This window comes from Falco biarmicus, chromosome 14 (genome assembly GCF_023638135.1).
Source record: "Falco biarmicus isolate bFalBia1 chromosome 14, bFalBia1.pri, whole genome shotgun sequence".
In the NCBI taxonomy this organism is placed as follows: domain Eukaryota; kingdom Metazoa; phylum Chordata; class Aves; order Falconiformes; family Falconidae; genus Falco; species Falco biarmicus.
Genome location: NC_079301.1, coordinates 10,233,854 through 10,303,922, shown reverse-complemented (window position 1 = coordinate 10,303,922; position 70,069 = coordinate 10,233,854). Strand labels below are relative to the sequence as shown.

General features: G+C 46.8%; 2 protein-coding genes across 6 annotated transcripts; one reads left to right on the top strand and one right to left on the bottom strand.

The window, feature by feature from the left end:
- Positions 1-10,108: 10,108 nt before the first annotated feature.
- LOC130158882 (NADH dehydrogenase [ubiquinone] 1 beta subcomplex subunit 4-like) lies at positions 10,109-38,764 on the bottom strand. The gene is made up of 2 exons (XM_056359982.1): positions 38,703-38,764; positions 10,109-10,412 (listed from the first exon to the last, which is right to left on the bottom strand). The coding sequence occupies exons 1-2, from the start codon at positions 38,762-38,764 to the stop codon at positions 10,109-10,111; spliced, it is 366 nt and encodes a 121-aa protein (XP_056215957.1).
- On the top strand, positions 16,571-68,849 carry PLS3 (plastin 3). Of its 5 annotated transcripts, none has more exons than XM_056359771.1 (16): positions 16,571-16,635; positions 46,486-46,572; positions 54,229-54,392; positions 56,647-56,776; positions 57,242-57,374; positions 58,649-58,730; positions 59,443-59,608; positions 60,771-60,913; positions 62,384-62,479; positions 62,966-63,161; positions 63,801-63,879; positions 64,553-64,667; positions 64,787-64,920; positions 65,792-65,915; positions 66,523-66,647; positions 67,489-68,849. In XM_056359771.1, the coding sequence occupies exons 2-16, from the start codon at positions 46,506-46,508 to the stop codon at positions 67,619-67,621; spliced, it is 1,887 nt and encodes a 628-aa protein (XP_056215746.1). In that variant the 5' UTR covers positions 16,571-16,635; positions 46,486-46,505; the 3' UTR covers positions 67,622-68,849. The 5 variants fall into 5 exon arrangements, with proteins under 5 accessions (XP_056215746.1, XP_056215747.1, XP_056215748.1 ...); XM_056359772.1 differs by lacking the exon at positions 16,571-16,635 and adding an exon at positions 36,574-36,656; XM_056359773.1 differs by lacking the exon at positions 16,571-16,635 and adding an exon at positions 36,649-36,667.
- The last annotated feature ends 1,220 nt before the right edge of the window (positions 68,850-70,069 follow it).

The window sequence follows — 70,069 nt, the reverse complement described above, 5'->3', positions numbered from 1 at the left end:
TGTCAGCCTGTCCAAAGCAGTTGTCTTCTGGAGATATTTCAGCATCTCAAATATTTCGCAAGCTGCTATGTCATGGAACTGTACTACATTTTTGCAGACACCACTGTGGTGGCTTCACTCTGGGTAAAGAGGCCACGTTATGCCTCATTACTGTCACACTGCAGACCTGGTACTGCTGCACATGCTGAAATCCTGGGCAGGGACCCTGTACCTTGTCTTGATGATACTGTTGGCACCAAAGCCAGAAACTGTATGTGTCCAGTTACAGAGATGAGCTAAGTGAAGTGCTTACTTAATTTCTTTCATTCTTGGAACAGAGAGGGAAATGTATATGTTATAACCATATATATTAATGAACACTTCTTGCGATTTACTTCTCTCTCCTCCAAAAATGGTTCTTTACCAGTTCAGACTATCATTATTTGATTCCTAAAAACATGACGGGAGGCAGAGACATGTTAAATATGCATAAAAATAATAATTTTGATTTATATAATATGCACAAAAATGCTAAGGCTTTTGTCCACATAAGTAAAAGCAATACTAGATATTCATTGATCTGCTGAAATCACTAGATCTACCCGATACATTGGATACTATAGTTGGGAAATGAGCTATCTGTTTTAGGACCATAGTGTTTATCAAGAAACAAAAGAGGTTGTGGAAGTCTGATAAGGGAGAAATCCTGGTTGCAGCAGTGAATTCCTGGTAACAACTTCATCTGCTTCCAGACACCAGGATCAGCAAAACCAAGGAGAATTTTGGAACAGTGTTTAATAATACTTCTCTACGTACGGATTCAAAAAGACAGCGCAGCAGAAAAATATGCATTTCCTTGAGACGTGCTGAAAGAGTGCTGTGAATACTCCTGGTGTGACTGTGCACTGTGCCAAGCACGCGGCGCGGGTACCTGCCTCCGGCACGGAGCTGTGGGGCACGAGCCAGGGCATCTTTGGTGATCAAACTGTCAGGAGGAGATGTCTCCATTCAGAGTGAGAGTTCAGCGACTTTTCTGCAGCTTTTTGCCTCTCACCAGAATATTCATGCCAGCAAACTTGTTTATTTGGATATTTGTGGAAGGTGAATCATAACAAAGGAATCACACACGCAGCTGAAACAGGCTGCTGCCCGGTCCTCATTCTGGCAGCTCATTTTAGAAAAACGCCACTGATTTACTGCCATTGACATCCAAAATCCTACAGAGGAATCAGGCCTTTGCTTCTCAGACACACACATTTGATTTTTCTGGCTATGCTGGGTAACTGGGGGGTTATTATTTTTTAATGGAAACAGTAAGTACAGTGTAAACAGAAGAAAAAGGGAGAGAGAGCATCATGACTGCTGTGATACCTTCAGCCTCAGCAGTCTGAAAGTCGTGTGGCATTTCTGCAGAGCACCAGGCCAAGCAGTGCTGCTTGACTGCCAGCTGTCTCTGTAGTGCTGTGGGAGACCTCTCCAGGGTTGAAGAGGAGAAGGCAGCACTCACCGGTTCTCATCTGCCAGCCCAGGGTCGCCCCTGCTGTGCTGCAGGGATGGTGCTGGCTGCTGTTGATACTTTGAGTAGGGATTGTGCATGTTCTTGGTACTGTGACTCGTGTCCAAACAGCATCACAGCATCAACCTACAACCTCCTTGAACACGGTGTCTTCACCTACTGTCTGGCAGTATCAGGAGCGTAAGACAGTAAAGGCTATGAGTAGCTCATCTGCTTGTGCTGGGTGCTAGGCAGGGCGTTGCTCACCTCTATTTCTGGCCCAAAAGCCAATCTCCAATATCAGGAAGATCCACCTTAAACAGCCCAGAGTGCATCCTTATTTAGCTGATACATGCATGTCATTTTGGGGATCAGACACCTTCTTAGTGACAGGAGCCACGGTCACCGCACAGTGCCTTCTGTAGAGCTAAGGAGGGGACGTGGCAGGGAAAGCTTCTCAGACTGCACACGGGGAAACTGGGTGGCAGCACTCGGGTTGTGTCCCAGGTTTGTACATGTAACAGATTTTGGGGGCCAGTTCTCCAGCAGCAGGATGGGAGTGTGGGAGCTCCCCAGCCCGTGGGTTGTGCTCCTGGGACTGCTGTGTCAGACAGGGGAAGGAGACATGCGCTGCTGCGGGTCACTTCTCTCTGCCACTCTGGCACTGTGGGCAGGAGTTTGTCCTCCTGCTAAATAGTGTTGCTGAAGCTGAAAGATAACGTTTCAAAGAACTTTTGGCATTTGGCATAACTTAAGATCTTATCAGGATCAAAATGCCTCTCATATAAAAAGCCTTTACAAAGGTTTTTTTAAGGGCTTGATTTCCTTTGCTCTGCAGCGGATACAGTCCAAGGTAAAGTCCAAACCTGAGACTCACGCTAGCTGAGGGACGCTCTTTTTGCTGATGCTGACACCACTTCTCTAATGCATCTGAAGCTTTGATGTGGGGGAAGATGCTGGCTCTGAAAAATGGAACACCGACACTGCTGCTGGTGCAGGGTGGGATGGGATCTTTCCTGAGTGCATCCCACCAGGCACCAGGGTCCTTGGGATGCACGTCTGACAGGGGTGATGCTGCTGGGAAGGGAAACAGAAAAAGTATATTGTGCCAGGACCTGCCATGCTGGAGCCCAGCAGAGCAGCCCCTCCGTACTCTGGGTAATCAACTCCTGAATGGAAAAGCTGCTCTCCAAAACTCTTCATAACCAAAGATCCCCCTTAAATCAGTTGTTTGCTTCATGCTTTGGCTGTTGGAAAAGTTATGTCCTGTTTCAGAACAGGGGGCAAAGTACTGTGCACTGAGGCCCAAATGCTCCCGTACAGGGAATCTGCAAAACACTGCTACAAAGTCCGCAGGCTGGCAGGCATCCTGGCAGGGAGGTGGGAAGAAAAGGTGCCATATGTTGCACCCTTTGCCCCCTCGCTGCACTGCTGCCCTCAAGCTGAGCCGCCCCTGACTTTGCCAGTGCCAAGGGAGAAGTCCCACATTAACACTCAGAAGGAGATTTGGCTCCAAAAGTTGTGTCTTGGCACCATCCTGCCCTAAAAAACATAGAAGCCAAAACCCCCAGGCTCCCCTGCTTGACGGCACCTTTGGGTCCCCCTGGTACCGACACCCTCTGAGCCACTGAGCATGTCTTCCTCCATGGCAAGGAGGCTCTTTTCTCGTCACTGTCTCCAGCACTGGATACTCCAAAAACTAAGCCAGAGGAGGCTTATCAGGTACAAGCCAGATGCCAGGCTCAGAGGCTAATGAACTATGACACCCACTGCTATTTGCAGTCAGGTGATTATATGTTTGTAACAAATATGCAATCAATTCAGTGTGGCCAGGAACCTGTTTCATCACGTGCGCACCAGGGCACAGGTACAGGCTTGAGCTGTCTTCCTCTTCGTAAACTTTTTAACAGTTTTCTCTTCTGCTGGATAGCCCCTGAGCTGCTGCCCATAAGTGGTTCACACATCTCTGCTTCACAAAACGAATGCACAAAGGCATTTGGGGAGAACTGAAATCACTCATGACCTCGACAAAAGATACAGCCGAAAAACACGTTTGTTTCAACACCTTCTGTTTTCCCCTTTGTTTCACCTTAAGACCTCTGTAACTATTTGAATTTCCAATGGAAGTTTTTAAAATGCATTTTTTCCATTACAAGTGACCTGAAGTATAAGGGGACTTAAATATAGTGTTAGGAAACAGCCGTGTTCAGGTTGAACTATGTGCTTTTGATTGCTCAAGATGAAATATTTTTCTACTCTGCCTTGCTAACCCAGATGTGTTCCCTTTTTGGTTTGTTTTGATCCCTGAGCTGACAGACACTCCTGCTGCTGTGCCTGCTTGAGGGTAGCTGTAACACCAGTGCAGTAGGTGCACCTTGTAGTACGTTGCATGTTTATCCCCCTGGCGTTCTCATTTGCCTTGAGCTCTTCGAATTTGAAACCTTCACCTCTGCTTTCCAGTGCATTTTCTCCTCTTCCAGCTGAGGAAAGGCATGTTCAGTACGGTGGTGGCAGAGGCAGCCATGCTGAGTCCTGCGGGCGAGAGCTGCAGCTGAGCAGGCTCACAGAGCTGCAGCAACCTGCTGCATCCCTGAGTGCCACCACCAATGTTTGCCTTATGAGAGAAGGAAGGATGCTTACACTTCCCCTTGGTGGATGTTTGTTATTTGTGAAAGAGCCAATCTGACCTCAACAGGTCCTCTTGTACATCTCACTTTGGGCAGACCCAAGGCAGTGGACCTGCATTATCCTTCATACCTTTATTGGGAGTACTCCATCAGCAGCTGGGGGACACCGTCCTCTTCCATCGTGAGTTTTATGTTGTCTATTCATCTGCTCTGCCAGAGGAACCTCCACTGTCAGCCTGACTAGGTGGGCAGCAGAGGCAGTGGCCCTGTCGCCACCCTCCCACATGGAGGGGCAGCACGGGAGTGGTGCCAGCTCTCACCCCACGCCGCGCAGGCGGCTGCCTCGCCACACCGACAGTGCACTGCTGCGCTTGTCGTGTTGCGGCTCAACTGCCACTGCTGAAAGCATCCTTAGTTCACAAGACATGAGGAATCAGAGGATTTTGAGCTTGGCAAAGCATTTTAGAGATGTGTTGTGGCACAATAAGATTCCTTGGCTTGTGGTTCCTTCGCTTTCTGCACTTCATTTTGCACAGATCCCCAACACTGTTCACTTTAGGATGGGAATTTATCACATACTTAAAGCCTGTCTCCAACTCATCAGGGACAACCACTTCACCTAGACCAGCAGCTTGATGTGTGGAAGTTTCAACTTCTGCATCAGTGGCTTGTCTAATTCTCCTTCCTGATCCCCCAGCATGGAATATTGCCGTCCCTGATCCTCCTGCCAATGCCTGCTTAGGGTACAGAAATCATAGGAAAGAGTCCTCATTGACAAAACCATAAACATGGATAGCTTTACGGGAAAGCTGGCGTATTATACGTGCTGCAGATAACTGCTCTGCTAGGAGAGAGATAGCACAGACAATAAAATGCAAACAATCAGTGTTTGCTCAGCAGCTTGTGGACTAGAAGCAAGCGGCCAGAGGCAGCAAGGAGTAGCTAGTATCAACAATTTCACAGTCAAGGCCAGAGAAGCAGTAAAGGAGAACTCGGGGATGATGTGCTGATGGCCGGGACTCTGCTGGGTGGATCTGCGTTTGTGGTCCCTTAGAGGCAACTGCAACCCTCTAGTCCCAACCATTCTGCTAAAACAGGCCATGGACCAACCACTTCTCCCTCTGCCTGGTTTCTTCCACACTGAGCATTTTACAAGGGAAAGTAAAGAGAAAGCAAACACAGGTGCAAGCAGAAGTGTGGACCATCCCCAGCTGAATCATGCTGTTCACACAACAAGTGAGGAAATACTACACTCTTGCACGTGTGCCACTGAATACATCATGCTTTTAATAATAGTAATGAGGCTGAAAATCTGTTTGGCTGACATGTGGGTGTGCAAGGGTGCTGACATGAGCTGTCCCCTGCAACAGGTGATTCCATAAGCCGCCCTGGCTGCCCACACTGTAGGCAGCTGCCTGCACCCAGGGCTTGACCTGCCCAGGCTGCTGTTTTAGCAGTTGTGTCTTCCTAATCCCCCCCGCCACGTGTCAGTGCTCCCTGGCCATGCTCAGCACTGCCGGCGATGGCTGCAGCTGTGCTCAGCTGGAGCAGCTGGGAGTGTGGGGAAAGGTGGCCTCCAAGAAAGTATCTGTTTTCATGCTGATAAAGATCAGTGTTTTTCAATCCATGGTGTCATGGCAGTTCCTGGCTGGGGAGGAGGGCTTGCTCGGGAATCCTCTTGGAGTGAAGGCAGTTGCCACACCAATAAGGCAGGGCTGCACGTGATGCTGAGGGCAAATCGCGAAGGGCAGGTTAGTACAGAGGGACTGTTTGCCCCTGGCAAATCTGTGTCTGGAAGGTAAAGCTATCATTAAAGGCCATTCAGATCACACAATATGTGTCACCCAAGGGGCTTGTCTGTAGAAAACATGAGTTTGCACTGCCACGGCCTTTCTTAGCCCATCACCCTCCTATATACCTTGGTGATATCACTACTGCCTCCGTAATCATGGCTCTGAGAAATCCTACGGGTGGACCAGCACCCCACTCTGCTGGATGGCACATGGGCACCAGACGTGATCATCTTTATCCTAAAGCATCTAAATATTTTGAATAAAGAGTGAAAGGTGGCAGATAAACACACAGAGTGGTGTATTCAAGGAGGTGGCACTGTGGAGAAGGGTTGAAAATTGTAAAAATTGTGCAAAATATTGCCAGCCTTAACAACAAAAAACCAGTTGGGCTGTGCCAAAGGCACCCAGCCAGGGTCGATACACCACAACAACTCAGCTCAGAGGAGTCAACATCCCTTTTTGTAGCACGTCAGTAAGTATGAGCAGGACCTCTGGGCCTACAGCAGCCACCCCCAGTGTGGGGCCTCAGTGGAGAAAAAAGAAATCAGGAAGGTATAGCTGTGGGCCCGGGGAAGGAGAGCAGGGATACATCTGCCAGCATCGGGTATCACATCCCTGTTGGAAGAGTGTGTCTGGATCAGTGGGACGGTGGGGAGCCAGCCTCTCCAGGGAGCTCATCAGGACCTTTCACACTGTGTGATTTCCAACTCTTTGTAAAACAGCTCTTTCAATATAATCTTTAAATAACTGCATTAATAAAGAAATTAAACCTGCAGTGAACGCGGGCCTTTAAAATAATCTGTAAAAAAAAAACAACCAGATTTTCCAAGCTGCCGCCATGGCTAGCTGGCCTGACAAATCCATCAGACAATATTGTAGTCACCACCACTGCAGAAAGCGTGTTTCAAAAGATAAAGCAAGTATTAGCTACTTAGCAGCTATGTGACAAAGCTACCTCACATTTTCTTCCAGTACCAATTTGATGGACCATAAGCATATAATGATTGGAAAAGCCTCTTTTCACAGATCAGGAAGGGATGTTTAGCGGCTGAAAAAGGGATTTATGTGTTAATGCCTTTGCCAGAGCTTCATTCTCAAATTTCTTAGGAGATATACGTGTGAATACAGAACGAAGTCAATTGTAAAAATATCTGGGGCAAAATCAAACCTAAGGCCAAATGTTGCTTGCCCTTCTTCTAGAAGTGCCTTTTATTCATGGCTTTCACACCGGTTGAAGTTGGTCTGGAGAGGAACACCCAAAATATCAAAAGCGAGGACAGATAATGCTTAAACAGCAACAAATAGTATAGGAAGAGGTCAAAATTCTTCATGCCGCCTAGCTTAACCGTGAGGTGAGATCTCTGTGGGCCAGAGAAGTGTTACTCTGTCCATTAGAGGAGCTGCTTACTCCATCTGGGGCATTTAGTGCTGGCAGCTCTTAACACTGTTTTGTCTCCATCTGAAGCCCGGGAGATGCTGAAGCTGGGAGAGCTGTAACTGCAGGCACCAGCAGCCGGAGCCAGCTCGGGTGCCCGGAGGCCTGGAGCTGGGCTGTGTGCTGGGAGCACATAGCCACCTCTCCAGCTAGTGTGGACCTTGGAATGGCTTGGACCATCCACCTCTTGCCAAAAAAGCTTTGGGCTCTTCTGCTGGAGTGGCTGCTGGGACAGGGACACCAAAGAGGTGCAGAGACCCAGCTCTTAAACCTCGGATGCTCTGGGGAATATCCTTGGCTTGGCAAAGGCTGGGAGCAGGGGCCCACAGTGCCCTTCTGGGAACCAGTTTGTCCTCTCTGTGTAAGTCAGTATGGGCAGGGCTGGTTATCTCAGGTATCCCCCGCATGCCGGAGCTGAGGACCTCTCATTGGTATGACCTGCCATCCTTAAAACACCTTCTCTGCCTGCTGCAGGAGCGGGAGGGCATGGAGTGCCCTTGCTTGAGGACAGCACAGCCTGTTTTCTAATTCTGCCTGTGCCCAGCCCACTAGAGAACCTTTTTTTTTTTTTTTTTTTTTTTTTCACAAGAGTATTATTTTCTCCTGTTTTTAAACCACATTGCAGCTATGAATATACCCTTCCATCCTGCACATCCCTATCGGTTGTAACAAAGAGAATGAGATGGGCTTCTGGGAGGAATTTCTGTCTGGAGCTGATGCTGAGAAACACTTTTTATGAGCTGTTTACTGTGCTTTTCCAGTAAATGACTTTTTTTATAAAGCATGTTGGTCAAAACCTGCAGACTGTTGTCAGCCTGGAATGTGAAATGCCAGGACAGTGTCCAGTTAAAAGTTGCTGTGATGGAAATTACGCGAGTGAAGAAGACGAGGTTTGTGCTCACCCATCTTAATTGACAAAAATCCCCTTCAAATGCAGTGAAAGCGAATGTCCATGCAAAACACGTTTTGTTATGAATTCATAAAGAATTGCCTGTCCAAATAATTTTTAACTTCATGCAGCTTCTTCATTGCTGAGCTCTCTCCCCTCAGCCAGGATAAAGTGCAATCCCGCTCTGGCTGAAGAGGATTTTTTGGGACGCAGGAGCTTTCCATGAACTCCTCGCACAGGCTGTCCAAAGGCTGACACTCCATGGGGACATTGTTGAAGAACTGTCCACAGGACTGGACTTGCTCTCAGGGCTGGCGACTGCTTTTAGAGAAAGGTTTTTCGTTTTCTAAGATGGTTGTCACCACAGTAGAGCTGTTGGTTTGTCCTCATCTCCTCCCTGCCTAGGAACTGTTAGACAGTATTAGCTACAGGCTACTGTCTGAAGAGGAGACATATGGAAAAGACTTTCTGCACTACTGGAAATAAGTGTGGTAATGATTCCAGAATGCAGACCGGAGGGGAAATGAGCTGGGCTCTTGCCACATGAAGGCCAATCATTTTACAACACGGAAATGCAGTTTTCTTGTTCTCTTTGAAGAAAATATTCCTTGTTTTTAAAATGAAGCTTGCAGGAGTTTTGATGCTGATTACTCATCATTCCAAACGAGGTCTTTAGTGAGTTACCAACCTGCAGCCCAGTGCAAATAATTTCAGCAGCTGACAGTCACATACTGCAATGACCCACTACCTAATAACCTTGCCTAGAGTCAGGCATCAAGAGAAAAATTAATTTTAACACGTCTAGATCAGCAAAAACTGGAGCAGCAAGAGCTAAGCAGAGGGAGTACAGTGGAGGGGTCAGGAAGGAGAAAGCATCGCTGCCAGCTGGATCCAGCATTCCGCAGGCTGCTGCCCTGAGGACTGATCCATGCTCCTGTGCCAGCAGGGGTGGAGCTGAGCACCACTTATGGGACTGGGGATGAGGCTACCCCCATTGCACCTACATCCTGCTGCTCCTCCATGCACTGCAGCTGCACCCTGCATGCTGCCTGGGGTCCTGCATAGGTGGGAAAAGAGAAAAATCTCAGTGTGTCCAGCACTATGAGGTGTTTTCCTGCAACAAATAGGAACTGCAATAGCAGGAGATAAGGCTGGAAAGGCCTTGGAGAGGGTAGCTAGTCTGTCCTGTGCTCCGCAGCAGGATGACCTGAACCTGAACCACCCTAGATTTTTATTTGCCCTGTCTCTGCAGTTCCTCATGTTCTTCTCATCCATCACAAGCAGTTCCTCTGCTCTCTGCCCTGCCCTGCACATCAATTACTACAAAAGTCATATTATTTTCAGCCAGTTCTCTCTTTCCTGCTGTGACCATAGCAATAAAGCTTAGGGAATGCAAAGCACCGATATGTAAATGTTGGCAGCACCAGGCAACGCACCCCACCTGTGCTGGGGAGGCTGGCACCCACCAGAGCCTCGCAGTTCTGATGCAGCAGAATCAGCCCTGCAACAGCAGTGCTCAGCTACCTGGAGATGCAATTAGTCCAGAAGGGCAAAGCAGCATCCTCAGATCTGCAGATCTGCCTTGTTGCAATGCAAGCCTGTAAGATCAGGCTGCCTGGCCTGATCTCTGCGCTGCAGGACGCAGGAGGAGGCAATAAAGCTTTGCAGTTACTAGACCTGTAAGAGAAAATGCTCCGCTCCGTTTGTCCCGGCCACTGCATTTGATATTGTGCATGCTGGGCTCAACTGGAGCTGCACAGGGTGTTTAGTTTGGCAGGTGTGGTGCAGCCTGGCCTCAGAGCTGGGAACAGTCACCCCCAGCCACAGCCTGGCTGCAAAACTGCAAAGCAACTTCTGCACTGGGCAGGGTGCAAGGGAGCCGGGCGTGTGTCACAGGTTCAGTGGCTTGTGTTTACCTTCTCGGATAAGCTTCTCTTTATGATCCCTGTCAGCTTTAATGACAGCAGCCCAGAAGAGGATAGGACCTCTCACAAAAAGAGCTCCTCGAAAGGATGTCTTAGGGGTCAGGCGGAAAGCAGGGTAGATGTTGCGTTGTGTCCTAGCATAGCCCCAGCAGAGCAAAGCAGGCTCTTCAGTGATGGCCAGTGGGTTGGGGTTGTTGAGCTGCAGCTGGTACTGCCACTTGGTGTACTTCAACACATGACCCTGCTGCCTTTTATACACAGCGTAGCGCCTGCATGAGCACATTTATGGCTGGATAGAGATATGCATTTAAGGATAGCCTATGTTTCCCCCCTTGGTAAATACCCTTATCCAAAATCAGCTTATGGGAATTCTGTGAGTCTTATCTTGTTCTGCAATTTTCCTGCTTTACACAGCCACTAATAGTTCCCTATTTATTAGCACTGGCACATATCCACGCCATCTCCCAGTCCCTGGGCTTGCAGGAATGTAGACAGCCCTGCTCTGCTTCCGCTCACCGTGGATTTTGGAGGCTGTGGGATGGCCGAGTTTCATAGGAGCTGGGGGAACTTTGTGCCAACATGAGTAAAATGGAGGAGAAGGCAAAAGCTAGAGGGCCAAAAAAAAAAAAGAAAATCAAGAAGGAAGTTCAGAGAAAAGGAGGAAAAAATATTCATGAATGTATTACAGAATAGAAAAATGAAGAAGTCCAAGTTAGTTACTAGCAAATGGGGAAATATTAGGAACACTAGAAACAGTGTCCTTGAGCAGCAAGAACACTTCCTCAGTTACTGAGCCCAGCCTCCCGCTCCATCCTGTAGCAGACAAATATTATTCACTAGCTACCATACAGCCTCTATGTACTTCATTTTAAACTGAGTTGAGCCAAAGGCAGGCAGAGTGGAGAGAAAGAAGAAAGCGAGGCCATCACTGGCAAGCCTGGCCGGCATGAAGGCCAGCACTATGCAGACAAGAGTCGCCCTTGGAGGCCCCATACACTTTCCAGTTCACCCCATCCCAAGCTCTCTATACTGTGCAGAATTGCTGTCTCAGCAGGTTTTTTTGTTTCCAGCCTCCACTCTCGTCCCAATGCAGAACCAACTGCATGAAATATTGACCCGGTCCTAGCCTGCCAAACAACCAGGCTTTCCCCCCTTCAAACCCTTTGTAAAAACTCATTCCAGAGTAATGTCGTCCAGCTCAGTGCTGATTGCCAGGATTTAATAATAAGCTGTACGCAGAACGTCAAGCTGCAGTAATAACCAGGTTACTGCACGCCAAATTGTCAACCTAGACAAATGACCAAAATGACATCTGGTGACTGTAGTGCGGCTAAGTCTGCTTGGCTCTTCTGCCTGAAACTACCTATGTCTGACCTTCTGCACCTCGTGTTCTCTGGAAACTTGAGTTTCTTTGGAAGTAGTTGTTTGTACCTTAGCTAGGAGAAAGGGAGCGTGGATTCAGTAGCTTTTGACAGTTTGGTCTTGATGGGTTGATCAATTAAATAAAGAGAAAAGACAAAACCATTCACATTGCCATGCTGCTTTTTTTTGGTCCACAACAATGAAGGAGGGAAGTTCGCCCTGTTGATATGAACTGCAAATAAAGTCCCAAGTCACCCACTCTCCTGCATGCTTCAAAGGTCAGTGAGCCCTCTGAAAGCTCAACCCGTAAAAAACCCTGTAGTTAAGGGCTGTACAGAGACGTAACGTGAATAACTCTGGCTTGCCACTGCTGGGTTGGAAGTGCAGAGCTCTCCTTATGCTGCATGGGCAATCACTGGAAAATTTCCCTTGACAGGACAGAGCACAGTTTTATACAAATGAAATGTATACTGCAGAACAGAGGCAGCACGAAACCCTGGGCAATCCCTTCACCAAAGCACGAGCTTGCTTTACAGCAGAATAAACAGGAGGCACTGGTGGTTTTATGACACAGTCCAGAGTCCCATGAGGTGATCTGTTATCTGGCAGGCAGCTTGCCTGCAGCCTGGCAGGCTGATAACTTTGGTGGGTAACCTACATTTGCACGAGGAGTCTCACAGGCTTCTTTAGACTTTGGATATGGTTTCCTTGCGTGGTCCGACCTTGCTGGATAAATTTACTGATATTTATTTCCCAAAAGTTGTTTTAAAGTAAAGAAGTGCCCAGAACTACTTGCGTAAATGTTTCTAGCAGGAGGTAAAATCAATTTTCTGTAGTTCAAAATATCATGCAGATTTCCATCTGCTTTCTTGCAATGGAAAAAAAAATAGTTCCAGCTTATTCATCTATTCATAGCACCACTCAGTTGTTCTACTTGATTGATGAAAAGTGTTTTTGACATTAATATCCTAGTTCTTAGATTTTGTTAATGTTGTGGGTAAGTATTTGCAGAAAACAAAACAGAAGTCTAGTTAAGAACAGATGCCCTAATTCTAGAGGAAGAACTTCAACTCCCTTAAAGCCTATTTCTTGAAAGGCCACTTCTGAACCTGTGTGCTTACCACTCCCCCGGTACATTTTGCAGTTTCTCCGTCTCTTTCACATACCACACACCAAAGACACAAGTTTTTAATTACCGTGTTTTCCCCCCCTTCTTCCTGATTGTCACCACTTCTCACTTAGGGTCTATGATGATCTTGATCTTAAAGCAGCTAGCTTACAGCCGGGATGTCAGGCATACCTTGCAAAGATGCACACCATACGATGTTTCGCAGCATCTCTTAGGACCATTTTGTCTCATGCATACCCTTTCCAAAAGGCACCACCTCCTCTTTAACAGACAAAGGGCTATTTCTTGTTAGTGATGTTGGCAGGAGCCCTCAATCAGAAATGGGGTGGATTTGCCACTGAAAAGACAAGCATTATTTATCCTTATAGTCTGCCTCTAAGTTTATTTCACCCAAGCATTGCCTCAGTTAGACACTTTCACAGGTATGTGACCACAATTACATGTTAAAAACACATAGTATTCAATAGCCCAGCCAAGAGCAAAGGTATAAGTTTTAGGCAATGGAAAAGCAGTACAGGAAAGGTATCACTAAGCTGCCAGGTAAGAAGCTTACATTTAAATAGGCATAGTTAAAATTCATTTTACTTCTGTAGGCACAAAGTCACACTAATATTAATCTTGCAGTGGCAAAGTCTTTTAAGGGGCAGTCCAGCTTTCAGTGGAGTCAGTGGCAAAGCTGTACCGGAAGCAGGTAAGCCCTTCATCTGTCTGGTGGTGGTTGTTACAATAAACTGCATTTATAGAAATTCATATCCTTACAGTTAAAAACTTAAAATGCAAAAATCCAGCAGGCAGTCCTTCCATCGTGGCTTTACAGCCAGAGTATTCTCTGATACCTCCACACTTGCTGAAGAAGAGAATTAATGAAGCACTGTTTAAACTCATCTTCGAAAAGTATGGCGTATTTCCTTCCTTCTAAGTCAGCATCTTATAAGTGCATATTTTCTACAAAAAATATTTCACTACAATTTTATTTAAAAGTCATATTAAATAAAACTACTCTTGTTGTAAGCCAGTTTGGAAATACCTGTTGCCCGTCCAGCCCTAACCTCTCTGTTCATGCATGCTGTTACGTGGAAAGTCCCTCTGTGTAAATAGCGCTTGTTCTTTGTCATTTTCTAAATAGCAATCTTTTTGAAAGGGCTTTAAAATTGTCCCAAACAATTTCAGTCATTGGTCAACGCAGTTATTCCAGATCCACCCTGTGCTTCAGTCCGTGTTTAAAATCTCCATGGGACTTTTTTATAAGCTGGTTTTCCCCTGTGACCTTTGCCAAAATTTCACCTTTCCTCCCCCAGCTACATCACCTGTGGATGCAGTGAAATAACAACCCACTTGTGTGCTGTCAGGTGCTTTTGGAAAAGTTTGTTCACCGTTTCACAAAGCAGTGATTGCTGAGCCTTGCGTTTCTTTTTTTGTGAGAAAGGGAAATTAATATCTGTGTTAGTGTTTTTAACTGTAAATAATCACCTAAGAACATGCAGTAGTGGGTTTTGGCAAAGAAGGCATTCAGTAGTCACCTGTAAATGAATCTCCACGTTTTCACGTCTCTCTAAGAACATAGTAATTACGTTGAGTACACAATAAAAATCCTACACTGAGCTTGATGGCTGTATCAGGGTACTGAGCGGTGGTTGTAGCTGAATTAATGGATTTGTCGACTATAGCTTAACTTCCTTTGTGCGTGAAGACATGGGGAAATCATAATAAAGAAGCAACCAGTAAATGTTCAATATGTTTAATACTTTGGTCCCTCATTTGGAGAACAAAGGGTTGCCTGTTTCATACTAGTTGTTTGGACAAAAGCAGGGCACAGAAATGTGTAATCTGCATTTTCTGAATAGTCAAGATCTACAAAGATGACTTCATGTCTCTAGCTCTTTTATGTTGGCATGCTAGCAAAATCTGACAAAAAATAATATAAAGTGTTGTTGTTGGGGGGTTTGGCTAAAATTTGCAACCAGAAATTTTCACAGTTCCATTGTGTTTATGATGCAATGGGAAGCACTGGCTTAGTCTGAACACAGGACTGCCACCACAGAGTGTAAAATTGAACTAACCCTTTAAATCAGTATACAATTACTACTCCTATCTCCTGAGAGCTAATCTAATAAACTGATGAATATGTAAGAGTTTCTGACATCCAATGAGAAATCCAACTGTATAAAAAGAATAAAAGGACGAAGGGAAGAGAGTCTAATTCTTCTCAGGAAGCTGCTCCTGCTAATGTGATGAGGAAACTCCCACTGTGAACCGTGTCGTTTCCATCGTGTGGGACCACTCTGTGAGACCTTGTCATTTTGTAGCTTTGGAAAATTAACTGCAAAATGATTTTTCCTGACAGTTTTGACACTGAAATGTGTTTTGCTTTATTTTGTAATGATTGCGCTGACAGTCTTTCTGTAAATAATTCATGCAAAGACTCATAATGTGGGATTATGAAATTCAGATCCGGAAATGTGCACCTGTAAAATTGACAACATAGAAAAATAAATACTCATTACAATGGATTTCACTGGGCAGTTCTAGTTAAATATGCTCTACTTTTACTGAATTTTTAAAGGGAAGAGAAAGAATGATCTAATGTTGGTGTGCACCTTATCTATTAATAGTTTGTTAGGTAACTGTTGCCTTTCTGCAAGTTTGATTTTTCTGACAGTGGTGGAAAATATTTAAACAGCAAAAAAGGGGACATGTGCTATTACTTTATACAAGAGCTAGCACCTTGCATTAATGTTCCTGGTTTATGTCTGAATTTATTACTTCGTGCTGTTCTCACCTCCAGGCACGGGAATGGCTCATCTTTCTGACCTGAAAAGGGTCTTGTGTGCCTGAATGAGTATTTGCCTTTCTCCTAAAACCAGAAGGTGGTGTTAATACCAGAACCCACGTTTCCTCCCGGTCCTGGTGGAGTTGGTGGTGTCAGTCCACTGGGGAGTGTGAGGTTCCTCATTTGGGGAAACAGCTTCCCCCTTTCCTGGCTCCGCAGCACAGCTCCGGCCCTCTGGCTCCTTCTCTCCGTCCACCTCCTTCTTCAGCAGGAGAGCTGAAGAAAAAAAGCAGGCTGCTTCTTTCCTTTCTCAGTTCACGGCCTCTTTTGAATTAACTTCTGTTCGCCACTTCTACGCAAAAGTGTCCCTAAGGCCCTTAGTTTCCTGGGTTCTTCTAGCAATTTTCGGTGTGAATGTCTGTGTGGCAAATGCAGAAATTAGGACAGTTATGAGGCCACCTATCCCAAATCAGACAGTGGGAGTGTGGGTGGGAAAGGGGCATGGGAACACTCCCTGCCCCAGAGCACAGAGCAGAGGGTGCAAGGGCCCAGGCACCCCGCTTGCTGCTCGTGGGAGCCAGGCTCTGGGCCAGCCCCCGGCTCCTCTGTGCATGGGGCTCCTTGCCCAGTGTGCCCACCAGCACCAGCTTGCCCTGGGCATCCTCGGCGCTACCCGGCGGGGTTGATCTGGGAGAGACAAGGGGAGGTTGCAAGGGAAGCCCAGGGCTCATCAGTCTGTGTGGCAGGACCAAGGGAGCCAGAGCTGCCCATGCACGGGAGAACAGATGCAGCCTCGCACGGGATGAGGGATGCAAGCTCAGGAGGAGGCAGGGATGCTTGTAGGGAAGAAGGGATGCCTGCTTGGAGGGAGTTGCATACAGGGGAAGAATAAAGGATGCTTGCAGGACCGGAGGAACGCAGGCACGGGAGGTGGGATGCGCGCAGGGCGGGAGGTCGGATACGTGCGGGACACGCGGGATGCGGGCAGGGCACGGCGGACGGCGGGGCAGAGCGGCCCGGCGGGGCGGGGGCGTGTCCGGCTGGTCCGCGGCTCCGCCCCGCCCTGAGTGACTCCGCGCCCGCCTAATGGCCGCGCCGGGGCGCCGTGATGTGCAGGCGCACGGCCCAATCCGGCCGGGGCGGCGGGGCCGGGGCGCGCCGAGCGCGGGCTGCGGGGCTGGGGCACGGCGCGGCGCGGCAGGACGGCGCGGCTCGGCTCGGCGCACGGGCGGTGAGTGCTCCCGGAGCTCCGCCAGCGCGGCTCCAACTTGCGGAAAGTTGCCGGCGCTCGCCCCGCCGCCCAGAGGCGCGCCGGCCCGGGCCGAGCATCCAGGGGGCCCGGCCCGGCCCTCGCCGCCGCCCGGCTCCGCTGCACGGCCAGGCGGGTCCCCGCGCCGGGGACGGGGCTCCCCTGGGGACAATGGGGCGGCGGGGCGGGTGCGGAGCCCTGTGCGGAGCCGTGGCGGGCGCGGAGCCCGGCGCACACGGGTGCCCACGGGAGCGCCCCTGTGCCCGTTCCAGCCGCCCCCCGGCGCTGAAAGGGCGCTTGGCCCGTTCGCCCCCCGGGCGGGGCCGGCGCGGGCCCTGCGCTGCCCCTGGGCGGGTTTCGCTGCGCGCCGGGGCGCGGAGGGGCGCGCAGCCAAAGCCCCCGCGGCTGCGGAGCTGGGGCTTTGTGCGAGGGGCAGGAGCGGGGCCCGGCGGCAGGGCAGGGGAGGTGCCGCCCCCCCCCCCCCCCCCCCTTGCGGGTTCCCGCAGGGCAGTGCTGAAAAGGGGCTTCGGTTCGCCTTTAAGCTTCATCTTTTGTGCGGGGCAGTGTGCCCGAAAGCAGGAAAAGTGAGGAAATCGGGGCCGACTTCTCATCTCGCTGGAGCGGGGTGAAATAAAGTGAAGTAGTGGGGCAGCTGCGTGGGTTTATTTTTATACATCACTAATTTGGACCGGGAGAGGAAGTGTCACCCTGTCCCCCGAACAATGGCTTCTTGTTGGGAGCCTGCGAAGGGAAAGGGAAGAGCAAGGAATTTTTCAGGACGTGAAGCTTTAGACTTTGCATAGGAAAGGCTGGGACACCGTGGCACTGGCTGCGAGCATTCTCCTGGATGGCGTCAAGTCTGGATGCTCGCAGAGGTGACAAACTCTGCAGGCGGGACTGTGCTCTAGCTGTACATTTTTACTTTAAGTGGAAATATCGGGGAGACATGTGGATGGGGATCTGACCTCCAGGTGATGCTTGCTTGGGACAGGCTACATGCGTCTGCTCTGTAAGAGCATCCGTACCTTCAAGCAGGGCATCACCTCAACTCATTTCAGGAGAGCTGTTGGTATAGCTCCGAGCGAATGCCATTGAGTCAGCCTCCGAGGTTGTTGTTGCTGTTACACAATCCCAGTGGAATGCATGTGCACACGAGAGCTGGGTTTCCTGTTTTCGGTCAGTCTGTAGAAGAGACTATGGAAGATAATAGATATCTCAGATAAATTGCTTTTGCATGAGAACTTGGAGCCATTGTTCAACCAGTAACACTTGTGATTTCTCCAGTAAGCCTGGTAACCCGAGAAGAAAAACCCCTTAATACAGGGAGACTTGCTCAGAGTAACTTTAAAGACAACAGCTGGAACGGGGATATAAAGAGGGAATAGTTACAGAGATCAACATATGTTAGTGCTGTGCATAATGATGTATAGAAATTCAGTCTGCTTTGAAAAGAAATCTTGTGCAAAGAGGAGCTGCTGGTAGTTTGTCAGTGGAGAGCAGTGATTCAGGGGGATTAGCAAACACAAGGCGAGTCCCCTGGGTGCAATATTCTGCAGCTGATTTCTGCCCTGGGGGTGTTTGATGGCCTTCTGTGGGGTGTGTGCACGTAGGGAACTTACATTCCGGATCTGCTGGTTTGCATCTGAATAACTGTTTGTGGGTTTTTTTCTTTTCAAAAAAACATGTTATAAAATAATTTGCTAAGAGAAGTGTTTTTGAAACACTGCTGTTATCACAGCCCATTAATCTTGCCAAAAGTTTAACAATTTGAGGATGTTGCTTGGTTGTAACCAAGCTCCTTTGAAGGAATTCTGTGCTTGTGAAGGATGAATTACTCATTCTTTGTCTGGGTTAAGAGATCATAATGTGATTATTAAACTCAGTGATTCTGTGCTAGGTATAAAGACTTAGGTTTAACCAGGGTCTTTGTTCTCTTATCAAAGCTAATCTGACCAAGTTTCCACTTCTATAAAGTAGGCAAACATCTCCCTGGATTAAAGAATGCCCAAAACTCCAGAAACCTATTTACTAGTTTTGGCTAGATTAGCTTCACAGTGGAGAGAGCTCTGGGGACTGACAACTTCATTGGGTGTTTGGCTGATGGATGCTCGGATTTGGATAAATGCAGAGGAACTCCTTCCCCCGGGGCTCCCTTACTGACTTCTCGGCTCCGGGTTTCAATTGTTGTGAGATTAAGATGGTGAGTGAAGGAATTGCAGCTTGTTAAATGGGTCTGCTGCTGAGTCCACTCATGTGGGATCTTCTAGTAACCCTTCCCTGTGTTCACTTAGTTAAGTTGCTGCACTAGAGAGCCGGCTTTGGAGAAGTGGAAATACAACAGCTCTGACTTGAAGGGAGCAAATGAGTGCTACTCAATGATTGATTGAAAAGAATGTTAGGGACAGTAATTCAGTAAGGTTGCTTAAGCAGCTGCCCCGTGATCCAAGTGCCTTGTGAATAGCTTTATAGGTAAACCTCAAGTTGGAAGTACTGTCTCTGTCTTCTGTGTAGTAAAACTGCAAGTGCAGGAGCTACCGTTGTAACTGATGTGTATAGTGTAATGCCTTGGGAGAAGAGAAATAATTTTTTTTAGTGCGTGGCAGTGAGTTTAGGGAGGGTGTGCCCATTGTCTTTCTAGATAGGTATTTTAATCTACTTCCTTATCAAAGTAGGTGGTAGTGATCAGTGGTAAGTACACTTGATCACTTGAGAGCTTCATTTAGCACCTGAGATTGTCTTGGTGACATTTCAGGTGGTGGTGGTTTATTTGGTGACTGTTACCAAGAACACCCTATCTGTGTTCTTGGTAACCTGTTTTACATAGCATTAAATGATAGGCAGCAAAACACAGAGAGATTGTGTTTTCAGCAAAACCAAAGCCCAACTAGTTCTACTCTATAACAATTTTTTGAGATTTTTTTTTTGGTTGATTTGTTTGTTTGCTTGTTTCTTTCATTTGCAATGTTTTGCATCTCTTGCATTCTTAAAATGCTGAGCGCTTCGCGGACCAGAATCCTCTGGGGACACATGTCCCTCTTTAGATACAGGCCTGACAGCTTAATTTTTCTTGGATGTGGACTGCCTGTGGCAGAGGAGGTGATGGTAAAGCAGCACCTGGCCTTTTTCGCATGTGTCACACAGATCCAGTGGTGCGCTGCCAAGCACAGTCCCAGCTCACTAACGGGGTTTGGCAATGATGTTCAAGGGTGGCTCTTGACCTGCCGTGCACATTAGCCCTGTGCAGGGCAGGGTGATGCTCATGGTCCAGAAGAGACTTAGAAAGTGAATGTGGAGAAGGAAGGGCAGAGATGTCAACTCCTATAGTGTTGCTTTGCAGTTTGCAGAGAGTTGGACACATGAAATGGATTTGGCTACATCTTGGGTTTTATCTGTGTGCCACAAAGTAGCAACGAACAGCAAAAGAAACACAGTTTAAGTTGGTGTTTTGTTCAGGCTGTGAATGCTGCCTTCGCCTCCCTGTCCTTTAGAGAGGTAACTCTGCACAGAAAAGCAGGGCCATTTGTCAGGGCCAGCTGTTTAAACATGTGACAGGCAAGCTATCAACCTGCATGATGCATTAACGGATATTAATTTTTAACTTATTAGTTACTACTGAGGAGTTCTTTGTATTATTGGGAATAGCCACAGTATGATATGTTAATATTTATTAACTAATTACTGACCTCTGCATACTTAGTACTTGAACTAAGTACTGTTGTATATGAAGTATTCTGTGTATCTTTTTGGACATTGAGCTCAGGGAGTAATTGAAGTTACTAATTTATTAAAAAAATCATTAACCCAGAAATTTCTACCACCAGATCTTTGTGAAAACTAATAGAGTTAAATACTGATTTTAAAAAGTTTACCAAATAACATTAATGCATGTGCAGAACGGAAAATTTCTGAATATATTTTCATTTCAAGTATGTTGCAAAACTGAGACCCACTCTTTTAATGAGGGTGATGCAAGGTTGTGTTAAATCAGTATTCGTTGCGTTACTCTAATGAATGTCACAATATTACCTTGCTCTTTCCTATCCCTGGTCCCCACACCCTTTGATAGGCATCTGTTGACATCTTTGCACGTACATTCCTGTTAGCGCTTTGGGAACTGGATTATTGCTCAAGCAGCAGTGGCTGTGTTTGTGGTGAGCAGGTCTTGGCTGAGCTCTGCCTGTAGTGCTGCTCTGTGTGTGTGTGTAGGACTGTTTCCCCGCTGACCATCCCAGGGAGTCACTCAGGCTCTGACACAGAATCAGCTGTCCCTGCTTGCACCTTTAAAACCCTTTCCAGCCCGGAGGTACCTGCTGTTCTTGCTGCTGGTAGATGCGCAGGTGGGGAAGGGTGAGAGGTGTGATCTCATGATTGAAGGCAGCAGAGTGATGGTCTAACACCTGGGCTCTGGGTGGTGCAGCTGGGAGAAGCCGTGCTCACCGGCCATCCTGGAGATCCTCTGAGTAGTGGCAGCTCAGCTGACAGTTACTGGGCAGCTGTAATCGCTTTCAGCTGTGTCACCGCTGGCCATGAATGTGCTACTGTTGTGTCCCCTGCTTCACGCACTCGGGTTTGGGTGTTCATATGGATGTACTGTCTCTCTTGGATTTATTGGGTGGCAGGAAATTCAAAGTAGGTATCCCCAGCATGGTCTCTGCCAGGAGTGGGTGTGGGGTAAGTGATGCTTAGACACAGCAGCATTTAGTACAGCTTCAGTCTTAGCGGCTTCTGCTTTGTGCTTCTCAATGCTGAAGTTGTAGGTGATGGTTCAGGCTTGTCCTGTCTGTCCTCGTGAGTGTTTCCTGCCCTGGATGCTCTTCCTGCCTCTAGGATGGTTTTTTTTCTGTAGTAGAGACTTTGGTAACACATCTCCATCATGTTCTGTGCTGAGGTTCACTTGGAGTGCTGCAGCATGGCCTGTGAGAAGTTTCCTGCTCTGCAGATCCCTTTGCTGAGTGAAGGGCTAGGTGAGGTGTAGATGTCCTCCACTTTGCCAGCAAGCGGCGTGAGGCTGGCTGGGTGGCGCTGCCACACTGTGCCATCAGCTTGGGGTCAGGGAATCCCAGCTGTCAGGAATCCTCCTGCCCTGTCTTGCTGTGCTGCAGCCCCCAGCCCCCCCAGTCTCCCTTGGCATATCGCACCAGCACACCTCCTGGGGTGGGTGTACTGTGGCACTGAGTACGTGCTGCCCATGGAGGGTGATGGATCCTTTTAACTGCTGATCAAAGGGATGATCTGATTACAGCCTGAAAAGATGGGGCTTATAAGTGTTTGTGGCTGCAGAGCCCATCCCTGTGTAGCAGGCACCGTTTGAGATTTCAGGCATTTGGTGTGACCCAGTGTGATAAGGTGTTTGTGTACCCTGTGCGATCTGCCAGCCACATAAAGAGCAACCTGTCATCTTATACTGCCTGAGCAAGAAAAAATGATGAATTGTTGGAGCTGGAAGACAGAAGTCTCCACGTAAAAGGGCTGGAGAGTGGGGTGGGAGGAGAGGACATGCCCATCTGCGCTGTGCTAATACCACACTGTTTGATCTGGAGATGGATTGCAGGTAATAGAGCTCTCCCTGCAGTGGGCACGTCTGATGTCAGTGCTGCTAACAGGCAGCTGCCCCGACAGCAGGACTGCCTGCTTGCTCTGGTCTACCCTCTCCCAGCAGGTCTGTTCCCATCAGAGAGGTGTGGACCTCCCTGAGCTGTGGTGGCCAGGGCCAGTGCGCTCAGTCGCTGTGGCATCTCCTGGGAATCTGTGATATGTTGGCTTTTTTGGTAATAGATTAAAAATGCGAAGAATGACAAGCAAGTCCTGTCTAGCCTGCTTGGAAGAATTATATCATGTGTGCTCCTCTAACAGCTAGTCTTTCGCATCTGGGTGTTGTGGGTTAATGCTTGGGCTACTCAAAGCTAGTTTTGTGAGTAGTGTGGTGATGAAGGGGTAGCCTCCATGTCCCCAGGAGAGTTGCTGCCAGCAGAGACAGAGTGTTGAGAGCCATTCTTTTCCTTTTTGCTTGTTTTGCCATTTGATTCCTGTTAATCTCCACCTTTTCAGCAGCCGTGAGGGCAGCTGCTGCCCATGGAAGTGCAGCATCCCTGGCAGGTGGGCTGCTTGCCTTAGGTCCCATTCCTTGTGTCCCCCTGCACTAGCTGGTCTGTGCTTCCCAATGCCGGGTGGTGTGGAGTGATGTGCACGTTCCTGAGGGTGAATTGACTCTTCCTCCAACATCCAGACTGTCCCTGTGGGGTGTGGTGGCCTGTGCACTACTGACATTTGGGAATCAGTATGGAAGAAATAAAGTATTATTGGTTTGACGTGCATCTGAGGATGTGGGGAGCAGGACAACTGTCTGAAATGGGGAGCTCTGGTTAGGACTGCTGCCGATTGCTCATGTCAATCCATATGGGCCATATGCTTCTAACCAGTCTCCTTGTCTCATTTCCTTCTCTGAAATGCTTACAGCTGTTTTTCCTGCCTCTTCAGTAGGTTTTTTGTTTCTGTAAAAAGAGTGACAGCTCACAGATGCTGCTCGGAGTCCCTGCTGCATAGCTGGGAAGAGAGGCTGTTACTGTGATCTTCAGGAGAAGATAAGGTCTAGTGTCTCTGCAGGAAGCCTAATTTCTGATGTTTGGAAGTAAGCTTTTTTGTTTTTTTCTTTTCCAAGCTGAAAATAGAGTTTACTGTCTTGTTCACTGTTTCTCCATCACATACTGCCCTTAGTGATGGAAGTGAAAGAGCAGGTAGTCGGTGCTGTCACTTACGGACAGAACAAGAAAGGAAGAAGCTTTGGAAGTTGGCTACGAGCACGTCTGTCAAAAGGTGTTCAACATCCAGTCTTGCTGCTGTACTTAAAATCTGTGTTGAACTTCACAGTGTTGCTTAGGTGTTGGCTTTTTTCCTAAGAAGTCAGTGACTGAAGAGATAGCAGTGCTTGAAGTTCATTGTGGCTGGTCTTGTACATAGCGCAGCGTACAGTCTCTTCTGTTCTGCTTTTTTGCATTCTGCCAAGAGAAGTAATTGCAGACCTCTGTAGCAGAGTTAATAATCCAGCCCTGGTCTGGTGAAGAAGGAAGTCTAGAGATACTGATGCCTCTGTGTTTCGTGTTTGATGGATGGATGTTAAAAGGGCATCTGAAGACAGTGAGAGAAGCTATTAGAAAAATCACCGGTGTACTGCAAGGAAGGAGGGGTTAATATAACAAAGTAAACGGCTGTGTTGAGTTGGCTTGAATGTTAAATTGAAACAGTGCCTGTAACAAATAAAACCTAGTGGTATGTTTATATAGGAAGTCTGTGTGATCCTGGGTTCATATAGGTGCGAAGAACCAAAGGAGCAGAAAACATCTCTGGCGTTAGTGGTTAGTTGCCTGGTGGCCATAAACCCTAAATAAGCAAAACTCTTATTTTCCAATCCTCAGGTCGAATTGGTGGCTCTGCTTTGCCTTTTTTGCAGTCCCAATGACACAAAACAATGAGGTGTCCCAACAGCTGTTGTACTGGTGTCTGAAATAGGAAACCTTTTGTAGGATCTTGGTGGCATGTCTGTGGCTCATGACCATTTTCTTGCCTCATCCTCCCAAAGGTCTTACTGCTGTGCAAGGAGCCACAGGTTGGCTTTTCCTCCTGTACAAAATATACTAGGGCTGTACTCTTCTCAGCCCAAGTTATAACTGATACTTTATGAACTGCTGTAGGAAATGGAAAATAAAGTAATTCTGAATTGTGTTCTTTTAGAGCCCTGTTCTTTAGACCAAAATACACAGGATAAGTCTGGCCCTTCCCTCTATTCACTTTTCATAGCCTCCTTTGTTTTTAATTTATATATCTTTTAATTCTAAATTCCTCCTATCCCTAAAATAGAACAGACATCAGCCTTCAAGCAAAGGTTGCCAGACATTGGTCTTGTGGATTATAGTGGCTTTTTGGCCTCTTTAGAGGCTGAGCCCCACCCTACATAGGCTTGGATTAAAATAGCTTTTCTTTTCAGCAGGCTGAAAACCCTACACAACACACATCTTGATTTCTGGGGCACTGGCAGCCACAGCAAGCCCTTCGGCTATAAAATACCTCCAAAAATAATTTTGCTGTTAATTCACCCAAAAGGGCCAGGGTGACTGGTGTCAGAGGGGTGTACAGCCAAGTGTGTGACTGCCAGCCATGTTGTTACCTTAGATACTGAGTAAAGTTTGAGCCATGCTTCTTGCAGGACCTGAAAGAGTTGAAAACTGTAGACTGCAAGCTCTGTAGTCCAGTGGCTTGGAAAGAGCCCCTGGTCCATCCTTGTTACCGGAGATAGTTGGCGGGACTGGGATGAAGAGATGAGTGGGTGCCATATCGCTGAGCCTCGGGGGCAGGAAGCAGTCAAGGCTCTTTTTGATTCCTTAAATGCCTGTCTTGGCTTAGGCAGTTGTTAAGAAAACACTGGCAGAAGCTCTTGTGCTTCATTACCTGTGCTGGTAACATCTTAGTGCGATAGCAAGGTGTCCCATGGGTGGCAGGAGGACTCTGAGCCCCCTCTCTTGGGGAAGTGTTTAGGGGCAAAAGAGTTCCTGGATGGGGAGGTGCTTTCATGGAGGAAGATCCAGCAGACTTGCAAGTCACTAGCTCTAGGAAGGAAGGACAGAAGCTGAAAATGAAGGCAAGTTCCGCTTACAACTGCTCTGCTACCTGGTTGTATGAACTTAGCTGGGAGCTGAGTGAGAAAGGGCACAGTGTGCTGCTCCATGGCTGGAGGCCATGCATTCAAGGGGAGATAGATAGCAATCCTGGCCTAAAAACACAGCCTTTTATCTTCTTGCCTTCATGTTGTCCAGTGTTTTGATGCCTGGCATGAACAGCAGAAACATCACAGGGCTGCACTAGGCGTTAGGCTGCCAGTTTAAGTCTGTCCCAGCTCAAGTGCTGCAGGAAGGTACGAGGGCCAGGAGGCTGCCCTGGCCCCACAGCCTGCAGCTCACTCCTGTCTGTCCAGACCTGAGCTGCCCACTCCTCCCTCTTATAAAACAGCAAAAAACATTAAGGGCGAGAGTTTGACGGGTGTCTGGTGTGGTGATCTCATTCCCCCACTGCCTAGTGGAAAAGCCAAGCCTCAAACCCAAGACTTCTCGGGCAAGTCGGAGTGGTTGGCCATGGGATGGCAGAAGGGGAGAGTCCAGTGCCTCCTTGCTCTGGGCATCTCTTCTCTGTCTTGTGAACCTCAACTTCTTGCGTTGCATAAGTTGTTTTCCCTCTGTCCTTGGCCATCCTTGTGTGAGGCAGGTAGCGAGTCCTGGCTACCTGCGGTATCTCGCCGGCTCCGCAGGGGATGGCAGCATGTGGCTCGCCGGGATGTAGAAGCGGGCAGGGCTGCCCAGAAATTGAAGCCTCCAGCTTAGCCATAAACCTTTACGGTTGTTTAGGGTTGGGGTGGGAATAAATGAGTAGGGAGGGGGAGTGTGATGGGAGGAGGGCAGGGAGACTGCCCATTGCCTGTGCCCTGGCTGTTCATGACTAGCGTGCTCTGTGGGCCTGGAATGCTTTACGTGACCTTGTTGATCAAATGTCTCTGAAATTCCTTTTTCTCTTCGGTTTTTGTAGGCTCTGCCTTGGCCTGTTTTGTTTCTGATTCCTTTGTTCTAGACTCGACTGTAAAAAAAACCAAACCCTTAAAGATGTGAAATACTGTCTCTCATAAAACCTTTGTAAACAGTCATGAAAGTGGCTGTAGGAGGACACCAGAGGATTTTGTTTCCCCTAAAGCCTAGGGACAGAGCCTTCAGCATCTGTCCAACTCAGCTGCATGTTTTTACTTTAGCTGTGAGTCAAGGGGCTATTTGTTCATATCTCAAATTCTTAAAGTGGAAAAACTGACTCCTGCAGTTATGTCTTTACTACTGACATTTTTTTTGCTAGAGGAAACTGATTTTTTCTTGAAAAAAACGCTAGCTAGGCTGCTTTTAAAAATTGTATAAATACAGGAACTTAAACAAGGCAATGTGAACTGTTGCCCACTGCAGGGTCAGGACAAGACAAGGGAAAACCTGCAAAATGTCAATTTGTGAAATAACATAAAGAAGAAAATCTGATACTCTGGGAGATGAGGCGGGCTGGATCACATCAGAAGTGCTGCTGTTTCCAACGTCAGGTGCTGGACAAGGCTGTGGTTCGGGGAGATGCTGTTTTGCAGGAGGTGTCAGTGACCGCAGGCGCAGCAGCCGGCGATGGCTCACCTCTGGTGTGCGGTGGGTAATCCTGCCCCTGACCTGCGTCCCGCTCATGCGGCTCCTGCCAGAGTTTTGTTTGCTAGAACTGCTTCTGTTGACTGAGCCCCAGATGATGGGGAGACTGTCTTGCTCAGGGGAAACCCCCCGCCCTGAATGAATTGCAGAGCTCTAGGGACAAACCTCTTGGATTCATAGTGAAACTGTTGTGTCTCATTGAGGTGGTAGGAAATAAAGCTTCAGGAAAATACCCTTTATTCTTCCTAGCTTTTTGTTCTGAAGAGCAACATATGAAAACTATTTTGATACTAGAAGGAAAATAGGGAGGCATGTAATTCTGCACTCAATTTATATATATGGGACTGATTTTTATTTTTTTTTTTTGCCAGTATGTTAGAGATTAAATCAGGCTTCTTCAGAGCTGAACGTACAAGATGGTTAAAATGCAAGTTGAAGGCCTTGGAAGAGCTTGCACCCTGTCTGGATTAGATGGAAGGTGATGTGCAAGGTTGTTACTGAAACAAGGTTGCACGGTCACCTGTGTGCCCTGTACATGTTCATCCCTGCCTGTTGTGTTGGAATATAAAAACTGTAGCTGATGTCCTGCTTTTCTAATATGCTCTTTCCTCAAAGTAGCTTTGCAGTTTGGCATTGCAGGAGCTGACTGGGTGAGCTAAGCAGGGTGTGATCCTGCTTCTGCATGCTGGGAAGTGCCACCTAACACTCTGCATCGCTAGTGCCAAAAATAGTGGCTATGAGTGATGCGGTCTGTGTCAACATAGTGGTGAGATGAGTGTTTTTCCTTCATGAGAGCATCCCACCTCCGATGTACCATTAGCTTCCAATGGTAACCCAAAGTGCTCCGGTTTCCATATTTGTAGCAATATGTGTGCGTCTAAATATGGTCAGGCTTCTTTTTTTTTAATATTGGTATTGGTCTTTGCCCCAGTGATGTTGGTAGTGTACGTGGTACTGTTCCAACCCTGATGGCAGAGGCCCGCAAAGCCCCAGGACTTCTGCTTGATGGACTGTGATCAAAATAATGGGGGAGGAGGATTGCTGATCTGCTTCTTCCAGTACCTCTCCAATGCTACAAGGTAGAAGAGTGTCTCGTTCTACTCTCACAGTTGGACTGAACTTGCTGCCTTTGACTGTGCCCTGCTGGGAAGGGTAGGGGTGGTGGATGAGGTCCCATGCACTTTCGCAGTTGCTATCCCCCTTTTTCTGGGAGAGCTCAGTGTGCAGCCCCTCCCAGCAGGCGAAACTGCTGGGCAAGCACCGAAGTTCTTAGTGTGTCCAGAACGGTGCTAACCAAGTGGAAACTTGAATTGGAGCTACCCATCCCTGTAATTGGCATTCATATTTTGTGAAGCAGTGCTTCAGCTGGGTTGCTTGCTAAACAGGGTCTGAAAGATCGTAAATCCTGGGTCCTTGTTTACGCTGCCGTTGCAATCTTGTGCTCCTTCCTGCTAATCAGCTGGGAAGGGTCTGTGGAGCCTTGTTTGGGTTTGTAGCAGGGCTGTGGTTTTGAGATTCCAGGATGCTGAGTCTGGTTTCAGGGACAGGCTTGGATGCTCTCCTGCCTTGGAGCCTCTGCAGCAGGAGGCTAATGAGCAGGCTGATACTCCAGCCTGTCACTGTTTTCCTTGGGTTTAACCAGTGTTTGCTTTCTGCTATAACTACTAAGCAGTTGCAGTGGCATATACATATATATATATTCCACTATAAATCCTATAGTTACATGTTTCCTTGACTGAGTATAGAACAAGGTGCTTGTCTCTAGCTGGTCACAGAAATAACGGAAGCAAGTTCCAAACCAGTACTGTAATTAAGCTTTTTCTTCCTGAATTCTGCATAAAATGTTTTGTGTCCAAGAATGAGGACTTTATTTTAGGGAATACATAGGTTTTTGTAGGTGTATGGAAAGGTATCCTGTTATGATTGGTGTTGTGCAGGGAAGCAGAGAGAGGACTGACCCCTACTTTTAAGAACTATTTCTGGGATAGCAATGCTTTGAGGAAGGTCAATGGAGAGCAAACGGAAATACGGTTACAAAGATGTTCATGTTTCTCGGTGCGCCTGGAAGTAATAGGCAAGTTTCTGAATCCTCACTTAGGTAGAATTTACTTTTCCATAAGGAAAGCAGGGAAACTGGGCCTTCTGAAAACTGCAAATATTGTGAGTAGCCTTAATGTCTGACCTAAACTTCAGCCTGTTCCTTTCTGCTCTGTTTGGATGAGGCTGGGACTAAGCTTTCCTTGGGGACACGAATGGGAGGTTCCAGTGCAATCCTGCCCTTCTGCTGCCCACCCCTTTGTAATGTTCTTGTTGATCTAATTTCCAGCTGGGCTCTTGCCACTGTTTTATACAAACAAAATGCTCAAGCAAAGGCAGTGTAATCGGACTTCTTGTTGAAAACTTGAAAAACTTAAATTGCTTCTGCTAAGAAAGCTCCTGCAAGTTACTGTGGTTTCCTGCACGGATGGTTATGGCAGCACCTAGCCTACTTTAGTTGGATCCATCACTAATGGCAAGATCTTTTATGCTTTCCTCCCTGCCTCCCGCTTCTCTAAGGGGGTGAGTGGGTGGGTATATACCCTTTTTCTGGATTATATAGCGTTGGTTTAGTCAGTCCTGTTGTTCCCTGTCTTCTGAAGGTCTATATAAAGAGGTCTTTGAAAGCTGTGAAGTAGTACAGGGCAGAATCTTACTCTAATGGCCTTGAAACCCCCCGGTTATGCAAGAGCCTTTACAGCCAGTACTGGTCAATAATTCACTTTAGCAATTAAGGTTTTGTGCATTGGGTTGATATCAACTTGGCACGTAGCAAGGTATTGCACTTTCTTTTAGTGCTTTGCCCTTTCATGTGTAACATTCGTAGCTAATATTCTCCATCAGCATTTGGACCTCTTTGGTGTAATCCATGTTGTACCTTGTGGTGGTGTTTCTCCCAGATCTTCCCCTAGTACCTGAGCTGCAATGTTGCTTCGTGCCTTCTATCAAAATAGCATGCCTTGCTTAGTCTTGGCTCTACGTAGGATCTGTAGATGTATTCATTATTTATTTTTTTTAATTTGGAAGGATGAGGGTTTTCTTTTTAATACTAATTCATAAATCAACAACAGCAGCAATAGACATGAAAGTATAAGAAATCTGTAGTCCACACAAAGACTGGCTTCACAGCATAGAGATCAGTCTGCTAACAGTAGCTGTTTTTTTTATGGGCCAGGAGATGTGAGACAGCTTACTAATTAACAGTGTAATGAGCTGTATGGTGAAGGTTGCACTCTAGGGACCTGCAGGCTATGGGTGACAACTTGCAGTGAATGTGTGAGTGGTAAATCCAGCTCTGCCTCACCTTTCTGCACATCTGAGAAGAACGCAATGGTTGTGGGAGCCCCTGAAGTTAGCTTCTCCAGCAGATCCATACTACAGAAGACTTTCTGTTGGAGTCCGAGGTAAAAAGAGCAGTTAAGGGGAAGCCAACAAATGCAGCCACAAGCTAAATACCAGAAAAAGCTTCAAGGTCCCTCGAGATGAGATTCTGGCTGAGTTCGACACAGCTGAACTTGTAGGCCCACTTGCACAGCTGGATCAGCCGTGTGCCCAAATCCCCTACCTCTAGTGTCTGGCAGCACGTCCAGATGAGATGCCAATGACTCCTTAGAGAACCTCTTAGGCCGGGCTGGGCGTACCAGTTGCTGCCCAGGTTGCTCTGTGACTGTACCAGCCTTGCCTTGGCTCCTCAGCACCAAAACCATTCTGATAGCGGGAGGTCACCCACAGAAGAGTTGTGTGGGACTGAAGAGCCACCCAGTGGCAGTCTCCCACAGCCTCTTCACTAGCCAGGAGCGGTTTGCAGCAGACTGGTCTGGACAGTGGTCAACAGTTGGCTAAAGGTCTATTTACTGGTCGGAGCAGGCTGTGACTGCAGTGGTGTTACCCCTTCTTGCATAGGTGGAAGGTACTAAGTGGTCCCTGACCTCTGGTTCTGCATGATCACCAGTCTCCTACAGTCCATGGATTTATTTTTCGAGCCACATCCTTTTTGCTGTTGCAATCCAATTTTGAAGATTATACCAATTCTATTAGTAATCTAATAGGCTGCTTCTGCAGGCAAGTCACTGGTGGTGCTTGGCATTAGAGATAGCCCTTGTTTGCAGTTGACTTTTTAAATCAAAATGAGGTACAGCGCTTGGCTTTGGTAACAGTGTGTTTTAGTATTTGGAAAGTGAGTCTTCTCAGGGGGAAAGTTCAGCTCAAGTAGCTGAAAACTTTGTAAAGCTGTTGCTGCTGCTCAGGCTGCAGAATATTTGTCATTAACAGAGTGAAAAGGTTTATGATGGACTTGTATGAAAATACGAACCTCTTGTGAACAAGTATTGTAATTTGTATTGTGGTATGATCTGCAGTTAAGATTGTTTTTTGGTGTCTCTTGAAACTTTCTTTTTTCTGCATGTATGAAGACCTTAGTACAGAGAACTAGATTCCTATTAAATTACAGCTTTTGCAAATTAATCTGAAATTTATTCTGTGATGATGCAGTCCACGTGAATACGTTATACTTCTCAACTATTGTTTTTTTTTGTATTGCCAGAAAGTGGATCAGAACAGCTTTCCTGTTCAGAAATTTTGGGCAAACAGTCACTTGTGTTTTGCAATAGTGCAATTCCTTGTGTAGTGGTTTAAGTTGGATGGTCACCTAGAGTATCTTCTCCAGGTGGGCAGAGGATTGCCTAAGCCATGTCAAGGGCTAGCCTGGGTGATGGACAGACCTGGCAGCTGAAGCGGAAGATGGCAAAGTATGTTTGTGCTTGCAAGATCTACCTACCAGGCCTAGTGCCACCCTTTCCCCAGTGGCCTGGTCTATGGTGTGGCTGAGCTGGTCTAGCTGAGGTGCCATGCAAGGGTGGTGCCTCTCGGTTCTGCCCTTCCTTCCTTGTGCCGATGTCTGCTTGACCTCACAAGAGCTGGGGTGGGGGGACTGAAATGCTGAGGAGGACAGGGTGGCCTTTGGACAGCAGCCTGCAGCGATGTCTGCCCTGCTTGGGTGCAGTTTTACTGAGCGTCCAGGTTAGCTGCTCTCTGCATGCTTTGGTCTTCACCAGCCTTCTCCTCGTACTGTTGTAACTGCCCAAAGAAAAGAGTTTTCTTTGGGCTGTGGTGGGTGCAAAGCGCACTTCATGGTGCATTAGGTGGAATTGCAAAGCTGGCTTAAAAACATTCTCCGCTGCAAGTTCCCTCCAGCAGCCCCTGTTTTGGCTCAAAGAAGACAGAGGCAGAATGGGATAGTGCCTCAGAACTGATGGTGCCCTGCTCAGGCCCGAGACCTGCCTGTGAGACTGACCGGAGCAAATCCCAATGGTACCCGCAAACGCCTGCAGCATTTTCCGTGCTGGCTTCTGCCCTGGGAAGCGCAGCAGAACTGGCCACTGCGTTGCCAGTGAAAGTGCAGAAAGGGTTCCCAGGTCATCTTGAGTTTCTCTCTCCCTTTACAAAAAAAACCACCCAGCCCTAGGCTCCCCATTGCCCCTGATCTCAAGGGAATAACTTCTTAATTTTTTTTCCACATATCCCCTCTCCACACCCACCTTTTGTGTCTTTTGAATTTAATAAAGTGCGTGACTCAGTACTAAATATAAAGCCCGCTTCCGGCATCATCTGCCTGTGGCTCATTTCCTGGAGCTGACATCAGTGGAGCCTCTGATTTCCTTATGAAATAGTGAAACATGAGATACCCTTTGCACGGTGTTCAGGGCATACTTGCTGACTTCTTTGGTGACTGCATGGCTCCCCGCTCTAAGCTGCGAGTAACTAGTTAGTTAATTGCTAAGCTGAGCGCTACTGGAGCACAGGGTAAATCGGGCAAGTCCTCAAGTCTATTTTGCACTGTACAGTCGTGTTCTAGTTTGCAAGTGTTTTTTTAAATCAAGACTAACTTTCAGTCCCTACTGCATATGCAAGTTTTTTATTAAATAAGCATGAGCCTGACTAATGTCTTGCTTTCTTCCTGATGACAGGGTTGCTGAAAGAGCAGCTCAGGAAGCTTTTAGGGGGAAAATCTAGCAAAGACAGATCTTTTTGTCTTTAAACAGACTGATAAATTGAGGAGTTAAGGTCAAATGCTTGCTCCTCAGTTGTCAAATCCTTCTATAGCTGTTTACATTGATGGAATGTACTCTGCAGTTGGTCACAGCTGAAGGTGATGGCAAGAAGTGCAGAAGAGCTCTATTTGTATTAAAAAGCACAGGGGAGGGTGCTTCTATCCATCTGAGCATCATTTCATTAAAATCCTTCTCTTTAAAAGAGAATGTGGGCAGAACGGGAGGAGGGGAGTGTCTGGCATGTGGTCACTGATCTGAGTCCAAAATGGAATGGTGGCTGGCCCCTCAGCTTTGCTCTCTAAAGCCCTGGCTCATAAAGCGTGGTGGTTTCTTTCTGATGGAGTGGACTGTTTAGGTTATCTTGTTTCTCTTCCAGCCAGTTACCCTTTTGGCCTTGTCCCCTCCCCACTGCCCCCCCCCCCCCCTTTTTTTTTTTTTTTTTTTTTTTTTAAAGGAGGTGTGGGGATGCTCCTGGAAATGCTTGACATGCAGCATCAGAGCAGGCAGAGGCAGGAGAGTGCTCTGTTGGCTCTGGGATCTCCTGGGGCCGGTGTGACCATGGCAGTTTCTCTAGCATCGAGGGGGCCAGCATGCCCTACATCCCGTTGGCTAGGTGACCATGGAACTGGCTATATCCTAGCAAACAGCTTTTTTTTTTTTTTTTTTTTTTTCAGGCAGGAGCTAGAGATAGATGCCTGCAGGCAAAACCCTTCCTAAAAATCACTAGGGCTGGTATATCATGCGCAGGGACTTGTGCATCACTATGGGTTTCATTAGTTGTCTTGTACAGCTTCCAGTATTAGCATGGCCTCTCTTGGCATTGCTGACTAGGGGTGGAAAAGACTATTTGTGGAGTGGGCAGGAAAGCTGGTGTTCAGGAGCAGGTGGTGGGCCTGTTCTGAGCCGTGGGACTCACTGGGGAGAGCAGCGGGGCTGCACAGCCCACCATAGCCAAAGGCCAGTGCATTGGATGCGTTCGCTTCCTCCCCCAGGGCTTTGCCAGAGGGTCTGTTCCTGAGGGCGGTGGTGAGAGGAGAGTGACAAGGTGACTCCTGGGCTTACCCTCTCTGCTCCCTTGTCACCTGGAAGGCAGCGGCCGCCGCTCCCACAGCCATCGTTGAGTAACCTCTGGAGGGCAAATATGTCAGTGGCCTCCCAGTGAAACTTGGCAGGCAGCTGGAGCTGGGGAGGAGATGTGTCCTTGCACAACGATGCACTGAGCGATCCTGTCGGTGCTGCAAGTCCTCCTTGTGCGGAAGCCTCCATCCTGATGCTCCGTGCAGGGGGCCAGACATGTCACCTGGGCAGAGTAACTTCTGAGGACCTTGGGCATCTTGTGCTTCCCTAAAAGGCTTTCTGAGGGAGGAGGAAGAAAATACACTGGCATCTTAACTTGATCATAAAACTTCCTATTTTGGAAGAGTGTGGGGAGTGGTGTGTGAGCAGCTGTGCTGGAGGAAGCGGGCTGGGAGTGCCCGGGGAGCTGCACGTCAGCTCTGCCATCACCCTCCCTGCCATCACCACACCCGGCGCGGCGAGTCTCGGGGCATGACGCGGAGACGAGTGGCGCTGGCACCGCTGCAGCGCTATTTTGGGTTTGAGTGTAATTGCAGGCTGGACCAACAGGACTGGATTGGGAGTATTTGGAGAGCAGAGTGCTCTTAAAGCTGTGGAAAAACTGGCTATTGCTGATCCTTTGCAAACGTGGAAGATAAGTATTTCACACGTGCTGTGTGTGCCTCCAGCTCCTCATGGTGGAGCTGCAGTGGGCAGCAGTGGGTAACAATTCCCTTTCCCTTCCTGGCAGAGGGAACAGTAATAGCTGTTAGCTCTGTAGGATGCGTTACACTTACCTGAAAAAAGAAAAGGGAGTAAGCAGAAGCTTGAAGACTCACGGGCTGGTGGCTTTTAGGTGTCTCCTGCAGCATGAATCTGCCACCAGCATACCTGCAGGTGCTGCTTTTCTATCCCAGCAAGACAGATGCCAGAGACAAGGAGAGGAGGTTGGTTATTTTTCCCCTCCCAAAAGCTGACATTGCTCCTGCAACGGCTCTGAAGTCACAACCTAGTTTGAGAGCTGGGTTTTGGCACAGTCTCCCCAGGACCTGTCAAGTCCCAAAGCCTCAGCACTTCCTTAACCTTACAGGATGAATTTAAATTGTGCAATGTGTTCACATATAGAGCAAAAAGTGGAGAGACTAAACTTCCTGAAATAAGTTTCTTGACTTTTGTTGCATGTTTGCCCCAAGGGTTCGCAGGCTGGATGGGGTCACTGCTTTGGGTCTGAGCAGCTGGAGAAGCTCCTTGCGCCCAGGGGTTGTGATGTTGTTGGAACCAGTTGCTGATGGAAGTTGGAACAGAGTCAAAGCTGCTCTTCCCTAAACCCAGTCTGCTGCGCCGGCAACCTAATTTCAGTGGAGTGCAAAAGTGTTTTTCAAACCAACTTCTTTCCTTTCAAGTTGCAGCTGCAGTTCTGGGCATAAAAACCTGTATTTTGTTTTCCATTATATTTACCATCCTGAGGAAGCTGGCAGGTTGTGGGTTTAGGGTTGGGTTTTTGGTTTTGATGTTTGCTTTTTTATATATACCTCTTTTGAAACCTTACAGCTGGAATCTAATGTTTCAAGTAGCACCCAAGAAATGGGACCAGGCAATGATTCATTTTCCTGGCTGATGCCATTTTAAAAAAGAAACACCCCCCCCCCCCAATTACTCTAATTGTCAAGTATTTTTAATTTTTAGAATGGTCATGGGTTCTTCAGATTCTTCACTAATTCAAGTATTGTTTATTAGTAAGTGGTATGCTTTTAGCTGTGGGAGGGCTTAAATGTTATAGACTTCACAGGAGCAGAAATTTCTGAAATACGTGATTATAGTTTGGAAATCCCACTTTAACCTTTTTGTGATTGATTCTGCTCTTGTGCATTGCATCAGCAACAACGTAGTACATGACGTTTCTGTTGCTTGTGTCTTCCTGGTTGGTACCAGATGTCTGTCCATGTTTCATCTAGAGCAGGCAGGGATTAATTGTTGAGGTAATGCAATATATTACAATATGGACCAGCTCTAAGCTCTGTATTTACCAGCCACTCGGACCACTTTTTTTTTTTAATTTCTTTTATTTTATTTGAGGAACTGTGGGATCAAATGGCAGGCATCATCCACCTTCAGTGCAGACTGAGCCCAAACAGGTCTGGATCCTCATTGTTCTGTTTGTTGAGCTTCTGGTGGTTTTTAAAGACAACCGTAAAATAAGTGCTTAAAACAAAATAGAAGCTCTGTTTGGCTGGAAAAGCCAAGAGCTAGCAAAACAAAATGCTTTTAATTTCAAACAGTAAAGGTAAAAGTTTGGGGTTTTTTGAAAGTAATAATAATAATAAAAAAAGTTTGCTTACCTAAAGGCTTTATATCTTACTGCCTCCTGCTCCCAAGTGCCAAGCAATAAAAGGAAAGCTAGTTGCTGGGGGAGGAGCCCCCAGCCCTGCCCCGCATGGGATGCTCCGAGCCGGTCCCTTAGCTTTTCTGAGGCATCTTTTTGCGGCGTGACCGCATCCTTTCTGTGGCTCTCGGGAAGCGACCTCCCATCTGCTGGGCGGGGATGGTGGGAGGAATGCTGGCTGCCCGGATCCCTCCGTGGGCGGGGGAGACGCTTCAGCGCTCGGGCCGGGCGAGGGAGCGATTCTCCTTCCCGAGAGCGGAGGAAAAGGTAAGGGAAAGGTAAGGGATGCTCCTGCTGCGGGCGCTTCGCATGCTGCTCGCACTGCCCAGCGTTCCGGCTGGCTGCCGGGATGCAGGCACATCCCAGAGATTGCCCTGCAATGACTTGGTTGGGTTTTGTTTTCTCTGCAAAATGTCTAGCGATTCCTAATGCTCTAGCATGTAAAGGAAAGCAGCTGTAGGCAGAACAAAAAGATTGACTTCTGGGTTTAATGCATTTAGATTTGGGTTTTATCTGTGCACCTGACTGAGCAGCGCGTGCAGACAGCAGCAGCAAGCGCTGTGGCTGAGTTTGCATCACCAAGTATTTAATTTTTCAAGTGAGGACTGAGGGTGTGCTTTCCCAGAAATCTCAGTCTGGGGCACGTCTTCCCCCACCTCAGTCTGCAGCAGGCTTTTAAAAAGCAGAACTGCTTCAACTTGTATGTTAGATGTGTTTAAATATTTAAACCTTTGCCTGCAGAAAGCATGAGGAGCTGGGAGTACTTTCGGGAAATGGCTGTTAGGCTGCTGGCTGTGGTGACTACCTAACTTTTGGGGGGTCTTTTGCCTAGGGAGGCTGAGCTCCGAGTGCTGCTGTGTTGCTCCAGTGGGAGTGGTGTGTGGCATCACAGCCTGGCAGGATTCTGTTTCCAAACAGGGTTTATCTTGCTTGCTATGTTTTCTGGTGAGGGCTGGCTATACTTGATGCTGGAAGCCAGCATAGACCCCCTCCAAATGCTTTAGCAGTTGCTACTGGCTAAACCACATATCTACCAAGTACTTTTAAGTATTGAACTGAAATGCTGATTTTTTTTTTGTGCGGAAAAAAACTTAACATTCAACATGTCTGAAAACCTGTAAAACACATCTAGCATAGCTTCTTCATGTCCTGATTTTGTTTGGGCTAAATGTGTTGCTCTGAGGTTTTGCTTAGTTATATTTTGCTCTTGCCCTGCCCTTATTCTGCAAAACATCTGGCTGTAAAGAATGATTTCCACATCTGGAGGACTTTCACACTCTCCTGAAATTCGAAGTAGTGATGAGGTTGCATGCTGTTTACAGTGCACACATCTCTTTAACCACTACATCTGTCCTAGGGGTATCGGGCACCGTCTGAGCTGCTAAACTGAGGGAGGAGGTTTAGCAAACCAAAGCAGCTTGAAGGAACCCATTGAGAAGTGAGAACTTGGCTCCAGGAGTGCTGGATGCAGCTTGGAGATCCTGCCTGGCCTTAAAACCTGCTAATTAGGGTGCGTTTTGCAGAGATTATTAATGTTTGTCCAAAATCCAAGAGTCATGGAGTAGAGCTCGCTTGATCGTGGACTGGCAACTGCTACCTTTTTTTCCCTATTGCTCCTCCCTGTGTTAAGTTAAATTATAGAGAAGTGTGGGGAACACCCTGCTGTCAGACTAAACGTGATTTTACTGTCATGGCAGCCTCCTGGGAGGCAGACAGCCCCTCTCCTGCTCTTCTAGCCATTTCACATTAATCTCGGAGATTAATGTTTCTGTTTTTGTTAAGGGTAGATAGGATCTTCTCTAGAGAAAGTAAGTGTTGAATTCACAGGGTTTCTTCTGCTTCCAAATTGTGCTAGGACAGCTATGCAGCAACGCTGATTTATTGCGGTCTAGCGTTGCTTTCTTGCTCTGAATGAAATTACTTTGATTTCTTTCCCTTTTCCCCAAGTGCTTTCTAAACAAGATTACAGGCAGCAGGGGAAGGATGTAAAAAGGTTTTCCTTATTTTATCAGTAGCTCTTTCTAGTAAGAAACCAGTTACTGAAATTCCTGGGGTTTAAGAGACTTTTGAAATATAATTCCAATGCTTAGAGTATGGTTTGTAGTTTCTAGTGTTTTGTTTCTTATTTAAGAAAACATTCATTGACACACTTCTCTGAATGTTTACCATCTGGGCAGCAGTTGCCCAGCTGCTGGGATTTCAGCCCTGGCTCTGCCGTTTCAGGACAGTTCTGTTTACCTTCAAACTGGTAAAACAGTCTGCAAAAATCACTTGACTGCAGCTGTACCTTCTAAAAGTTTGCACGAAACCCACCCTTCCAAAATTAATTGCTGAAACTCGCTATTGTCCAGCTCGCCAGGGATCAGCACCGTCATGCCGGGTGTTTGGCTTGCAGGAGCATGTTTGCTGGCATTGAATAAGCAGTGACTGTACCGTGATTTAATTCAGGGATCGGGTTGATTCCCCTGCCTGGGCGGGAGGGAAGTTTAACAGACTGAGTAACGCTTCTTGCTTTATCGTGGCATATTGAATATCAGTCGTGTTACCTGCCAAGCAAAGGCGCTACCTGAGAGCGGAGGCTGGGGGGTGGAGATGGGTCTGGGCTGTGTGGCCGTGACTCCCTTCAGCCTTGGAGGGGCTTTATCCAGCTGCTGGGGGTCAGGGTACAGGCTGAGGTCTGCAGCTCACCTTCATAAGGAACTGGGCTCCTTTTGGGCTGAATATTGGGAAATCAAGAGACACATGCTTAAGGCATGTTGAGGGTAACCTGCAGGTCTCAGCAAGCAGGTCCCGATCGCTTCTGGGGAAGGAAATTAGCACTGATTCAGCTTTGTAATCCTCATCCCCCCTTGCTTATGCAGGTGGTGAACCTGTTAGCTTTCCTGCCATATAATCACAGGCTCATTTAGGTTGGAAAAGACCTTTAAGATCATCAAGTCCAACCATGACCTAACACTGTCAAGTCCACCACTAAACCATGTCCCTAAGTGCCACATCTACTTGCCTTTTAAACACCTCCAGGGGTGGTGACTCAACCACTTCCCTGGGCAGCCTGTTCCAGTGCTTGACAGCCCTTTCGGTGAAGAAGTTTTTCCTAACATCCAATCTAAACCTCCCCAGCACAGCTTCAGGCTGTTACGACATTTATGATGGGAGTCTCAGAGCCTGGTCTGGCTGCACCCCAGCAAGCCTCCATGGCTGTGCAGGGGAGTCAGAGGCATGTGAATTGGCTGATGGCTCAGCAATTGTTTTTAATAAGGATTTAAGCCGATTGAAGTTATGAATCAGGTTCTGTCTTGAAGGGAGAGAAAACACTGACAGTATGCAAAAAGTGAAGGATCAGGTTGTCCAGGCTGTCCGTGGATGTCGGGGCGGTGGTTAAAGTCTACACAGAAGGCATAGGAAAACTGTTTTGCTGCAGTTGTTCTGTACCATTGGAGTGACCCTGTCTCTGTGCAGCCCAGATCCCTGCTGGGCACCTACCCAAGCTCAGAAAACTCTCTGACATTGTTCTGAGCATGTCTAGCTAGGAGAAATTGGGTTTTTAACCTGGACCCGCTGGAGGAAGTTGCATGTCCAGAGGTGGATACCCATAGACACATGCCTCCAAATCCAGAGACAGCCCCTGGCAAGCCAAGTGCAGTGACTAACTCCAGCATGTGTCTGCTCCTGATGGATCTGACAGATTTTTTTCCTCCTCAGCAGTGGTGAGTTGCGTAACAACAGGAACGAAGTCTTACAGGCTGCTCCCAGGTGAAAATAAGTGTAGCAGGGAGCCTGTTTCTCCCAGCATGACAGTTTCAGGGATTTGAAAGGATATAAAGCAAAACCTGATAATGGGACTTTTGCTGATTTAGAGGTGCTTCAAACACAGTAGCTGGAGGTAATCTTTACATGGGATTGGAAGAAGTGAGCCATAAGATGCCTGTGCAGTGGGAATTGCTGCCTGCGGTCCTCTGCCCCTTTCCCCGCGATGCAGCAAGCGGCTGTGTATCAGCTGGTGGGCTACACAGCCAGCATGGACAAATCAAAGTGTGTACTCTGTGTGTTCTGGATGTACTGTGTGGAAAGGTAATAGCTTGAGGAAGCTGGAAAACTGGGTGGTGGGAGGTAATAAATTCAAACGGCAAGACAAGCTTAAAGAAATTCAGTATTTGGTGCTGTGCATGGACAAGGAAAGCTGGATTAATAGTGAAATAAAGCTGGGTTTGGGTGATGGCTTTGCAGGTGTTACAGCCCAGTGCTGTTCAATAATTAAAAGCATTACAGACCTTGACAGCAGAGCTGTACTTTTGTTGGTGTTGAGCCTGATGTGCATGGGGCTGGGAAAGCTTGGTTGAAGGGAAGAGCAACAGGTGAGAGATGCAGCTACTTGGCTGAGTCTGGCACCACAAGGAAGCACCTGATCAAAGCTTCCTGTGCTTCTTTCCTCCTGAGGCAGGGGAAACAGCTGAGTCAAGAGGAACATCTCCATGTTTTGCGTGCATGCAAAGTGCATTCGTGCAAAGAGCAACAGCAAAGTAATTTCTGGGGACGGTGGTTTGTAGCAGTGTCATGCTGTTGATAAGGTGTTACACACCGCAGCAGTGCGGTCGGATGCAGTAGCATCTCCTTATCACTGCTCTTACCAGGTTGACACCTATTCTTATGTGGAAATATGAAAGTGTGACAAAGGTCTGGTTTCAGCCTGTGCCTCTGACCTATGACTGCCTGGAAGATAATCACCAAATCTATTTAATTGCCAAGGTTTATGTGCTTCCAGCAGCCTGGTGTTTGCTATTAACCGCATGTAACAAGTGGGTGCTGTCTTGGCGGAATTTGATGAACAAAATAGTGTTTGAAACACAGAGATTATGAGCAGGAGAGGATGGATTGCATGATAGGATTTCATTTACAGGTCATCATCAGTCCCTAAACTTCCCCGTCTCCCCCCAAAGTGGCAGTAAATATTTATGTTGGTGGACTCATCAGACAAATTCTGTGCGCCGCAAGCTTTCACTCCCTTCTGCTGCTGTCAAGTTTGAAGATGATGTCTGCAAACCCTAAAGGCTCTGTTTGGACTGGACCAGAAAAAGGAGCCAGGAGAGCTGCTGGGTGTGCCTGACGATGGATTTGGGGGGGGAGCAGGGTGTGTGCGTGTGCCCTCTCCTGCCTGCAAGTATTTCCAATTGCAGCATGAGCCTAGGGCTGGCTGTTGCTGATGGAAGAGGGTTCCTGCAGTGTCAGGAGTTGCCTGCAGCATCCCAATTACCTGGGGGAAGGGATGCAAAGAAAACTCAGGTGTTCAGCCTTCACCAGTGACTCGCTTTGCCCTGGGCTGCCCCAGCAGCTCTGGAGCTTGCACAGCCATGGACCCCCCCAGAGGGGGTCTGTGAGGCAGTGGGGTGGGGCGCTGGCAGCAGAGGGCTCGGAAAGACTTTATGGTGACCAAGATTCGTACATCTTGCAAAAGCGTTGGGGGGTGCATGGGGAGAGGGAAGCAGGGGACTGCGGATGGCCACCCTGTTCTGTGATGAGGCTCTTGGCAGGGCTCAGCCCTACCTGTGGGACAGGGAGGAAGAGGAAGATGAGGTGAGCCGCAGAGCGCCTGGGGGCCGGATCCTGCCTCAGCTGAATCACCAGGATGAGGCAGGCGCTGTGTCGGTGCTGTGCTGCATGCCCGGCGGCTCTGGCCCTTGCCGTGGGTTGTGGGGGGACCGAGTGCCTGGCTGCCCGACTCGTTATTCCTAAAGCAAGGCTGATATGCGCCGGGTTAGCGGTCAGGGAGATGCAGGTTTTGCAGTATTTTTAATTAGCTAATGCTGACTGACTCGCCTTCCCCTGTCTGGAGCCTTTGTCACGACAAGGTAGCAAAACCACAGGTTCCTCTGAAAAGGGGAATACGTACGTGGTGAGTCACTGCTCCCGACCGGGCCTGGCCCGCTCTTTTTTTTTTTTTTTTTTTAAATCGGATGGAAAAAGGAGATACTAATACCTTTTTGTTGACACTTTAATGTGCCTCTGCATTTGCCTGTTTGAGTAAACAAAATGATGCTGTTCATCAGTCAGTTGTACAGATATTAAACGGGGTGGGTCTGGGAGTGAACGGAGCAGCTCGGTTTTCAGGCTAACACGGAGCTGCTAAGAAAGCAAATTCTTCCATTTGGATCAGCAGCAAATTCCAGCTCTGTTTCTGTTGGAAATGTTCAAGTGGCTGTCGGGAAATATTTGGTTGCCATGTGCTTTCAAAATTGAATTAATCCTGCAGCATTCAAGGGGATGTGCAGATGCCTGAATGCCCCCCCTCCATTTTCCACCAATCTTCTGTGCAGGATGCAGCTTCCAGGGCTTTCCCGTCTTGGGGACTTTTTCTTTGGGCTTGAGTGTTTTTAAGTTACTGTTTGGGCAGTTAATCCACCCAAAAGTCCTGGCTAGCTTCTGGCACTTGCACTGGAAGTGCTGAGTGCTGGTGACAGTCCCCCTGCAATGGTGTGGCTGCAGGTGGCTTACAGCTGTTAAAACACACGAGCTGGGGCAGCTTTATTTAACCTGCCTGCATTGCAGTTCTGTCTGGAGAGCAAATAAACTAACCCTGATTCAGTGACTACAGTGTGTTTAGAAGCTATAAAACTTGTTTGCACAGAAACTTTATACAGCCCCTCTCTGGGAAGGGAGTTGATATTTGAAAACCTGAGATGCCCTGGAAGCAGCTCTGATCTGCAGCACAAAGTGAAGCCTTCAGAGGACAGAAACGGGCTGCTCTGGCTGCCAGCCGCTCTCCTCTTGTGAAGCTGCTTTTGTGCATCCCTGTGTTACAGAGCTGCCTTTGCTTTCCCTCTGCAGGGTGAGGGATGAAGGCAGGAGCAAGAGGGATCTGGAGCAGGAATTGTTTCCATATACACCCTGTTTATTTGCACACTGACCGACAGACCATCTGTTACCAGAGTGTAAAATGGGTGTGGGATCGCTAAGTTCAATTCTGTCTCCTCTTTTCCCCTTGTTCTCTCTTCCTCCCTCTAAACCGGCTCTTGAAGTGTGAGGTTGTCTCTGGCTGTCATTGCCTGCCCTGGCAGAGGCTTTGCTGGCGGTAGAAGTGAATGTGATGTGGTGAGGCGTGAGCAGCGTGGTGCTGTGTCCCCGCAGGGCTTCGAGTGAGGCAACTGATGTGTGATCCCTATGCCAGTGTGATAAAAGGACTTTTTATGTCTCTGAAGACAAAGCCTCTTGTTTAAAAATGCAACTGAATGAAAAAAAACCACAATTCTGAATGCCCTAGACTCGGCTATTAAAAACAAACAAACACCCCCCCACACACACAACAAAAAACTGAAAAGCTCCCCTGCCCCCCAGCCCAGTGTGCCAATATTGGTGCAATAGCTCTTCACAGCAACAGAACTCCCTCAGACTGCTTTGGGAGCTTAGCAGTGGCTGTCAACTTGTAACTGTGTGGCCCACTAACCTTTTCATCTACTGTTTTGTTCTGTCCTAACATACTTTCCCCCTCCCAGACAGTTATAACAAGGTCAGGTGTCTGCTTTTTCTGTGTTGGTTCAGATTCTCCCTCTCTCCTCTCAAGCACACGAGAAGGAAGGAGCGATGTGAAAACGGAGAGGTAAACCTGTTCTGTAGGCTCACTGACGGAGCGGAACAGCGTAGGGGCTGGAAGTGAAAAGTTTTTCTGAATGAGGATCCACACAAACAGGGCATATTCAGAGTGTGCTAGTTCCCTGATAAAGTCAAACAGAGCACCTTCTGAATATCTCTTTGCTTATGGTGCTTGTTTTGGTGTTAAAGATGTCAGAGGTAGTCAGCAGCAAATTAAATTCCAATGAAGTCATTAAATAAAGATGCTTTTGGAAATCCCTTTTTAAGGGAAATCATCATAGTTTGAGAATGAATTCGTGCACGTGAGGATTGGGAAGGTGGCAGAACTTGTAAAGGAGGATTGGCTGAATTTTTAAGTCTCCTAGCTCGGCCTCTCCTGCCTGGCAGGTCATGCCACCTGCCTGCCTGTGTACCCACAAGTGTCTCCATTTCTGATAGCGTTCCCAAGTGTGTCTCTGCCAGTCGTGAAATCCACCTCCTGTAGCGTGCACCAAGCTTGCTCAGAGCTGGTTTCTTGCTGAGCAAGTCCTTTATCCCCTGGAAAGAACAGCCACGTTTGGTGGTGCTGAGGCTTAGGCTGCTGGGGCACCCGTGCGAGTGCTGCAGGGAAAGGGCTGTGTCAGGGACGGGGACAGGTGCCGGGCTGGCAGACTGGACATCCAGCAAGACAGGCAGTGCTGCACAGCACTCCTGCATCTTGCAAGGACCTGCAGAGTAGTATTTTCTTGGTCAATTAGCTTAACCTGTAATCTGTGAAACAGTATAAAAAATTTACTATGGTGCCTTTTTTTCCTCCTCTGTCAGTCTGATGCAGCCTTGCGATTCTTCTCCCTGCCACGTTCTTGCAGTATAAGCCCAATGATGAAGTTTAGTTGTCTTGCTGGTGGTGGCTTTTACTGACTGTTAAATATCTTGTCGTGTCTGTTGACAGCTCTGCAGATGCTGGGAGGTCGGGTCTGATGTGCTTTCCTTCATGTCTCTGCAGTGATGCAACTTCTTGTTGACTTTCTCTGCTGCTAGCACCTGTCTGAGCTGCTTTCCCAGGCTGCCACACCTGCCCATCGCTCTCATCTCTAACAACTTAGTTCTTTCTAGACGAGTGAAGTGTTACAGAAAATGAATATTTACAGCTACAGGCAAACTTGTGTTCTTAAGCTAACAAGTGCTTGTGGAGGCAGCTGGGAGCCTCAGACAAAAGAGGCTGGCGAATGGGCACACAGGCATTTGTGAAACTGAGCCTCTTGTTGCTTGAGCGCTCAGGATCCTGCCTTGTGACAGCCTGTAAACCTGAACTCACCCCTCATCCTTTTGCTTACAAAGGTGGAGGCAGCTGTTCCCATAGGCAGAGGAGGAACCTTTTATTTCTCAACTTGCAGCGACTGTAGCTGACAAGTGGGAGCTGGAAATCGTAGGATGCAAAACTCATTTGAAGTTGCACCGAGCCTGCCCAGATCCCCATTTTTAAAGACCCTGAGCGAGAGGTGGCATGTGTGCTAGAATGTTATCCGTGCCTGCACATGGTTCGTGCACAGGGATCGCCCTGTTAGCATTGTTCCATCAGTCGTTGATCTCTTTTGATCGTGTTAGCCAAAGAGCCAACAGGGCATCTGATGCTGCTGTCACGCATGTCGTGGGAAGGAGACGTAGGCAGGTCACTAGTCTTTTCCCATCCTTACGGTGATACCTCCTGTCCAGCCCGGCCGGGTGGCACTTAATCAGTGCTTGGAAAGGAGGATGGTAGCAGATGGGTGTAGGAACTGTATGCTTCATCCTCTCTGTTTCTTAAACACCAAGCAGATCTGATCAAAGCAGAGATTCTGCGTGCTCTGGGGTTGAGTGTGGCTGATGCCTGCTGTTCCGCGCTTGCTTGCGGTGTTCCTGCCATGCCGTGCTCGGGAGGGTGGCGGGGGTCAGCGGCAGAGCAAACAGCCTGTTGCTTACATAGTTTGAGAGACTGACTCTGGGGAAGTAGGCAGGTGTTTATTCAAACCACTTTCTTGTAGTAAAGCAGACTATTTCCTTTTAGCAAACAATATCAGGCACACTACTTTGTGCAGAGACCTTTTTCAGGTACTGTTTAGAATCTATTATTTGGGTTCGGTAGCTGTGTGCTCTTGTGGAACAGGCAGGCAGAACCTTCAGTATCTCTTGCATGAATATTTTAACTCTGGATTCTGATTTTGTTCAAAGTTATGGAAAATACCTGGAGAACGTGAGCTTTTCTGACCTACAGAACGTACTGGCAGCAGGTATCTTAATGTGTGCAGAACAACATAGCCCGTAAAATAGATACACAGAGTTAAATAATAACAAAGCTAATGGGATTTTTTGACTTGTTAAGGAGTGCATTTCCCATCATCTGAGTTTCACATGTCTTTTTTTCTTAGTGGAAAGATAAATGTGGCTTGAAGAACTGCGGTGACCTTGGTACTGATTGTTGCTATACTACTGTTCAAAATGGCATGGGTTTGAATGCAGCCTGGTTTCACACAGTATCTTTTTCTCTCTTCAGGTACTCCCTAAATTCATGAGATGGCCAACACTATGCAAATCTCCAAAGATGAGCTGGAGGAACTCAAGGAGGCCTTTGCCAAAGTTGGTAAGTCACAGTGGGGAGACCTTGCTCCTGTCTGCTGTACGTTTGTTATGGCTTTATCCCACCTCTGCCAGCAGTGGTGCCAGCAGGGTGTGGGCAGTCTGGTGCTTTTGTGATCCTCTCTCCATGCCGAGGGGTCCCTTGGCAGCCTTGTTGCTTCTGGCTTGTCATTTCCAGCCAGGGAGCACGAAGGGAGGGACGTGGGCAGTCTGGCTGTCAGTGAGCACTGGCAGGAAGGGAGGGACGTGGGCAGTCTGGCTGTCAGTGAGCACTGGCAGATAGCCTTGCCCTGTTGCTCCAGGGTGGGCTTTGCCTGGTTCTTCATGGCAGAAGAAATATCCAAAGCAGTATTGCATTACTTTGGCCCAGGCAGCACCTCAAGGCTTGCACAGTGCTTGGGTCTGGTCACGTTGGGTTTTGGCAGACTGGCTGAGCCATGCAGATGGCAAACGTAGGTGCTACATTTCTGGTTTGTGCAGGCACATTTGAAGCACTGCGTTTGGTGATCTTGTAGGCAAAAACTAGGTGGTGTCTGTTTACTGGGCCATTATGGAGCAACTTGTGGTGATAATAAAATGCGGGTTCAGTGTATGTGTATGTTCTTCTCTGGTTCTCATCTCCCTAACAGCCTGTGATGCTCGAGGAGTTGCACAGCCCAAGCTACTCCGCCTGCCTTCCAGCTTTCCCCCTGCCCTGGCATTGCAGAAGCCTCTGGCAGGCTGCTTCGGGCAGCTGAAATGGGCAGAAAACTGACATCATGGAGGAAATTGTTTTCTGCTGATATAGTTTCCTGATATGGTTTACTGAAGGATCAGAGAATCGTCGGGGAGGGGCGGGATGGGAGCTGGACCGCAGCAGTGTGGACTGAGGTCAGCGTATGCAGCTGGGGAACCACACCCGGGACTGGCACTGACTGGGAATGAGTTGCACAAGTGATCAGAGCCAGTGTTTCGTTTTCCTAACTGGGTATTGGCATCGCCTGAGCACTGGTTATAAGGACAAATTGGTAGCTGCCTCACCTGTGTCAGGTAAATTGCCCTCTAGAGCAGGGTGGCTCTTAAAACTCCCACTTCCTCTGAATTTGCAATCCGCGGTGAGAAACACTGATTTCAAAGACAACTGATCCTCACGGAGCAGTATTCCCTGTTAGGACTTGAAGCGAGTTACATTTTAGGTTCCCTCTCCTGTCTTACTCTTCCCAAGACTTTTCCCAGCAGGTGGAAATGAGTTGCTGCAGAGGGAGATGAGTGACTATTGTGCTTCTTGCTGCCTATGTGCCTCTGAGTGCGAACCTTAATAAAGCTGGGATGCAGGCAGTCCATTCTGTTCTTGGATAAACTTATTAACCTGGCTGGAATGTGGTGGCTTTTTGTCATTAGTGTGGTGGGAAATTATTAAGATTAGGTTGGCTGGCTGCCTTTGCACTGGGCATATGGGGAGAAACCTCAGTCAAATCCTGGTTTGTTTCAGGAAACCAGCTCACCCTGCTCCAGGAGGTGGGTCCCTGTTTGGTTTTAAATTATAAAAGCAGCGTCAAAACTTAGCTATTATTGAGAAATGTGATAATTAGCCAGGACATACCCACAAGTGAGATGGGATCTGCTAGTCCTTTTCAGCTGCTTTCTGTTTTGTGTGCTTTAAGCGTGGTACAGCCCAAAAGCATTGCTGTGGGACATGCCTGTCAGGAGTGTCTTTAATGTTCTCATTCCTTTTATTCTTGCCTAAAGGAGCCATATTTGCCTTGGGAAATGGAACTGGTCACTAGCTGGCTGAGTGACTTTCACTAGAGATGACATTACAAGTTCTCAGTGAATGTGAAGAAAAGTTGGATGAAGGCTGCTATTTCAAATGAAGCCTTTCTTTCGTTTCCCAGCTATCTGAAGACTTGGAACACAGCTGAGAAGTATGGTTATAGCAAAGCTCAGCTGGCTGGCTTCTAGAATGTCATAAAGGAGGTGTGGAGAACAGGAACCATCTCACAGGGTGGTTTCTGCTCACCAAGATGTGCCTTGCTCCAATGCAAAAATGGGCTTCCTGGACACCCGCTTCAACTCTAGCGTAGGGCACGTTGCTGTTCTGGATGTGTGGATTGATGGGACTTTAACGATGTGTGTTTGACCAGCTTTTCTGTGTGCAGCTGGACCAGGTCGAGACATCTGGTGATGCTGGAAGGCAGTGAGGCATGTTACTACGTACTTCGTCACTGTTTGCCTTCCATGTCACTTGAAGGTATCTCCGCCCTCCTGGGAAGCTGGTGTGCTGTTCTCTGATAGCCATCCAAAGGGAAGAGTCCCATAAACTACCTACTGCTTACTAGAAGCAGTCCATGGGTGAGAAACCATGGCTTAAGGTTAGCACTGAAGTCAGCTACAGCTCAGACAAGCAGCTCCCAGCCTCCTGCAATCAGGTATTTGTATTGGAAGTGATCCAAGTGGTAAACAGCAGTGGGGAGAAAAAAGCATTTTACCATCTTAAAAAAACACACCAAAACTAAGTAGGCCGTAAGACCTGTCTAGGCTTTGAACAACCTGCAGGTTAGGGGGAGAAGAGCAGGTTGCTCCACATCTTGGCTGATCCCTGAATTTGTTCTGTAGAACAGGTGTGTGTATGTACGTACTTGACCAAACGGTGGCACTTCTTAGGGAGGCATGGCAGAACAAAATCTACAGACTTGCTCTGTTTATTTGTCTTCCTTCTCCCGGCTTCTAATAGCAAAGATAAGCATCTTTTCTGGAAACGCAAAGTACTTAAAAATCCTAACCCAGCTGAACACTTTGTACGCTGCTGGAAGGTGGTAAAACAATGCTCTGAAATGTTAGCTTAAGGCAAATAGGGATCTGTGATCCTGCTTCAGTATGTCCTGCTGAGCATATATCCTTAAAAGGAAACGTGTGGGTTACTTTCCCCTCTTGCATCCTGTTATTTAAGCTATTTTAAGTACTTGTTGGGAGGAAGCTGAGCCAGAGCTTGAAGCAGCTTTTGGGTCTCGATTATTGCGGCTTTGCTGCGCCACCTGCGTACGGGCAGAAGATAGTGCCGCGCGTCGCTGCGGTGACCTTTCCCAGGTTTGGTACGCTGGCGTGCATGCATCTTTCAGTAGAAATAGGAAACTTCAGATGTGCTGTAGTTTCCTTTCCATCGGGCAGACTATAATGAATCCAGGCTGTAGCTTGTCTGTTAAAACAATTTTGCTTTCTTCCATTAGTAATTCTGGGCCGTACGCCGAAGGATTTCATTTGGGATAGCTTCTATTTAGACAGCCTCTTCAGCTGTTGAATACCACTTCAGATTTTGTTAGAGAGGAATTTTAGACTACCTTCCTGAAGTCTGGCCCTGTTGCAGGACATCCAGCAAGGCACCATATGGTGGGCCTGCAGTAATGCTAGAAATAATTACGGAACTTGCTGGTGATGCAAAGGTGACTAGTGGTTTTTTTGTTTAATGTACTTTGTACATTTGACTGTGATGTCAGAGGGGGGAGCAGAGGCAGTGGGGAGGGAAGCAGCTGCCCTGTGGGATAGGGATCTCAGGCCTATTGGTCAGGTTTGCAGGGCTGAAGGCTTTTTGATATGTTAAGAGGAGAATGGGTCCGTATTCTACCACATAGTCAATTGCTAATTCAGGTTACTTGACTCTGCTACCAAGCCAAACCCACAGGCTAGCACATCCACCAGGTTTGAACACTTGCCTCTGCCCTTCTGTGGCCAAGAAGCTAAAGCTTGAAATGAGAGCATCTTTACTGCAAAACCGTGACTTGGTGTGGGGTCTTGCAGCTGAACTATCTGCAAGTTGGTTCTGTCTTGCTTGTAAATCCCACTCCCAAAGCCCCTTTAATCTATGAAATCAGTGAATTTTTTTTTTTTTCCCCTCAGGATACTATGGAAGAGTAACTCTTACAGGTGGTTGTTTGGGATGTCGTTAAGAGTTGGAAGAACTCAAGTCCTGAGACCCCAGGGTTTTGAGTGAGTTAAGGTGCATTTACTCAACGGTGTGTCTGTTCCCTTCACACTTGCTTATGTGCTGGCTGTCTGAGCCCAGTGCAGGTGCTGAGAGCCACTGGTGTGCAGCCCCTCCTGATGGGCAGCATCTTTCCTGGTGCCGTGCTCCTGAATCACATGTGAGTGTGTGTTGCAGATGGCTCTTTGTTTTTTAACTTTTTTTTTTTCAGTGGCCAGAGGTAAATCTTTGAAATAGGAGCACCCAGAGGACTGGGAAGATGCTGCTTTGCAGGGGTGAACAAAACCCTCAAAATGGGCAGATGTTGACCCAGACTGCAGTAAATTCCTGATATCTGCCCTGCAGCCACATTTGATGCTTTCAGGCTGAGACTGAGGTCTGCCGAGCAAGTGTGAATGGACCAGACAATGGCCTTGGCCAACTCCTCAGCTGCATTTCAGTCACTGTTTTTAAATTGCAGGTTTTGTTCTGCAAGTAAACCAATATAAATGAAAGGCTAGGGATTAATTCCTTGAACTAGATTGTACCCTTAAAAGACATGCAGGGGCTTATATGTAGAACTGAGCTCTAAACAAGTTTAAGCACCCTTTTACCCATGCATTCTTCTGGTGTATTACAGGTGGGGACTTTGGAGCTCTGTTCCCTGCTGTCTAACCCAACAGGCTTCTGCCTCATAAATACCATATATTGTGTATAATATGTATAAATATATGTATATGTACCATATATAAATACCATATATCTTTCACTTCTGAATAGGCTTAGACATGGCACATGCAAGCCTGGTTCAGAAACACTTCTGAATGCTTAAGCTAGACAAGTCAAGGGAAAAACCTTTTCCAAATGAAAATCACACCTGTGATTCTATCAAGGATAGAATATGTATTTTTAAGTCTTATTTTTCTCTGTCCTTTGCCCACTAACATTTGGGTAGATGTAAAAGTTAATTTTTTAGGTGGCGGATTGATTGGAAGAAGTGATGAACAGGTGTTTCTGGATTTACCTGCTTAATTTGGCAGCACGGCAAAGGATTGTGGTCGGTTCAGTCAGGCACAGGCTGAAGCAATGGGAGTTGGCTGTAGGTGCACTGAGGGTGAAAGCAAAGTTTTGTTTCAGGTCCACAGGCCCCGGAGATTAGCAAATCCCTTCTTGTCTGATTGTCTTCACTGGCTGTGAGGCAGGGGAAAGATGCATATTATAGACTTAGATTTAGTAATAAAACTGTAACAGAAGAAGCTGTGATTTATTTAGAGGGGAAATAGTTTGCTGATGACATCTCAGGCTGGACCGTTTAATAAAGCTTGCCTTTGTAAGCTTATATTTTTTTGGAATAAAATTCTGAAATTGAAGGCCAGACAACAGCCTGTTGCTATCATTAATCATTGGCTCAAGCCACATTATTTCATCAGCATTATTGTAAACACTGACATTTCATAAAATAGTTTAATGTTTTTATTAATCCACTGGAATTGATGCTTTCTCGTAGTCTGAGACCTAGGGGCTGCAGTGTAGGAGGGAGTACAGGTTTGCTTTGCGTTACTTTGGATGTTGGCCACTAAGCATCTGAATTTCACTTTCTTGCTAACTTATAAAAATAATTTTAAAATCCCATATGGATCTGGAAAATGAGGAAAGCTGGAGTGGTGGTACAGGCATGCTGATTATTGAAACGTTGCTGTGAAATAAAACCATAAGAACCAAAGAACCACCAATGACACCTCCTTAAAAGTAAATTGACTTTCAGAATCTGCTAAACAAAACAAACAAACAAACCCAACACTTCAGAGCTATCCTGATTGTTGTTTGTGGTGGTTTTTTGTTTGTTTGTTTTTTTTTCTTGACAGTTTCTCCCTTTAAGCATAAATACTGGCCCCAGTGGCTGTGGTATGGGATTCCCTCTTGGACAAAACCAAATACTGGGGCTGGCACAGGTCTGGGGAGCGAGCAGCTGCCTGCAGTCTGTGAGGGTGTTTGGGCAGCAGAAGCTGTTGCTTGAGTAGAATTTAACTCTATGGCCTTAGGGAGAAGCTGCTGCTTTATAAATAGCAGAAAAATCCCCCCGTGTGGGATGTGAGCAGAATGTGGCTGTGCAGAGCCGAGCGGGGCCAGGTGCCTCGCAGCATGGTGGGGTTTTGGCAGCTGGTGGTGGCGAGCTGCACTCGGCAGGGCACCATCACGGCACCATGACGCTTTGGAGGTTGGGGAGAAGGAGACAGAGCTGCTTCATGCAGACACTGCTCTCGTTTAGCCTTAAAGGGCTCAGCTGATGCCTTCAGCACAGGCACTGTGTCAACTTTGCAGAGCCTGTGGTTGGGCGACAATTGCAGGAGACTGCCACATCTCCAGCTCCTCAGCCCACCCAGGTATTCCCCACCAGCAGCAGCAATCCAGGGCTGGCGCATCCCCACAGCACCAACCCTGGGGAGGAGATGGCAGCTGAAGGCACTGAATTAACTTCCCTGGGCTGTCTGTGTGACTTGCCTGCAGCAAAAGGATTTTAACACCGCCGCTGAGCCGGTAATAGCCCAACATGTCCTGAAATCCCTGTCTCCAAACGTGCTGGAGGTTCATGCTTACGTCTTGGGATGTGAATCTGGGCCGTCTCACTGCTTCATATTCTCTGGCTGCTTGTGGACCCGGCTCTGCTGAAGCCTGGGTACCTGCTGTGCTGTGAAGGACAGCACCTGCTCGTCCTGGTTAGCCCGAGGGAAGGGGCATCTGACCCAGGACTGTCCGTGGTGGCAGCAAAACCTCGCTTGCCTGAAGAAAACCTGGGGCTGCTGGATTAGCCCTGTGCAGTCAATAATGTGATGACGTCCCCAAAGGGTTTGCGATCTGTTGATGCGAAAAGGTCCAGATTCACACTAGATTCTTGTTTTCTCTCTTCCCAAATCTAGTAGGTGACAACATCTCACAAAGCATGCGGTGCTGTTGCAGCGTGAAGGTTGACTGTCAAAGCAAGTGTCTTTGCAGAGCATACTTGGGCAGCATGAAAACATCTGGCTGCAGTCTTCTGTCAGCAATAAAGGGATGAAACCATTATCAGCATGATAGAAAAATATAAATGCAGAGCTAGCTTAGTGTTTTCAGTTCAGAAAGTAGGAAGTGCTGTGTTTCATTACTGTCTATTTTTAACATGCAAAGCCAGCTGCAGTTAGATGTAAAAAGAAATGCTGCAGAGATCTTTTATGAAAATGCATATGCTCTGTTGTGAAACTTTTACACCAGCCTTGGTGATGCGTGCCAAGAGCCCCCCTGGTCAGCTCTGCTTCGAAGCTGCTCTTGCCCAAAGCCATAGAGATCTGGTGGCTTGTGCTGGGTCCCTCTCTGAGGATGTACCATGTGTAGTTACCATGTGCCTTTGATTTTGCTGTATTCTTGGTAGTGTCCGTTGAACAGGGCACAGCTTGGGCTCGGTATTCTTTGGTGTGGGCATCCTGCTGTGTGGCCGTGTCCTGCACAGATCTTGCTTTCAGCAAAGACGAATGCTCTGCACAAGGTGGTTCCAAAAGTGCTGTGCAGCGATGGGCCACCCTAAGAGAATCCTCTTTACCTCCGTGTGTTGCAGATGGCCCCAGGGTGCAGGCTGCTTTCTCTAAAGCACTTTTGAGCATGGGGCTGTGTTTCTGCCCTGCTGCCTGGGGCTGCTCCTGCCAGGGTCCTAACACATTTCTAAAACCTTCTGCCCTTTCTTTTTTTCAGACCTCAACAGCAATGGGTTCATCTGTGACTACGAGTTGCACGAGCTCTTCAAGGAAGCCAACTTGCCTCTGCCTGGGTACAAAGTGAGAGAGATCATCCAGAAACTCATGATTGACAGTGACAAGAATAAAGATGGGAAGATTAGTTTTGAAGAGTTTGTCTATGTAAGTGGTATTTCTGTATTTCCAGTGGCCTGGGGGAGCTGTTTTGCACAATATTAAGGAAGGGGGGTAGAAGAGGTTGAACCTGGCTTCTCTGCTGCTTACCCTTCCTAGGGTTCTTTCTACAAACTGATCAGTTTGAGAACTTACCATGTAAAAATCAGTTCTTTGTACAGATCTCTGCATATGATGAGCCTTTTGTGCTGTCACTGCCAGCCTTTAGATTTGGACAGAGGAAACATATGTTGGTTTTTAAACAAAACCCAAACAGAATCCACATGCTTTTCCTATATGAAAACTTTTGTTGAAGGCTGAAAGACCGTTTCCACACAAGGAAAAAAGACTTCCAGTTCTCCGTGCTTACGGTATTGACTGGAAGCTACTCAGTTTTTCCAGGCGCATAGGTGAATGCTTGTTTCCCCAGCAAAGCAGTATAATTTCCTTTCTGTTTTTTCCAGTCTAATGGGCCTACAAGTATTTGCTAAAGACCTGAGAGGGCATTTCAAGACACAATTGGATTTTAGTCCTAGATGCTGGTCTAGGAAAATTCAGATACATTTGTTGCCTTAAAAGGGAAGAACAGGAATAAGGAGACAAGAGAATCTGGAAGATGGGTCTAACCTTCAGCTTTTTTCTGTGGAAATAGGTCAGAAGTTTTAATTTTTTATCTATTTTTACAAAAGCACAATGCTTCTGGGATATTGGTTAAACATCTATCCCTTCATCCTTTTTATACTCGGATGGCTGAATGCTGAAAGAGTAATACAAGTACGTGCAGCACATTGAGGGAGCTGTTTTCATGTCAACTATTTTTCTTGATATTTCTTAATTTATCTTCTCCTTCTGTTCCTTAATTGTTTTCAGACCCTCTGAACTTTTGTGTTCGGAGTCAACTAGTAAGTCGGAGTTTGTTTGCAGTTTGTGAACACTTGCATGCTGGGTGCATGTTTCAGCTGTTGGTTTGAGCTGGTCCATAACTCTAACTTTGCACTAGGAAGGAAGAAATAAATCTCTTCTGTTCACGTTTGGATGGTACCAATGAGCTAGCAAACATGAAATGTCTTAGAGGCATATAAGCTATACAGTAGAAGCAATGGTTCGTTGTAGGACTTTTACAAACAGAACTGTTGCTGTTCTCTAACTCAGCAAACTGAAAAATAAACAAACCTGTATTAAAATCCTTGTTTTAAAACTAACCGACTAGAAAACCCAAAACTTTTGGGCCCTTGAGTCTTTACTCGGCTCTACCCCATCACTGGGGTCATCAAAACCTCTGCGTGCCATCAGGGGATGATTTAACTGCACAGCATCATCATCTTGACTTGCCCCCTTCCCTGTGGTTAAGGGATGGGCTGGCCCTGCAGTGACACCTCTGCAGCCAGGTAGGCAAGTCCCCTCCTCCTTTTAACAGAAGCACTTTGTTCTGCTTTACAGTGCTGTTTTGTTTGCCACCTTCTGGGTAGTGTTGAGAGAACCTGCGTATGCTTAATTTGTGTTTTCAGTGTGACTGAAACTAAGTTGGTTGAGTTTTGAGGGAGTTACAGTAGGTTGTCAAACCGTTGGATGTATTATTTCCTAATAGTTGCTCAGTTCTGTAGGACCTCAGGGCTTCTGATAGTAACATACAACCCGTGCAAGTTGCACATACAATCTTTCTGTGCCAAAGCAACTCTTCTGCCCTCAAGTGTGAGGGTATTTTGCCAGTTAGGCCAAGTCTGCTGTTGGGGCAGGGGCATCCTTGCCTGGAGCGCTTGTGGTCACACGTTATTGCAGATTTGACTGTTACGCACTGAAAGAGAATTGTTTCTTGGGTTGTGGACAAGGTCTTTTGTGCGAACTAAAGTCGTGGTTACACGAGCATCTGGCTTACACAGAAAGGTTAAAATTGCACAACAGCTTTCTCAGTTTTGATCCTGCGGAAACTGCTGCATGTGTACCTGCTCTTAGACTGCCAAGATTTCACGGTTTTTCTCATGGTCTTTTGAAATCTACTTGAAAAGGTAAATGGATGCGAGGTACTTAATGCCTAATGCTTCTGTTTCAATAGGCACTTGCAATATGTGTTTCAGAGAGCGGGACGACTCTCTGCCCGCTATCCATATTAAATTGAATACCACTACACCCTTGCTGGGCACTTCACATTTGCTGATTTTACTACAAAGTTTGCTTTAAAGCCAAGAGGAAATAGCCGCTTCTGCGGTCCTTTCAGCTTACGAAGACAAGTTTTGCTTGTCTAACAGAGCGCTTTAAATTGTAGATTTTCCAAGAAGTGAAAAGCAGCGATATCGCTAAAACGTTCAGAAAAGCAATTAACAGGAAGGAAGGCATCTGCGCGATCGGGGGCACCTCGGAGCTCTCCAGCGAGGGGACGCAGCACTCCTATTCAGGTAGCGCTTTGCCTTTCAGCTCCTCTTGGGTGAGTGGGGGCTGTGCGCCACAAACTGCATTTCTGCTGCCCTGCCATGTGCTGTGCTTTCGTGCTCTGATAGCTGAATGATCTCGTGTCAAGGTGAGAGCAGAGCGGAATCAGGGGGTAAATACAAGCTGAGGAACGTGTTGCTTATTGGTTTTGTTAACTGTGCTTGCTGGTGAAGCGCTTGTGTCACGCTTGAACGTAGTGAAGTTGTTGAGGAAAGAGTAAGTAACAGGAATATTCAGGTAATTGGAAGTGAAAGGTCTATTTCTTTAAGCTTTGTGTGACTAATACAATAGCGTGGTAATGATAGCGGCTTTTTTTCCTTGGGTTATTGTACACTGATTCTTTTGGGAAAATCTTTGCTATGTTATGAAAAATTATTATATTTTTTTAATACAATTCGTAAATTGTATTAAATTTACAATTGTCATCTTAGAGGAGGAAAAGTATGCCTTTGTAAACTGGATAAACAAAGCCCTGGAAAATGATCCCGACTGTAGGCACGTTATTCCAATGAATCCAAATACAGATGACCTGTTCAAAGCTGTGGGAGATGGGATTGTGCTATGGTAAGTCATGATGGTTCCTGAATTTTAAAAAATCAACAAAATAACTTTCTGAAAAATGTAGTTAGGGGAATTTTCATCCTATTTTAGGCTGGGTTTTGTGACTAGTGTGTGTGCATAATGTTTTGCACACATAAAAAGTGGCTCAGTCACTCAGGCTTTCATTGACATTGCATGATGCTTCAGCTTTGATACCAGCTTCACAACCTGGTATTTTTGTCTCATGTTTTTGTTTGGGCTTGACCCTGAGTTTACTGAAGGGGACAAAGGTGCCTTGCAGGAGCAGAAGTGGTCCTGGTGCAAACTTAACCTGATGCTAGGTAGCTTGTGGGAGGGCAGATGAGTTAAACAGCCCATTTTCTTGGATATTAGACAGACAGTAACCTCTGTGGGAATGTTAATGACCTTATGAATTAACCCAAAAATGGATTTTCTGGGAATCTTCTTATTGCTTTTGGTAATAGCTGCACTAAGTCAGTAAAGCAACTTTTTTTGCTGCATGCTGAAAACAGAAGGCATCCAGGACTGCTAAACATCAGTCGCCTTCTGTGTATGGGGTTTCTTGTGTTTTGGTTTGTTTTTTAAATGTAAGCGAATTAATATAGTGAGAAGCAAAGTGGATCAGCCTGGAATTTCAGTTACTCTGTATCAATACGCAAAAGATGTTTAGTGGGCTGCCCGTTGCCTTTCATTTATTTTTAGTTTGTGATATTATATTTTGTTTCCCCAGTTTCAAGTAATTCATGTGTTCAAGTGAAGACTGAAGTGTGTAGGAAGTAGTTCATAATATAAAGTAAAAACTTGCCATGTTTTCTGTTGACTAAGAATTCATTGTGCTTTTGTGGCCCCCCCTGAGCTCTCAAAGAGTTTTTTGGGGCAGTTTTTTCTTGCCAGCGGTAGTACACCTCTACAAGAGAAGGAAGCACATTGTCCTACTAGAATCTGCAGTGGATGTCAGCAGAGCAATAAGTCTTCACTAGTTCAGTGACTGCGCTGTGAATAATTCATGTGCTCTTTTTGCTCCAGAAGCTGAGATCAGTAGTGGCCAGTAACATGTTTAAGGTTTCAGGCTTAGCTATTAGTTACAAATACAGTCTTGATAACGTAAATATTAACTTCTGATTTACACTTATGCAACGTTGATTTTTTAGAAAAATAAATACGCAAAACCAAACGGGCGAAAGGAAATGTACTGTGGTGAGTGTTGTCATGCTGCATTGAGTTATGCTGAGACTACATACTAAATGTTGTTGAAATATTGGTTTTCCTCCCACCAGCAAAATGATCAATCTTTCTGTTCCGGACACGATTGATGAAAGAGCAATTAACAAGAAGAAACTCACCCCATTCATAATTCAGGTATGCTACTGTGTCTACTGTATCTAGTACTGTATGTACTTCAGCTATATTACTGTATCTTTTTTTGAAACTCCTATTCAGATAGCATGAATGAAACCAGCATGGGGGCTCGAGGCACTATTTTAGAACTCTGGAAAGGAGCGAGTTTTATAACTTGCATTTAATTATTAAAGGCAATTTTGTGCTGTGCATAATTGACAGCGCTGCGGGTACAGTTCAAAAGAGAGAAATGCTAATTTAATGACAGAATGGGTAAAATGGCTGAAATGCTGTCTTCACCTGATACTGCTGCGTTGATTACACACAGCGCTGTCTTTTTACAACAATACGGTTATTGGCACTGGCTATCTATGAATCATTCCATAGTACGATGGGTCGTTTTTGAGAGGATGCCTGTGCGTGCGTGCGCGTATAATTTAACGCTTCTCAAGCCTTATTCTTGTTGATGCCACTAGATGCGTCTAACTCAGAGGCTGAAACTAAATACCAGAGGCTGAAATTAAACCCTGGTGCCTAGTTCAGATCTTGCTGATTCAGCCTGCTGCCACCACAGCTCTGTTAAAACTTCAGCTGCAGAGTGGCCGGGAGCATTTCCTCCGAGCTGCTGCTTTCGGAGCAAGGACGAGGGGGAGATCTCCGCTCCGCTGGTGCTGGATGAACGGCAAAGCAGCATCTCCCCTGGCTGTGTCTCACTTGGCTGTGCTGTTCACAGGAGAACCTGAACCTGGCGTTGAATTCTGCATCTGCCATCGGGTGTCATGTTGTCAATATTGGCGCAGAGGACTTGAGGGAAGGGAAACCCCACCTGGTCCTTGGACTTCTCTGGCAGATCATTAAGATTGGCTTGTTCGCCGACATCGAGCTCAGCAGAAATGAAGGTAAATGAAAGTATAAGTTATTCCTTCTAAAGTATGAACACCACATTGCTTGCACAGTCATCTCCAGCCCCATCGCTGCCTCTTCCCTCCCCTTCTCTCTGCTGAAAGAGGGGGTGTTCACCTTCGAGTTCACCGGGGCGCGTAGCGAGCAGAGTGCTGTCCAGCCTGTTTATGGCTGCGAAGCAGGTTCGGGCGGGTGGGTTGTGCCACCCTGGTAACGTGTGTCAGCCTTGGAGAGCCGGCTGAACACTGCTCTGCGAGTCAGGATGCATCTTGGCACAAGCCTTACCGTGCAAATGAGCCCGTTGCTTTGTGCTGCCGGGGGCCAGGCCAGCTCTCCCGGTGTGCTTCGGCCAGAGGCACCTGACACTGTTGGGAGGTGGCAAAAGCTGCTTCCATCCTTTTGGGATTATAGACAACTGCACGTCTTCCTCAGGACGGGGGGAAGTGGAGGGCTTTTGGCTTTTGGGGAATGTGTTTGCAATGACTTGATTGTCCTAAAATCCTCCTTGCTGCCATCTGTGGTGCAGCTGAGCTCTCACCTCACCCTTGGCGGCGGGAAAGTGGTGCTGCAGCTCTCCCCCTGTGCTCAGCTGCTCCTGCACAACAGCCTAAAAAATTCAAAATTATTCAAATCCAAGATCTCTGTTATTGCTGCTTGGGCTATCGGAGCACCCAGGTGGATGGAGGGACATCACTGTCTTTTATTTAAACTTTCCCAGTCGTGAAACGGTAACATTGTTTGGCGTAGATTGAAAATTCATGGCAAGGGAAGGACTGGCCAGCTGAAGGGGTGCTTATCTTCGATTCTCTGGCCTTTTTTTAACAGTGTGTATGAAATCGCTTAGCAGCGCTTTTCCATCGAGCTAGAAGTAATTTACATTTAGCTTACTGTCATCAGCTTAAAAGACTGCATGTACAATCCAGAAAATTTTTTTATACAAGAAAATACTTTTTATGCACAGTTTTCTAGGTCATTCATACTCTTCTTTGTGTAACAACCAACTTGGAAAACTCTATTAATACCCAGATTATTTTGACTTAATGAGTAGTTGGTATTGTCCCCTGTCTCATCCTGAAATGTTGCTGCAGGTCTAGTTCTGGCTTGCAGGTTTGCCTCTTGAAAACTCCTTTTTTCCCCTCACAAGCATTTTTCTTCTAGCACTGGCTGCCTTACTTCGTGATGGTGAAACTCTGGAGGACCTTATGAAACTATCCCCAGAAGAACTGCTCCTAAGATGGGCCAACTTCCACTTGGAAAACGCAGGCTGGCACAAAATCAATAACTTCAGCTCAGATATCAAGGTACCGAGAGCTCTCCTGACCCGCGTGTGCCTGGGGAGATGCTGCCAGCCTGCCCGAGCTGTGTTTGCATGTGTAAATGAGGCCCTTCTGCAGATGGGACCTTTCTTAACCTTAGCACAGAGTGGGCTTAACGGGGGTTTTATGGATTATATTTTTATTTAAGGTTAAGTTGCATTTAAGGTACCGCAGTGCTGTTCTCTTTTGCCATGAGGTGGAGCCAGTGTTAAACTGTCGAAGCATTTTACGTGTTTTAATCGAGTGTGCTATTACTCATGGATTTTCGAATGTTTCTAGTCCATCTTTTTTGATGGAAACAATTTTTCAAGGCCATTCAGCCTGCAGGGTGAAACGCTTTAACTGCATCCCTGGAGAGCGTGACTTCCCCACAGTCTCGGCGGGTGATGGCATTTCACCCAAAATGTCATGGGCTGAGGAGAGGAAGGGAAACAAGACCCTTTATCCTCTACACTGGGCTGAGTAGAAATGGGGGTGAGGAGTCTTACAGCTATTTTTGAGATGTGAGGGGGTGGCTCCCTTCTCTCGGCACTGGTGAGAAAGGGATGGCAGTGACTCCTGGTCAGCGTGGGGTTTTTGGACACTGCTCTCAGCAGGTTTCTGCAGCTTATTCACATGGGCAGCAGTTTTGAGGAGGAGAAAGAGGACTGAAATAGATTCCAGGTTAAAGGGCTATTAGAGGTAGAAAAAGACATTTGATAACGGAGGTGCATGGGGAGCTCAGAGCTCCCCTGTGTGTGTGCGTGCCTGTGCACACTCACGTGGTCACTCTTATTTCCAACTTCAAAATTGCTTACAGCTTTGCTGATAGCTGTTGGATTCTCTGGTGCCACCCATAGGCTGCCAGGATATGCTGAGGTCCTTCTTAGCGCTGAGGACTGAAAGGACTTGTAGTTGGTGAATGATTTCTGCAGCTGTTTTCTGCTCCTAGTTCATGACCATCCCTGGCCTCTCTCCTTTAAGCTGTTCTAGCTAGCAGGCAGGCACAGGAGAAAACATTCAGGCTTCTTATAATCAGCTTTTTGCCTGGACTTTGTCTTTGCTGAGCCCTTGTTGTTGCTGTAGCAGTAGAAATGGCTACTTGTTGAGGGATTTGGGCTGCCTTGGGGCACCTGGCTGTGGGGGCCATGAGAGCGAGCAGCATGCGGCCATTGCCGCCTCCAGCATTGGAGAGGAGGCTGTGGCACCAGAGCTTGCAGCAAAGGCAGCATTCAAACAGTTAAAGCCCAGAATTTTCCTCTTAAATATTTCTAACCTTTTCCCTTTCTGTTTTCTTTTCTGCTGCCTGGATTTCTGCCATTACGTTCTCTTTTAAGCTTACGGATTTTGGTAATTCAGTAAAGGTACATAAGCCAGTTATGCACAGTGACTTGTTAAAGATGAGCATGAAACGAATTGTTATGGTGTATTCACCGCTGTGTGGGAGACCTGAGTTTTATTTGTCATCCATTTTAGGATTCCAGAGCTTATTTCCACCTCCTCAACCAAATTGCACCTAAAGGGCAGAAAGAAGGAGAGCCTCAGATTGATATTAACATGTCAGGTTTCAATGTAAGTATTCGGGCTGTCATGTCCTTGTGCTACAATTGTGAACTAGCTGTACCCTATAATTGCCTGATGACGTCTACGTAACCTGGTATCTTAATTCCTAGAGCGTGTAAAGTGTCAGTGGGCATGTGCACACCTCAGGTGTGTGCTAAATGAGCGGTGGTTGCAGGCCTGATCGTTACCGGCCAAATCATTTTTGCGTTCGCTCCATTCAGGACCATGCTGACTTTGGCTTCTGAACCACCAAGTTCAAAAAGCGTAAAGCATCTAAACTTGGAAAACACCATGCTAGGAAAAAATAGCAAGACAAACTGCGACGGTTACATCCACAGCAGCAGGAATGAGCGTGCATGCTTCATCCCTTTGTGACTGATGCCAAAGGAAGGGGGTTAGAGTTGTGACACCGCCCCAGGTAGCAGTCAGCAGCTTCCCACCTGTTTTGTAGCCTGATCTCTTCCATGACAGCCGTTGTCCGTTGCATCCCGGCAGGAAAAGGATGACTTGCGGAGAGCAGAGTACATGCTTCAGCAGGCAGATCGGCTTGGCTGCCGGCAGTTCGTCACACCAGCTGATGTGGTCAGTGGCAATCCCAAATTGAACCTGGCTTTCGTTGCCAACCTGTTCAACAAGTACCCAGCACTTACCAAGCCTGAAAACCAGGACATCGACTGGACCCTACTGGAAGGTGATGGCCTTATCAGTCACAAAATTAGCAGGAGAGAAATACCTAAAATAAATTCTTGTGTCACGACGCTGTGCCCAGCAGAGCTCTATCTGTTGAAGTAACACCTGTAATTTGAGGCTTCGGTGCTGCAGTGGTGGTTTACTCATTTGGGGCGGATGAGAAGGGTACTTGACAGCCTGTTCAGTTGCTCTGAACCTGCAGGAGCGCTGCCAGCAGCCTGTCAGGCCCCTTGCCAGGGCTGGGAAGTTGGGTTTGCTATTTCCTGCGGTGGGCAGGAGCACCTCAGTAATGCAGCGAGACATTCGTGGGAGCACTGATTGTTGGCAGAACTGCGATTAGGGCTTTGGCTGCCTGCCCCCCACATAGCAGTTAGCGAACACCTGTGTGATAAAGCTTCCTGCTACTTTTTCTTGCAAAAAATGAGGCACACCCTTCTCAAGCATGGAGGAATCAAATTGATACCCAAAACTCTAGTTATCAGGACAACTCTCTTCTATCGAAAAAATTATAATAGAAAAAATACTCTTTTTTTTTCCTACTCAAACCTAGTTGATGAGCTATGCTGCTCAAAGCTCCCCGCATTGCAAGATGGAACTTTAAGCTTGCAGAGATTTCATGAACCTGTTTTCTCTCATCTAGGAGAGACACGTGAGGAACGGACCTTCCGCAACTGGATGAACTCCCTTGGTGTGAACCCACATGTAAATCACCTCTACGGGTAAGTGTTAGGCTCTTGGGAGAGACCCACCTCCCAAGATCAGGCTAGAGATGTGCCTCCACCAGTGTCCTGTCGCCCACAGTGCTGAGCAAAGAGCTTGAGGAAGGACGATGGTAGGGAGTGGGAGATGCTCACCATAGCCTCCCTGCAGTCCCTAGCTTAGGGGTTTCTGAGCCTGCACTTGGCATGCCAGCAAAAAAGGGCTGAAGACGGTTTATTTTCCCCTACCTTGTGTAAATTGGTACTCTGAGATCCCAATACATTTAGGTTTGCTTGAGCAACTGCATTAGAGAAACTGGAACTAAATTCCCTTTCACCTATTTTTAGGGCTTAACCGAGACATCATAGTTAGGAGGCAAGATACTCTGGGTCCCTGTAGTCAGTGGAGGGAGGTGGCTACCTTTTGGATTTTATTTTTTTTTTGTAGCACAGTTTTTCTTCTGGATCTGTGCTGATTACCATGCCAAGACCTGCTGCAGCTCAGCAGCTGGCTGATGTTAAGCACAGAGCATTCCTCCTGCCCTGAAAACTGCAACATGTTTTGAATTGTTTTCTTTTTAGGATTGTTGAAATTGCAACAGCCTGTAAAGAGTAGTAATTAGTCAGGATGTGACAAAGTCAGAGTGCATTTAAAGTTTGAAACATTAGGCTTAATCAATGTTTTTCACTTAAGCGATCTCCAAGATGCACTGGTAATACTACAATTATATGAAAAAATCAAAGTTCCTGTTGACTGGAATAAAGTTAACAAGCCTCCGTACCCTAAGCTTGGAGCAAATATGAAAAAGGTAAGCATTTCGAAAAGGCTTTAAGAGAAGCCATGGATGCTAAAATTCTTATTTGAGGCTTCTAGTCAAGAGACTGCATGTGTGAGTGATTTTTCTGTTTAAACTCTTTTCCTGTGTAGCTAGAAAACTGTAACTATGCTGTAGACTTGGGAAAGCATCCAGCTAAATTCTCCCTGGTTGGCATCGGCGGACAGGATCTGAATGACGGAAACCCAACGCTGACACTAGCTTTAGTCTGGCAGTTGATGAGAAGGTAGGACCAGTCTCAAACATGTAAAACTTGTAAGTGGAGTACAGAGTCTGGGAATTTTTTTTGCCACAAGAGCACTACAGCACTGGAACAGGTCACCCAGAAAGATTGTAAAACCTCTGTCCTTGGGGGATTTCCAAGACACAGCTGGAGAGAACTGTGGCATCGCTGAGCCTGCTGCATGTGAGAGTCTGGAGCAGAAACCTCTGGAGAACCGGCTGGTGGATCTGTGAGCATCCTGCTGACCGGGATCACTGCTCAAGTCTGGTCCATATGCAGAAACCCTAAGGAGCAACATTTGCACAACTCTTATATTCTAACTTTCAATTGGAAATTGATGGAGAAACAATCCAGGGCTACTTAATAACCCCCTTCTGCATTGGCATGGGGGGAAGGAGAAACTTAACAGACAAAGTTGATTGACCTTTTTCTTATCTATTTCTGAAGAATTCTAAGATGATGCAGATATATAATATATAGCTGCGTGGTAACTCCTTATTTGCATTAGAGGTCAGCATGCAAATTCATGGGTTGATCTACACCTTTCAGGTAATGTGTTACCACTATGGAGCAAATGGTCAATGGTGAAACAGTTTTAACAAGCGTCCTGAGCCCAGGCAATTTTGTGAGCTCACATTAAAGGACTTGAAAGGCTAGAACGACTAAATGCTTTAACAGAAATCACACTTCAGATAAGTGATTCTTCCTTTTTGCTAAAGGAGTTGGTTTTTTTTTAAAAAAAAAAAAAAGTGCAGAGTTTGAGACCGTGAAGACTTTCCAAGCTGCCATGGTCTCTTATTGCATCCTGGCTGCACGCTTATCAGGGCTATGCCGAGGCTCTGTGCCTAACTTTGTTCTCTCTGCTGCTTCTTAGGTACACGCTGAATGTCCTCGAGGACCTGGGTGATGGTCAGAAAGCTAATGATGACATTATAGTCAGCTGGGTAAACCAGACACTGAAAGAAGCTGGCAAGTCCACCTCCATCCAGAACTTCAAGGTGCAGGTTCCCCTCTTGCATCCAGAAGGAGAGACATGCTCAAAAAGTATTTCTGTGTCTGGAGGAACAGCAGGAACATCTTATAAAGGGGTTCAAACAGGACAGGATTCAGTTTGTGCTGGGAACAAAATGGTCTCGAGCTACCAGAGTGGAGACTTTTTAGGATTGCCCATAATGGGGAATAACAGTGGGGCAAGAAAGCTGGTAAGGTGGCAGCTATGGGGAGGGTGGCCAGGCTGTGGGGCAGAGGTGAGGGCTGAGATGCTGGCAAGCCTAGGGGCTGGAGCTGGTGGGCATTTGCAGTGAGCATCGTCCCTTGGGGTCCGGTGAGTGGGGCAGACCTGCTGCCTGCACATTGGTTGCTGCTTTGTATTTTCAGAGCACTTGCAGTAAATGGGAGTAATGGTCCTGTACTGTTAGCAAAGGAGAAGCAGCACTTTGGTTTTTCCCTGTGGTCCAGCTGGGAATAATCACTAACACTGCTGCTTTGAAATGGGTCGTTTAAAGCTTGTGGTGTTGCACATCGCAGAGCAGGTGAATTTGAGGTGAGAAGTGTGCTTTAAGGATTAGACGTTCATCTTTACTTGTCTGTCCCTACATTTTCTAGGACAAGACCATCAGCACGAGCTTGGCGGTTGTGGATTTAATTGATGCTATACAGCCTGGTTGTATCAACTATGACCTTGTAAAGACTGGTCATCTGTCAGAAGATGACAAACAAAATAATGCTAAGTAAGTTTGCAATCTCAAAAGCTGTTTTGCATCGGAAGAGTTGTGCCTTCTATGTGCTGCCTTCAAGCTGCAAGTGTTTTTACCACTGTTTCTTACTGTGGTTTTCAGTCTCTTTTAACACTGCACCTTTTAGATGGGCAGCACTTCTTGAAATCTAATTGCTGTTCTTGCCCGTAATGCTGGAGGGTCTAGTTGGCTGGACTCTCTTGCTTGTTGAGAGAAATGCAGAACAGCCCATGCAGTTCTTAGCAATGATACTCTGTTTCTCACCTGTTTGTTCAGGCATATGAAGTGCTCAGCTGGTGGCTCAGGGGTTTTGAAATGCAGCCCTTGTGTAGGTCTTGTGTCTCGCTGAATCATAGGTTGTCACGTTTAAAGGATGCCTATTAAAACATGCCTTGAAATGTGTGTTCTGCGACCGTTTTGCAGTGGCTGAATGACAGCAAAATTTCTTGCAGAGAATAGTCTTGCTTGATAATTTTCAAAGAGCAAACAGAAGGGGAAGTGTAAATGTTAGTTGATTAATCCTTGGTTATACATGCTACCTATTAGCCCTAGAAAATATTAATTGCAATTTTTTTAACTGTTGTTAAAGTGGACGTGACATTCAAAGGCCAATTTGTACATTAATGACACTTTTGCTGTATTCCTTTTCCACAGTAAAGATCAAAAAAAAAAAATTCGTAAAACAGACAGATGAGGTGTTGTTGCGTTGTTACACATCTTATACTCTTGATAAAGAGGATAATAGGTGAAACTGAGTTGTACAGGGCAAGAGCTGACTTGTTATTTATTGGTAGCAGTCTCAGTGCTGACCCACTCATCTTTCCACGGTGAATAGGTATGCTGTGTCCATGGCAAGAAGAATTGGTGCCAGAGTTTATGCTCTTCCAGAAGATCTTGTGGAGGTGAAACCGAAGATGGTCATGACCGTGTTTGCCTGCTTGATGGGCAGAGGAATGAAGCGAGTATAAAAAGCTTGATCCACGTAAAGAAAAAAAAACGAAACAAAAAGCAACAAAAACCCAACCTGCCACCTTGGGTGCATGAGTAGCAGATCAGCTGTGACCACGTTGAAATGCTGTTGGCCTAGGAACTGTTGAAGTTCAAAGGACTTTGTTTTGCTTTGCAAGACAAACTCTTATCAAAATTCTCAGGGAGAGGAGTTTTAACCAACAGATGTGCTCTTTTCCCAAAGGAAAGTTTAACTTATCAAGAGCTCACAGAAATGCATTCATAACAGACCTGCATCTTGCAATACTGCTCTGGAGCTGTTTTCATTCCATTATTTCTCAGATACTTGGTGTGTGGTTTGGTTTTTTGTTTGTGGGTTTTTTTGTTGTCTTTTTTTTTTTTTTTTACCCCTGAGGGCTATAAGGTGGTTGGTATGAGTTGTAATGGAAACAAAATCTAATTTCTGTCTGCAATCCAGTTTAATTCCTATCATACGGTCCAAGCATATTCTAGGTTTGACCACTTCCTTAACTTTGCAAATAAAGCTACAGTACAAGTTGGGACCTGCAGGCCAGCTCACAATGCTAAAGGAGAAATGTGTAATTAGGAAGATGGATCTTCCTCTGGTATTCTCTGTACATGGTGCTTTTTTATACATCTAACCATTTTGATTACAGATGAAGCATGGCAGTTTTTTTATCTTGCTGCTAATCAAAAGGGTTTTTTTGGTTATTTTGGTTGGGTTTTTTTTAAAAGTTATGCTATATATGAGAATACCACCATCCTTTGATCTCTTGCAGTAACACGTGATAGCATGTTGCTGATGGCACGGTTACACCTGAGAATGGAAGTGAATGCATTTTTGTATGCATCTTGGTTCAGTTCTGTGCATCTAGAAAATAATTTTTATGAAAATCTGCATGAAAACTATAACTTTTTTATTTAAAATGCTGTTGGATATAAACCCAATATACATTGTGGGGAGGTTTTGTGCAGGGAAGAGGCAAGTGTCATAAACACCAGGGTTCAATCAACTGAACAGCAAATGTGCTGGAACATAAAACTATTTTTACAGATAAAAGGAAGCATTGTCGCCAAAGAAGGAAGATGCTGTATCCATAGGATTTAATATTATCTTGCTTTGGCAAGCTGTTTGCTGTATTTTGAGATCATTTTGCTATTCCAGGCTATTCAAAGTGATGTAATATGGTGGCAAAGCATTAGTTGAAATAAAAACATTTAAATACATGCTTCTCTCCTTATTTATACTGACCTAGCATGGCAGCCTGTACTCAGTTGCTTTTAGCTTTGCTTTGGTTGATCTTTTTGTTTTGTGTCAGGTCCATTGGTCTGTAAGATAACCTAGAATCAGGGTGTGCTTGAGGAGTTCTTGTTTTTTAATGTGGGCACTGGCAGTGCAGTTCCTCAGAACCTGTGTTTTAGCAAGCTTTGCCTTTATGGTAGCTTCTGTAAAACCTTGCTCTTGGAGTCTTGCTGTGCACCCAAAGATGATGTCTGTGGGTGTAGGGGAAGAGCTCCGTTAGGGCAAAACACAGAAGGAGGAAGAAAATTTCCCTGTGTCAGGGACATGCCATCCAGGCTCGTTTCCAGAAACCACAGGATTGGGGCTGTAGTGGCAGCTGGCACAAGTCTGGCATGATTTGAGTCTCGGGGTGCTGTGGTGGGAGAGGGGATGTCCAGCAGCCACCAGCTATTGTGGGGGGATTTGCCCATTCACTGTGTCCATCAAGGGTGCACAGCCCCACAGGTGCTGGTGGGACGTGGTGATCCCAATCCATCGATTCTTCCACTCGTGCAACCCGTGGGTGAGAGCCTGGGTGTCTGGTGAGCTTTGCCAAAGCTGTGGCCCGATAGCACAGAAGTCCCCAGAAACACCCAGTGGCTCTGAAAATCAGGAACAAATGTGAGACTAGTGTCACGTAAGCAAACTTCTGTGATCTGTGACCATAACTACATAAACCTGGTCCAGGTTGTCCCCCTCCTGACCTGTCTGGAATGATATTTTGTTTTTTTCAGTGGTGGAAACAGGTAGGTACACTTTGTGCAAGAGGCATGTTGCAGCTTGTCCGTTGATGGAACGGGGATGAGTTTGTAGATTAACTCAGATTACAGGTTGGTGTCTGGCCGTCTCTTCGGACATCAACCTGGGCAAACAAGGTGGCACAGCTGTGGGTTTAAGCCACTCCAAAACTCCCCCCAGACAATTGCTTGGAGGAGTATGGGAACCCCACTACCAAATCTGTCATTCCCCATCCCATGCTCCAAACCATCGTATGGTGTGAAGGAGTTCTCTTCCAATGCTGTGTTGTCGGTGCTCCTGAACCATGTATGTTGTTGTCTTCACTTTTCTTATTAAAGCAAGGAGGGGAAAAAAAAAAAACCACCACAACAGAAAAACCAGTCCCGTCTTACTGTGGCCTTGTCATCCGTGGGACTTGCAGAAGCAG

Bases quoted from the DNA above. Each gene is read 5' to 3' on its own strand.
- LOC130158882 (XM_056359982.1), bottom strand. From the start codon at position 38,764: ATGACGGTGCTGATCCCTGGCGAGCTGGACAATAGCGAGTTTCAGCAA. The intron at 10,413-38,702 runs GTGGGTTTCGTG...GTGCTCATGCAG, and splicing joins CAGCAATTAATTTTGGAAGG to GCGCTACGCTGTGTATAAAA.
- PLS3 (XM_056359771.1), top strand. From the start codon at position 46,506: ATGGCCAACACTATGCAAATCTCCAAAGATGAGCTGGAGGAACTCAAG. The intron at 57,375-58,648 runs GTAAGTCATGAT...TCCTCCCACCAG, and splicing joins GGAGATGGGATTGTGCTATG to CAAAATGATCAATCTTTCTG. The intron at 63,880-64,552 runs GTAAGTGTTAGG...TTTTCACTTAAG, and splicing joins CATGTAAATCACCTCTACGG to CGATCTCCAAGATGCACTGG.